This window comes from Nyctereutes procyonoides, unplaced genomic scaffold (genome assembly GCF_905146905.1).
Source record: "Nyctereutes procyonoides isolate TBG_1078 unplaced genomic scaffold, NYPRO_anot_genome, whole genome shotgun sequence".
Taxonomy (NCBI): Eukaryota; Metazoa; Chordata; class Mammalia; order Carnivora; family Canidae; genus Nyctereutes; species Nyctereutes procyonoides.
In genome coordinates, this window is record NW_026575125.1 from 725,290 (window position 1) to 787,368 (window position 62,079).

General features: G+C 47.5%; 1 protein-coding gene across 1 annotated transcript; it reads right to left on the minus strand.

Annotated features, from left to right (window-relative positions):
- Nucleotides 1-18,234: 18,234 nt before the first annotated feature.
- CRLF2 (cytokine receptor like factor 2) lies at nucleotides 18,235-39,671 on the minus strand. Its single transcript, XM_055338399.1, has 8 exons — nucleotides 39,538-39,671; nucleotides 30,867-30,969; nucleotides 29,174-29,337; nucleotides 27,455-27,588; nucleotides 24,632-24,794; nucleotides 23,672-23,777; nucleotides 21,305-21,389; nucleotides 18,235-19,228 (listed from the first exon to the last, which is right to left on the minus strand). Exons 1-8 carry the CDS (start codon nucleotides 39,617-39,619, stop codon nucleotides 18,944-18,946), a joined length of 1,122 nt encoding a protein of 373 aa, XP_055194374.1. The 5' UTR covers nucleotides 39,620-39,671; the 3' UTR covers nucleotides 18,235-18,943.
- Between the last annotated feature and the right edge of the window lie 22,408 nt (nucleotides 39,672-62,079).

Sequence of the window (62,079 nt, forward strand, 5' to 3'; positions counted from 1 at the left end):
AACTACCAGACTGTGGAAATAACAAGGGAAAAATAAATAAAATAAATAAAATTAAAAAATAAAAAAAATAAAATTATATATATATATATATACATATAATATAACCTTATGCATCTAAGGACAAATGGATAGGAGGATACATCGTATCCAACCTTACAACCTTACATAAAAATGTATCGAATCCCGTGGAGGTAGAAAAAAATGCTACAATGAAATAAATGTCGTTCTATGCAGTTAGATGGAAAATGCCGAGTGGAGCACAATGCATCTTAATCTTATGCACCGAAGTCGAAATTCATAGTAGGGTCAGAAATATCTGACCCCATGCATTTGGGTCGCAACACATAGGAGGGCAAGTGTATCTGCTTGACTTTATATATTTATTTGCCTAATAAATAGATATTGCAAGTAGGGGAGCTCAGAGTTCCTTTTCTTGCATGAAGGGAGCTTTTGTTTAAATGCGTTATAAACACGATTACACAGACTGCGCGTTTACAACGACTCTGACAGCTTCATTACCCGCAGAACCAGGTTTCTCGACTCTTCATAAAGAGTCATTTCCAGTCTCGCCTGTCGGGTTTGTGCGTCCCGCGCACCGGTGCCACCTCCCGGCGCCGTGGCAGGTACCACCAGGGTGTGCGCGGGGAAGGCGTGTTCTCCGATGGCGAAGCTTTGGTTTGCACGGGGCGCAGGCGTGCTGCTATCTACAGCATAGTTTTCTAGTTTTAAAAACGTGTGATTTTTGTCGGTGAAGCATCTGCCTTTGGCTCAGGTCATGATCTCAGGGTCCTGGGATGGAGTCTCGTGTGGAATCTGCTTCTCCCTCTGCTTCCGGCTTCAGTTGCCCCTGCTTGTGCTCTCTCTCTCACTGTCAAATAAATAAATAAAATCTTTTTTTTTTAATGTGATTTTTGTCACAGAAGCTCAGAGAAGGCGATAGGCCAGGGCGGAAACACGGAGCCCGTCTGGAGAGGAGAGGGGGCTGTGATGCAGGGACAGGTGAAGGGGTTGTGATGCAGGGACATGCCAGGGCGTGAGGATAAGGTGCATTTCACAGCTGCCTGTCCTTTCAGCGGGCAAACTAAATTCATGGGGGGTGGGGTGGAGGTGGGAATTGTGCTCCTGAAGCAGCACAAAGAGGAGCACAGACGTCAGGATGTGCACTCCCTCACCCTGGAAGGAAGTGATATCTGCAAGCAAACACAGCTCCAGATGTCGTGGGGAGACAGAGACGATGCACAGACCCTTGGCCTCCTGGGAACTTCCAAACCAGCAGCGTCCAACCGAGGGCAGCGTGCACTCAGCCCCCTTGCTGTGCTCAGAATCTGGAAATGCAGAAAACAAGCATTACCAACGGTCTGGGGGGGGGCACGTGTGGCGACCAGCCCCTGGGAGGGGGGTGCAGAGGGCTGAGAAGGAGATGGCTGTGCTGGCCGGTGCACCGGGGTCAGGGGTTCAGGAGGAGGGCAGGGGCAGAGCTCCGCACCTGGGGCCAGGACGAGAAAGAGGCGGCGGCCTGTGTCCCCTCCGAGGGCTGAGGGCTGAGGGTGAGGAGCGGCATCTGGAAATGTGGGAAACGGGCCGGGAGAATAAATTAGAAGAAGTGAGGATGCAGGGCACAGCTTAGGAACCTCCAGCACCGCCGCACCTGACTGAGGCTCCTAGGTGCGCTCTGGCCCCTGCTCATCCCATATTAAAACGGTGCATAAACCCAAAATTCTAACTGCCTCCTCGAGTCGGATTTCTCTGTGAACTCGTGTGCATATGTGTGTAAGTAAATCTATTTTATTATCTTACTAATCTGGCTTTTGTCACTCTAAGTTGCCGGTACAGAACCTCAAAGGACAAGTTTCATAGAGGGGAAAAACAATCTGGGTTTTGCCAGTTTAATTTGCAGGCCTCAAGGACAGAGCCTAAGAGGGTAGAGGAAAGGTTTTTCCTACCTGACAACATTAATAGAGGGAAAGGTAATACAAAGTGGCTGCAAACTCTCTTCCACGGCGGCGGCTCCGTGGGACATTCCCACCAACAACGGGTGAGAGCTCCATTTTCTCCACTTTCTTATGGTCATGTGCTATTTTTTTTTTATAAATACACAATAGCCATAAATACGGGTGAGGTGGTACCTCTCTGTGGTTTGTGTGTGCATTTCTGTGATGATCAGTGATGCACAGCATCTTCCTGGGCACCTGTTGCTCACCTGCATGTCTTTCTTCTCTGCAAACCCCACGGGAGCTCCATGCTCAGCATGGAGTCATCTTGGGATTCTCTCTCTCTCCATCTCCCTCTGCCCCTTCTCTCTCTTTCTCTAAAAAAAAGAAAAAGAAAAGAAAAAGAAAGAAAGAGAAAGAAAGAAAGAGAGAGAGAGAGAGAGAGGGAGGGAGGGAGGGAGGGAGGGAGGGAGGGAGGGAGGAAGGAAGAAAGAAAGAGAAAGAAAGAAAGAAAGAAAGAAAGAAAGAAAGAAAGAAAGAAGAAAGAAAGAAAGAAAGAAAAAAATATATATATAAGGACACCTGGGTGGCACAGAGGTTGAGCGTCTGCCTTTGGCTCATGATGTGATCCCAGGGTCCTGGGATCGAGTCCCGCACCTTCTTCTTCCTCTGCCTGTGTCTCTGCATCTCTCTCTGTGTGTCTTATGAATACATAAAATTTAAAAATCCTTAAAAATATATAAAAATAAAAAATACGAGAGTCCAATTTGTACAGTCAGAGTGGAGTGGCGGATGCCAGGGTCTGGGGTGGAAGAGGAAACGCAGAGATGCTCATCACTGAGAATAAAGTTTCTATTCAGGAAGATGAGTGAGTTCCAGACGTCATGGTGCCCTCCTCGTTCCTGAAGGGCATAGATCCCCGGGTACGTGCTCGTCCCCGCCCCGAATGGCTCTTGAAATGAATCAGTGAAAAAGCCAGGGTCACGAAGGTCAAAGAGAAATGCAGAAGGAAAAAAAAAAAAAAAGAAAGAAATGCAGGATTTCGGCAGGAAAGGGATCAGCACCCTCCCCCCTGCCCCCGACACGCAATCCCGGAGTGAATCCTAGCGGTTGGAGGCAGAAATGTCAGAAATGACATCATATTTATGGCAGCAGGTAAATCTCCAGGAGGTCTGCAGAATTCCATCCACGTTGAATTTCGCAATTTGGAAATTCTGATGGGTCACCTCACAGGAAGCCCTCGATCTCCGTAAACAGCTGCTGACGTGTTCGCGGGAACGACATGTGATGGGTGTCGCTCACCTTCAAACATCCTTAGAGAGAAAAATTCCATCGATGGGTGCTTCTCTACCTTTCTTTTTCTTTTTCTTTTTCTTTTCTTTTTTTTTTTTTTTTTTTTTTGCCTTTTCCTTCCCGCTTTATTGAGATATGATCAACAAGTGTGTGAGGTTAAGGCGTACAAGGTGACTGGCTGGTGTGTCTGCAAGGTGCCAAACGGTGATCACCTCACCGCGGCCGAACACCATCAGCTCCCATCATTACCTGTTTTTTTTTTTTGTTTGTTTTTAATGTCTCTCTGAGAACATTTCATATCTACTCTCTTGGCCACCTTGGAGGGCGCAACCCAGCTTTGCTGATGGCGGTCCCCATTCCCGGATTTGTTCCCCCAGTCACGGCCCGTGCGTGGCTTTGACCCACGTCTCCGTATTTCTGCATCTCCAGCACCTCGAGGCCTCACACATCCACTCTCTGCTTCTGTGAGTTTGACTATTTTAGCTTCCACGTAAAAATGAGTCGATGCAGAATTGGACCGATCTCACGGAGCTTCATACCCTCTAGTTCCATGCACGTCGTTGCAAATTGGAAGATTTCATCATTTCTGATGGCTGAGTGATATTCCATCATATAAAGGCTACATCTTCTTTATCCATTCATCTGTTGATGGACATCTGGGCTCTTCCCATAGTTTGGCTACTGTGGACATTGCTGCTGTGAACACTGGGGTACGGGTGCCCCTTCCGATCATGACATCTGTATCTTTGGGGTAAATACCCAGTGATATAATGGTGAGGTCATAGGGTAGCTCTATTTTTCAACTTTTTGCGTAACCTCCATACTGTTTTCCAGAGCGGCTGCACCAGCCTGCATTCCCACCAGCAGGTAAGAGGGTTCACGTTTCTCTGCATCTTCGCCGGCACCTGTTGTTTCCTGACTTGTTAATTTTAGCCATTCTGACCTGTGTGAGGTGGGACCTCATGGTGGTTTTGATTCCTATTTCCCTGATACTGACTGGTGTTGAACATCTTTTCCTGTATCTCTTGACCATGTGTACATCTTCTTTGCGGAAATGTCCGCTCAAGTCTTCTGCCCATGTTTAAATGGGCTTCTATGCAGTTTTGGTGTTCATTTGTATCAGTTCTTTATATATGTTGGCTAGTAACCCTGTATCAGATATGTAGTTTCCAAGTATTTTCCCCATTTCATAAATAAACTTGTTTTTTTTTAAATTATCCATCCGCAAGGACTATTTTTTGACATTTTTCCAAATTATGCTCCCCCACTATGTAGAGTATATGTTTATCTAATATTTATATAGCGAACTGTGGTAGATACTCCAAAAAAGTGAAATGTTTTTGCTTCCCAGTGATTTCCCTGTTTAGGGACTGAAATGCTTTATACCCACCCACCCACCCTCCTGCACACACCCACAACAAAATGTACACCGATTGGCAAATCCGAGTAATGTGTGTGAATTCTTATCTTATTCTTGCAACTTTTCTGAAAGTTACACATGATTTCAAAATAAAAGGGATTTTGAAAGAAGATTCCCCCTCCCCAAGGCTGTGACAACAGGGTCCTTTGGCCTTGGAGATTGCCCGAAGTACTGCCAAGGATCCAAGGCTCGCATTTTCTTTGGGGACAAACACAAAAGAATTTAGCATGATGGACTGTGAAGGAGTTTGGGGATGTGCCCCAGACCCCAGAATGGGTATATTTGGTGTATTGATTATTGGGAGCTGCAGGCATTTGAAACCAGCAGGTGCATGAGAGGATTGTTCCGTGAACCTACCTGCCTCCTGTTCCCCCAAAAGGAACTCAAATGGTCACCAATGCCCTCGTGGGGTGTCTTCACCCAGAAAGGTGGACGCCAGTCACAGCAGAGGACACAGACTTTCCGGACCCCACAGCCACACAGACTCTGTCTACAAACTATAATACCTCCTGTGTGGACAAGTCATTGTCCCCAAAACCACCCATTCTCCCCCAAAAAGCCCACACACCTTCCCTGTCCCCTAATAAGAGCCTGTTTAAATTTCAGATTTCTCTGCTTTTTTAGGTACCATGGTTTCCCCTTGTTGTAAAAATGACCACGGACAAATGTGTTTCACCTTTTTCCTCATCAACCTGCCCAGGCCTCCTCGTTGCAGGGACCCAGTGATGGAACCAAGTAGGATAGAAGGAAAATTCTTTCCTCCCCAACAACCACAGACAGACTCATCCAATGAATCTCAATAAACCTGAATAAGGCATCTTCTCTGAAAGCCATCAAGGGAATACACACATTTAATTTTGGAGCCTAAAGAAATTGCAATGGAAAAAAAATGTGTTTTGTTTTTTTTTTTTTAACCGTTTTTAAATTAAACACCGAGGATGGTTATCTCTCAAAAGCTGTGGGTTCCGGAAAATAGCAAAGACAAGAAACACAACTGAAACTGAAGTTTGGTTTTTCCAGAAAACTGAGCACAATGACAAATCCCTGCTGAGAGCATTGGAGACGAAACAAAACAAACGGGGCGGGGGGGGGGGGGGAGGAAACGGGGTGGGGGTGGAGGGAAACCAAAAAAGAAAGAGGATCGAAGTTGCCAATATCAGAAAAGCAAACAAGACAAGAAACATAAAACTGCGAGTGCTAGAATACAAGAAGTGGAATAGCGATCGTGAGGGGATAAATGATTGTTTACGTAGAAAATCCAGAAATAATCTAAAGTACATCTAATCTAAATACGTTGACGAGTGATTGAGTGAATCATGCAAGAGCTGAAGGACTGATGTATGAAATAGGGATTCTTTGTACTTGTTCTGAAAAAGAAGAGAAAAGAAAAAGAAAAAAGGAAAGGAAAGAAGAAAAAAGGTAGAGGTGGAACGTCCCAGAAACAATCCCATTCAGGATAGCATAAAATTAAGGACTTAGGAAAAACCCTACAAGGGAAGATGGGAAGGACCTTCCAGGGGGAAAACCTCAACACCCTGATGGAGCCTCCGATCTGCTGACAACAGGTGAATTCAGATGCTCAGGATTTTTAAGACCCATTGTCAATTGGTGACAATTGGCAGCTGACCTTTCCGTGCCCTTTTGACAAGCTGGGAATGTAAAGGGCCGAGAAGAATGTCCCACTGTGGGAAATGCAGGGGGAGCAAGAGAAACCTGAGAATAGGATGCTTCAGGGAGATGCCACAGTGAGGCCAACGTCACCACCATATTGTCATGGTGACAATCAGGCCAAGGTCCAGGATGAGGCCCCAGAACCCCCAAGAGTGGACAGCATCTGGGTGGTTGCCTGCATCATACATATTTTGACAGAAAGGGCGCAGGGGTGACAAGGGGATTGACAGGTGGCTATTGGAGAAAGCACCGTGCATCCCTGCCTCCCACCCTACACCAATGTGGGGTCTCCCCGGGGATTGTAGGATGGAAAGCGCTGGCCGTGGAGGCTAAGCCAACCCCTTACAGAAACCTAGAAACCCGTAGGGCACGATGTGCTCACCGCCTGGGACAAGGGAGATCTTCTTACCCCGGGGAATGTCAAATATCCTAAATCCAAGGAAGGTTTGATCCCACCCCACCCACCTCCCCGCCCCCGACTTCGGCCACACACGAGGGGCTGCAGGCACTGCTGGGAAGTAGGGCAAGAACTGCTCCTGCAGGAATCTGTCCCAAACCATTTGTGATGTTTCTGCCCCAAACTTTGTAAAGTAGTTGTTGCTTCCACAGTGAACAGCAGCACCAAAGAATCCTTTGTGGGTTTTTTTTTTTTTAAATCTAACCCGATTATTTTATATGGGGCAGAAATGTTTATGTGGGGGATGATTCCACATAGTTTTAGTATCTGTCATTCATATGTGTGTGTGTGTGTGTGTGTGTGTGCACGCGTGTATATATATTTTTGATGTTTTCTGATCATTTTGTTATTGGCAGAATGATGGCTTTTTATTTAGGGGAGGATCTGGCATAGTTTTATCACCTGTCCCATATATTTATGTATTTTTTATTTATTTTATTTTTATATGTATTTTTTAAATGCTATCTGATTATGTTGTTATTTGCAGAATTATGTTTTTATTTATTTGCGGGAAGATTTGGCATAGTTTTAGCATAACTGTACCATATATATATATTTTTTTTTTTAATTTTATCCTTTGCCATATATATTTTTTAATGTTATCTGATCATTTTGATAGTTTATTTTTTTTTCTGTAGGGAATGATTCAGCATAGTTTCAGCACCTGGCCAAAAATATTATATATTTATATTTATATATTTTATATATATATAATAAAAATATATATTTTTATGTTATCCAATCATTTTGTTATTAACAGAATTCCTTTTTATTTGGGGGATGATTCGGCATCGTATTATTTTATTTTATTTCATTTTATTTTATTTTATTTTATTTTATTTTATTTTATTTATTTTTTGGCACCGTTTTAGCATAACTGTCCCACACATATATTTAGTGGTATCAGACCATTTTGTTTTGGGCAGAATTACGGGTCCTGATTTGGGGGGATGCTCTGGTGTAGTCTGGGTTCAGCCGTCCTGTGCACCGTTGGGAGAAATGAGCTCCTCTGGGGTGTGTTCCTAGGTCCCCGTGTGCCCTCCAGACCTCAGTCTGGTGCTCACTGAAGCCCCCGCCCCCCTCCACAGGCCAGGCAGGAAGCCAGGCCGCCCCTCCCCCTCCTCTGGCGCCAAGGGTCACCCGACCCTGCCTTCCTGCAGACGCACACCAGAAAACTACATTCCGCACAAATTCTTTTTGGTGCTTGTTGCTTTTCAAAAGAAACCCCAAAGAGGCTTCCCCGGATGCACCCAGACTCACACATTTCACAGCCTGATGTTTGTCCTCCCTTCCTGTGTTTCTGTGAGGCCTGGAGACCCACAGCAGGGCCTGGATTACCTGGAGCTGAAGGCTTTTGAGAATCCACAGAGACAGCACGAAACCTGTCGGGGAGCTTCCCTTATCTAACGTGTAGCTCCATAAACTCCTCTTGAGGACGCCTCTCCTCCCCAAAGGCAGAAAGTAGTCAAACCCACCCAAACCCCTCCTCCAGGGCAGAGGATGGCCCTGAGGAGACGCAGAGACCATGCATATCTGTGCAGAACAACATCACTGCAAACTTTCTGATGTGCTGTTTATCCTCAGAAAACCCATCGATGGCTCCCAAAACTCACCTGTGTTCCTGTAAGATCCTGACTCCCCTCCCACACCCCGACACCTGCTAGGATGGTATAGATGCCCCATGTTCTCAGCATCCCTTCAGCCCGCCGCCCCCCAAATTATATTACCTTGGGACGCCGGCACAGATATGTGGCTTTCCAGAGGCTCCAGGTAAGAATCCACTTTGGAGAGGGGCACCTGGGTGGCTCAGTGGTTGAGCATCTGCCTTCGGCTCAGGGGGTGACCCGGGGGACCTGGGATCGAGTCCCATATTGGGACTAATCCCTGCTTCTGCCTCTGCCTGTGTCTCTGCCTCTCTCTCTGGGTCTCTCATGAATAAATAAATAAATGAATAAATAAATAAATAAATAAATAAATAAATAAATAAATAAATAGTCTGACATAAAGAATATTAATACACATACATACTGAGACAACTGTTTGTATTGATTGATTGATGGATGGATAGATGGACAGATGGAAGCTCTATGCCCAATGTAGTGCTCAAACTCTTGACCCCGAGATCAAGAATTGCATGTTTTACTGATGAGCCCACCCAGGGTCCCCTTGAAGCAACCGTTCCTAGAATACACATTGCAAATCAATTTAGGGCCCAATATTTAGGGGATGGGGTGGAAAGAGATCCCCAAATATGTACCAAGGAAAGGGAATTTCCTTCACTTTAGTAGATGTCACACAAAACAGGATCTTGTGGGTAAAATGGAGCTGGATTGGCTCTGAAATGCGAGACTGCTCAGAGGCTGATTTGCCCTTTGGAGAAGAGGACTAAGGTATGTGACGTCTATAGAAATTACTTCCTGTGGGTCCCGAAGCCCCGTCAGTGGGGAAACTCTGAGCCTCCCCCATAGAGACACAGCGATCAGTCCAGAGGACATCTGCAGTGTGGGCATCCCCGTTGCACCCCGTTGCACCTGTCAGGAGCTCCTGCATCCACAGAGCATCTCCTGGGATGCAGGGCTGTCCTTGTGACCTGTGCCGGCCAATCACAGCATCCAGGCCCCGTGGTCCAGGTGGGCCTAGGGTCCAGTACAGTTCCTCCAGGGAGACAATTGTTGGCTGGATGCTGAGAGAGCCTCTCTGTCCTGGTAAAACTGGCAGTGAGGACCCCAAAGAGGTTTCACAAATGGCAAGCGAATCATTTACTGGGAAAAATAGACATTTTTAGAGAAGAACACAAAAGAACCTCTAAAAAAAAATAGAAAACAGGAAGGTCAGTTGTGTGGATGGGCAGAGAGGCTGATGGATTCACTGAATGAATCTCTAGTCAAAGCCAAACGGAGTCTCTCAGGACTTGGAGAGATGATATTGAACTCAGGATAAAAGGAAAAAGGATGCAGAGATTTGTGAAGAAGGAAAAGAAAAAAAAAAGAGGGGTGGCATTTGCCTTACTGAATATCAATACATAAAGCTCAAGTGAGGGGCGCCTGGTGGGCTCTGTTAGTGGAGCTTGCGGCTCTTGATCTCAGGGTCATGAGTTCAAGCCCCATGTTGGGTGTAGAGATTACTTACCAAAAAAATAAATAAACTTGAAAAAAAAAGTGATTTTAAGCATGAAGGATTGGACCTAGAATCAATAGGGTAACACAACAGACACATGTCAGGGCACCTGGGTGGTTCTGTGAGTGAAGCACCTGCCTTTGGCTCAAGTCATGACCTCAGGGTCCTGAGATCGAGTCCCGCACTGGGTTCCATGCTCAGTGGAGAGTTTGCTTCTCCCTCTCTCTGTGCTGCTCTTCATCCTCATGCTGTTGCTCTCAAATAAATAAATAAAATATTTTTTTAAAAAAGAACAGACACATATCTGTATGTAATTGGCAACTCCGTTGGTGACGGAGACAGCATCGCTGTGCAACAGGGTGGCAGGAAGGATGGATGCTTGTGTAGGTGGTGTACAACCAGCTATCCATTAAAAAAAAATAAAATTTAAAAATTTAAAAAAAAGCAAATTAGGTTAAATCTTTGTGATGAGCATGACCTGGGCCCCTAGGACCGTCTCACGCTGCTGCCACCCCCATGCATATATCGCAATGCTGGTCAGGCAGACTGAAGATATCATTAAGGCTCCTACTCAACTGCATAGAAGACAGGGAGATTTATTTACCCAAATATGATCAATCACATGAGCCCTTGAGAGTGAGCTGGAAAAAAAGCATGAGAATGAAGTAAATTATTTTTTTTTAAGATTTTATTTATTTATTCACAACAAACAGGCAGAGGGAGAAGCAGGCTCCCTGTGGGAAGCCCAGTGCTGGACTCGATCCCAGGGCCCCGAGATCACACCTTGAGCCAAAGGCAGACGCTCAACCACAGAGCCACACAGCTGCCCCTCTCTAAAGTGGATTCTTAACCTGGAGCCTCCGGGAAGCCACATATCTGTGCCGACACCTTGAATCCAGGTGTAGGAACAGACTCTGAGCTGAAAACCCCGTGTGGCAGCGTCGAGCTGGTGCCACGAAATGTTAGCTACAGAGTGAAATAAGTCAATCAGAGAAGGACAAACATCATATGGTCTCATTCATTTGGGGAATATGAAGGATAGTGAAAGGGAATAAAGGGGAAAGGAGAAAAAAATGAGTGGGAAATATCAGAAAGGGAGACAGACCACGAGAGACTCCCAACTCTGGGAAACGAACTAGGGGCGGTGGAAGGGGAGGTGGGCGGGGGGTGGGGGGTGACTGGGTGACGGGCACTGAGGGGGGCACTTGATGGGATGGGCACTGGGTGTTATTCTATAGGTCAGCAAACTGAACTCCAATAAAAAAATTATAAAAAAATAAAAAAATAACAAAGCAATGGAAAAAGAAACATTAGCTACAAAGCTGGCTACAAAGTGGATGCTGTGTGAGGCTGCCAGGTTTGTTTTGTTACACAGCAGAGCTGACTAATACAGCCTCTAACTCCGCATTTACATACACTGCCGTGCGCTGGAGTAAGCACCTACGTATAAATAGAGAATTCTTATAACTTGCAGGGAAGAAGCTGTGTATGAAAGAATAGGACGGTCTATTGATGGCGCGCGGGATATAGTGTGATCCTTAACAGAAAGGAATCCAGGTCCGAGTCATTGCCTCGGCAGACTTGGGGAATTCGGATCCCAGACAGCCCTCTAGAGAAGCTGAGTGAGTTTGTTAAAAAATATTCTTTTACACCCGAGCGACTGCACGGTTGTCAGTGTAGGTCATCAGTCAACGCCATCCAGGTTTTATGTTTGAAGGAATCCAGAGAAATCTGTGGCCGGCCAGAGTTCCTCAGCCGTGGGCGATCACGCGGCTGCCTCCGCATGACACGTGCGGTCGTCCTACGATATATTTACGAGCCTTTCCCTCCAAGGGGTTTCGGATGCAAAATCATGTGCGCGAAAGATGCCAACGTTAACGCAAATGATGCCAACGTTTAAAAAAAAAAAGTCCTCAACGTTTTGCTACCACGCGTTTCCCCGAATCCCGGGATTTCCAGCGTGACAGGCCGGTGACCACCCAGATGTGAGATCCGGGCAGGAAGCCAGAGGAAAATTGGAAATGCCGTCTTTACGGACGTCTTGATCTCATCAACCCTGACGTGGCCAACGCTGAGCCGAGAGGGAAAAAGGCAAAATAAGAAATCGCTGGCCCGCGCGTTATAAAATTTAACTATTCGCAAGAGCGGGCGCTCGCAGGTCTGGGTTCTTAGGACATGAATGATTGGAGTGTCTGTGCGCGTTTTACTTGATTTTGACATAAGACTTGCAGGGTCTCTTGACGTTGGAAGAACTTCGTAAAAAGCGATTTTTTGACTTAAGACGTGGAGGGTCCCAAGCCGCGGAGCTCGGCACCTCTTAAATCCATGTTTTCTTGGCAGGCATGCAGAGATGCAACGTGTCGCCTTCAAAGATTCATCGTCAGGGATTTTTCTTAATTGAAGAAAATGGTGAAAACGTAGTGAGCGGCGATGCTCACGCAACAGACGTTTTTACGACGTATTTTTCCAAAATAACCAGAGGAGGCATCTGGCGATGCCTGGCAAATGTCTCGACTTTTTTCTTCTTCTTTTTTTTTCCTGTTAGCATCCTAATTGCTTCTCCTGTGTAACCTGAGCGCCCACCGAAAGCATCTGTCAGCCCTGCTCTCACGGGGCATACGGGATGGAGCCTTTCATTAAAACGAGGGCCACCTTGTCTGCAGGGATTTCTGAGCAGATGTTTTTAAGGCTAAATGCTGAACATACAGAAACGCTGAACGAGGATCATTCAAGCTCGGTGTGTGTGTCCTGAAATCGCGTCCTGTGCATTCTGGGCTCGGGCAGAAGAACGGGTTTAATGGGGATCATGAGAGTCATATTTCTCACCGTCTGGGAAAGACTTGGGCAGATGGAAAGATGGACGGGGGCATGAACCCAGAGGACTTGACTGGGGTTGGGGTGTTATCAGTGTGTGTCACCCAGGGGCAACCATAGAAAAACAATATAAACCAGGGGGCCCCCAAACCACAGATATGTATCCCACTCTGGAGACCAGATGTCTGAACTCTGGGGTTGGAGGGGTGCAGGACCCCTGAGATCCAGAGGCTCCGGGAGGGTCCCTCCTGCCTCTTCCACCGTCTGGGGCCCCAGGCATCCCCGGGCTGGTGGCTGCATCCCTCCTGTCTCCACCTTCATCTTCACGGGGCTCCTCCTCTGCGTCTGCGTCTCCTCTTCTGTCTCTTACGAGGACCCCCATCATTGGATATAGGGCCACCTCATCCAAGACAAGCTTATCTCACAGCCTTCACTTCATCATATCTGCAAAGTCCCCATTTCCATATAAGGTCCCGTTCTCGGGTAGACGTGAATTTGGGGAGACACCATCCCACTCACTACACCCTCACATTGAGTAAAAACCCTATACATACCTGCTCAGCTGATAAGCAGTGAACTTCTTCCAATATTTGATTACAACAGTTAACTCACGTGTCTTTCTGAAGCTCTGAGGTGTGTGCCTAGGATCTCTCATCAGTAGGGTTTTTAGGAGGTATGTTTGGGGTCACTGAGTGGTGGATGTACTCGTGAAGGGTATGAGCCATCCCAGTAGAAGAGTGGATGTAGGGGTTGCTTTGCAGTTTCCTCGTGTGAGTGTGGGGATTTGTGTCGTTGAGGTTGGGAGTGGACACTGGTGACACTGGTGACCAGGGTCATTGTTGGGGGAGTTGGCCACAGGGACTTTTGTGGGTTTCCCACCCGGCTATGAGGTGATGAAGCCCACATTCCCGCATTTCTCCGTCCTTCTGGGGTGTGCACTGGATTGAAATAGGGGCAGAAGGCGCCAGAAGCATCAAACCCATGTGTCCATCTACCCATCCATGCACTCGGTTGCTTCCATGTCTTGGCTGCTGTGAATCCAGGAGCTGTGAACGTGCAGGTGCAGGTGTCGTCTTGAATTAGGGATTTTGTTTCCTTCAGATAAACACTGAGCAGGCGCATTGTCGGATGGTACGCTGTTTTCTTATTATTTCACAAGAGAGCATCACCTTGTGGGTTTTCTCCATGATGGCCAGCAAAGTGCGGGTTTTACACCCCGGGCTGCTGGAGCGCCATCACCCAAAGTGAACCGACGTTCTCTCGTCCAAATCCAAGGCCTCACCTGAGGTGCGGAGCAGGGCTGGACCCGCCTGGGACACACCTGCAGAGGCACCTGCACAATCAGAAGCCCTGGTGGGACGGCCACAAGCCTTCCAGGGGCTCCCACGCAGACCGCAGCGCGACAGCTCCCCCTTGACGCCATCGCACGTAAGGAGAAGTGAGCAATTTTTATGGGTTTTTTTTTTATAAATTAATTTTTATTGGTGTTCAATTTACCAACATACAGAATAACACCCAGTGCTCATCCCGTCAAGTGTCCCCCTCCGTGCCCGTCACCCATTCACCCCCACCCCCCGCCCTCCTCCCCTTCCACCACCCCTAGTTCATTTCCCAGAGTTAGAAGTCTTTATGTTCTGTGTCCCTTTCTGATATTTTATGGGTTTTTTTGAGGCGTTGCAATTCCACGTTCTTCCAGGAGGATCTGCGTCGATCATTCTAAACTCCTTTAAAAAATGGAGTTTAAAAAAAAAAAAAGAAAAGAAAAGAAAGAAAGAAAATGGAGCTCTCTGTTTCTGGAAAATTCTGGTCGACTTGGGATGATTTTGCACGGACTCCGAGCTGCTATAGAGACTATGTTGCAGGAAAACGTCTTGTGCGCATATTGTAGCATGTGCGTGATACATAATACCGTGCATAGGATACAAAATGCATGATGCGTGTGAATGTTGCTACAACGCGTCGTTCGCGCTCCATGCGGTGAGCTCCACATACTTCCTAGCACCAAGAGGGTCGGGTTTTTGATTAACTCGGCAACATCCTTGCAACAAAGAGCAAATATTTTCTTTTATGAGCCTGGATGCGTAGGTCTGCACGCAGATTTTCTGCCATAGATTCTATATCGCGAATGGTAGCAAAGGATTCGCTCCGGCGGATGTGCGGTAGCTACACTTGTCTTAGGCTGAATACAGGTGTCCCTCGGCCCAAGTGGAAAGGGCTTTGCACGTGGCAACGTCCCCTCTCCTTTTTAGGGTGGTCGCCGGGGAGATGGGGGACTTGGGTTTGTTAGCAGCTGGGGAACCATCCTCAGCTTTTAACTGTAATCTGTGCCATTGATCACGATAAGCAGGGTGTGGAGGTGGGGACAGCTCGCGGCGGGGGTGACGGGGCCGTGGTGGGGAACGGGATGCCAACACAGGGCACAGATAGCATCTGTGACTCACGACGATTCTGTTGAACATCCGCCTGTTTGTCCTACAGGTTCTCAGGACGCACGCGAGACCCAGTGTCAGGCCCGCCCCCAGCTATGTGCCCGGAGACTCGCCAGGCTGAAGAAGAATGCATGATGTGTGCAAACCCGAGGGCTTGGTGTGCGCGTTACAGGGTGGGGGTGTGTGTGTGGGGGGGTCCCGTTTCCGAATGCATGTCCTCAGAACCCAGTGATGGTTCATAGATTCTGGGTTTGGGGAGGCGTTCTGTGGGGCAGGGAGGTTAGCTGTGAAGGGAGGGAGCCCAGGGTCTGTCCCCGGGGTCACCTGCGCAGTTAGTTGAGTGGCGTGTGGCTGAAGCTCACTCACAGTGAAGAACCCCCGTCCCCAGGCTCCAGGGCCCCCATGTACACCTCCTGGCAGAGAACGGCCATGTCCCCTCAAACCAGAACCCACCAAGGGGCAGGACACGGGGTCCTCTGGGGCGGTGTGCACCTGCAGGGCACTCCTGACACTAGACAGATGTCCCTGGGAGAAGTCAGCATTACGAGAATTAACATCCGGCCCCCGGGGCCAATCCTGAGTGTGGCCTGGTGAACACCCGACCCCAAACACAGGCTCAGCTTTGTCCATACGACTGTCTGTCTCCGGGGGGACTGCCAAACGCCCACAAACCGGGGCTGGGACAACAGACACTGATGGCGTTGGCTTCCGGGGAGGACCCTTTCTCAGCTGCCCGGCCTCTGTTGTAGCCACCGTCTGAGTCACCTGTTTGGGGTAGTTTGTTACTGTGGCCACAGGAAACTCATGCAGGGCATTGACAAAGATGGGGCTAGCACTCTACAGATTGTCTCCCCCACCAGACTCCACCAGCCTCCGCTGAGCTCCTTCTCAACTAGGACTGACTCTTGGGCTTCTGGGTTCATCTCTGCATCACCCAGTTTTACAAAAATATGCAACTCACTCCATTTCATGGGAACCCTTGACTCTCAATATCTGGTCAATGGATACCTGGCCACCTGGATGCCTGGCCACCTGGAGATCTGGTCACCTGGATGTCTGATTGGGTTCCTCATCTCCCACCACCCTCAATAACTGGTCACCTGGATACCTGGTCACCTGCATACCCAGTCTCCTGGATATCTGCTTACATGGATTTCTGGTCATATCAATGCTCACCTGGATACTTGGTCACCTGGTGATCTGCTCACCTGGAACTTGGTCACCTGAATATCTGCTCACATGGATACCGGGTCACTTGGCTATCTGCTCACCTGGATACTTGGTCACCTGGATATATTTTCCCATGGATACTTGGCCACCTGGCTATCTGCTCACCTGGATACTTGGTCACCTCGATATCTGTTCCCATGGGTACTTGCTCACCTGGTTATCTGCTCACGTGGCTACCTGGCCACCTGGAGATGTGCTCACCTAGAGATCTGATAGGTTTCTTCACTGCTTACCACCCCCTATATATGGTCACCCTCAATATCTGCTCACCTGGATACCTGGTCACCTGGATACCCGATCAACTGCAGATCTGCTCAACTGGCGATTGTCCGTCCATCCATGAACGCACCTGCTCCTTGGCTGTAAACCCCACTTTCTCACAGTGTATTCAGAGCCGAGCCAGCTCTCCACCGGGGTCTCCTTTCCTCTGTTGCAACGTCCCTGAATGAAATCTGTTCTTCCCTCTGTAACTGCCGTCCTATTCTCTCTTTCTCTCCTTTTCTTTTTTCTTTTTTAGTGCATGTCACTGAAAGCACACAACTCATCGTATGGGGGTGCCTGGCACCATGCACGCCTGCAAATGGGGCTGAATGGGGTTTGAGAACTGGACGCGGGCTTTACTGTGGAGGAGCCGGTGGGAGCAGGGCTGAGCTGGGGTCTTCCTCCTGCCGCTGGAGGCTACTGATATTGACCACGTGGCGAGCGCTTGACCGTGCCTCTGTGCAGGGATGTGAGCGTGTGTGTGTGTATGCGTGCGTGCAAACCCAGCACTCCCGTGCAGGAAGCCCATGCCCTCTTCAGCCTTCATGTTCCAAGGAGGGGGGCCTCTCCTAACCCAGAAGCCAGGCTTGTCCTGCACTGTGGACGCCACCACCCGCACCCCCTGCCCAGCCCCGCACGGTTCATAATCAGTTGCACAAGGCTCATTTTCCCTAATAGTGCTGATTCACGTCCGCCTGGAGGTGGTGTTTGCCCCCAGATCCGCCCACTCGCCCGCCGGCCAGGGACCAGCAGTAAAATACACATGCCAGAGTGATGCTTCACACAGGACGGTGTGAGCCCCCGAGCCCCAGGCCAACATGCGCTAGGGCATCGCCAGCCCGTGAAACAGGGGGATGTTCCTGGGCAGGTGCAAAACCTGCTTTCTGTGTGACACAAACAGGCAGTTCGGCATCGCTGGAGAACGCACGGTTCCCCTCCTCTGGGCCATGTTTCCGCCTATTTCCCTTCCCCCCTGAGCAGGTGCTGACGGTGGCGTCCGAGGAGTCCATCCTCCGCTGAGGATGAGCACAGTGCTTTTAACGCGTAAGCGAAGAACATACTTGCTTCTCCAAGACTGTCCCGCGGGTGACAGACGCATCCCTCGCGTTTCTTGCTTTGGCCGGTGCAGCTCTTGTGAGCTTCTCTCCATCACAAAATGGGGATGTTTACAGGATCGGGAAACGGGGGGTGTGTGAGGATGCACGTGCAAGGGCTCCCTGGCACCTCACCTGCGGGCGGGTTGCCCTCATGGTGCAGGGCTTGCATTTCTTAATTTCACCTCTTCTTTCTGATTAAATGGGGGTGCTGAATTGCATCCCCCAAAACCCGTAAATTGAAACCCTAACCCAGGAACTCAGAATATGGTTATAATAGAAGATTGGGTCATTTAACAGGTAATTAAGGTACAATGAGGTCTGTAGGGTGAGCCTTGATTGCATAGGACTGGGGTGCTTATAAGAAGAGAGAATGGGGACGCAGACACAGAGGGACGACCACGTGATGACACACAAACTCCCCCACAAGGGCTCCCAATTTATCCTATTTGCAGCCCACAGAGACGCAGCAGGTACCCTCCCTGCCGGCATGAAGAACCACGACCTTGAAAACCTAGAAACGCCTAATTCTTTTGTCTCGTTATTTCCATTTTGCAAAATACAGTGTGATAGGCCCCACCCAAGGGCAAGGCACTCCGGGCACCGCACTTGGCATGTTTGCATTCACCTGTCTCATCGATGAATGTGAGCAAAGAGGCCAACAAAAACAGAGTCTCCGGAAGATAAGCGTCCCCCCCCCACCGCCCCGTTGTTGAAAAGTGGGTGTTTTTCTCGCGCGCAGTTAAGAGCTGGGTGGCTGGTTGGCGTCTGTAAGGCAGGGTTCGTTTCCGGCCCAGGAGCAGCTGCTCCGCTTGCTGGGTCCGTGGGCCGCATCTCGAAAGAGCGGAGAAAGTGCTCGCGAGTGAAGACGTTGTAAGGGCGGGATGTGGGTGACACGCACAGAGGAAGCAGGCCTCCCGGCACCCGGGCCATCTTTCCACACAATTTACATGAAAACATCAGCCACGAGGAGACGTGAGCTGAAAAAGCAAGAAACGCTCCAACACGCCGCGGGCCCGCCCCATCCCCGGGGAGTCTGCCTTGCATCCCGTGAGTAGACATGCGTGGGATGGAAGCGGACACAAGGAGCGCACCGGTTGGGCGTTTGGGGTCTTCTGTGACCCTGACCCCCCACCCTGAACACCGGCATTGTCGGTGGTGCTGAGCCCCCAAGATGCTGTAATGTCAACGTAAACCCCAATGTTGGCTTCTGAGTTTGTGTCCCCTCATAACATGACGTATGAGTTGTCACTCATCACGAACGTGAAGCCACCAAGAGAGACCGTCTCGCCGCCACCGCCGCCTTGCAGGGGCCGGCCAGGAAGCTGGCTGGGGTCCCCGGAGGCCTCTTCCTCCTTGGTCTGCGGACACGACGGGCCGGTCGTCATGAGGGGCATCTCGGCCTCAGCCGTGGCCAGGTGGACGACGAGAGCCTCTTCTGGGCCGCAATCGTGCTCCGCACCCTCCACCTTATTCAAGGGGACCACGTTCTGGGTGTCCTTGATCCACTCCTGCGGGGATGGCACAGGGCATGTCGGACTCAGGGAAACGCCCGTTGGCAGGTGCCAGGCCCCCGAGCCAGCATCCCTGGGCGGGAACGCCAACCCCCCGGGAACAGAAAGCCCCGGCATCCCTGAGCCCGCCCCGTGGTTCTTCTTACACCTGCCTTTTACCGTCATCCTCAAAACGCCATATCTGCAAACACCTCTGTGGCCCTTTGAACGAGGGCAACGACAAGGAACACGACTGAATGTGTTTGCAAGTCACCCGGACTCTCGTGAGCGGGATTATCCCCCAGCGGGTCCAGGCGGGTTCCGGACGCTGCCATTCTAACGCACACCTAGGTGGGGGGACGTTCTTGATACTGGCAGAGGAGGGGTCTCCATGGGACGCTATGCCAACCGGGTGGGGGGGTCCTTGCTCCGGCTTGGCGTCCTCTCTCCCCTGCCCAGCCTCCCTCCTCTCCTTCATGTCTTTTGTCCTGAAAACGCTCTTCTAACCCCCTTCTCTCTCCCTAGGATCTCCCCCAGAGGAGGATCAGGACGTGCCCCTCCCTCCGGAAACCCCCGCCCCATGGAAGGCACTTTGGACAAAAGATTATTTTGAGCTGAAGGTGATTAAGGAAGAACAACCTCAGGAGGAGCTGTCTGCCTTCCCCTTTTCTGCACAAAAGCCTGGGCAAGAATTTCCATTTAGTAAAGATTTCCGTGTGTAAAGGTGTCACTACAGGGGCAGGGAGAGCCCCCGTCACCCCAGAGGGTTGCAGTCTGCATAACAAACCTCACTTTCACCCCAGTCACCTTCCCACATGACACCTGCCACCCACAGGTCCCACCCTCCCCCACCCTATAACTGTCCTGTCACTTCTCCCGGTTTTGTCACGCTGTGTGAAAATGGCGCCAGAGCCCGGGCTTCTAACTACCTCTTTGGGGTTTTCACTTCTTTTCTGTGAACACCCCTCCGCCCCCGGGTGCCTATGAAATCAACCTTTTCTTTCTTTTTTTTTTTAAATCAACCTTTTCTTATGCCAATCTGTCCTCATCTGCTTAATTTGCAGGCCCTGAGAAGAGAACCTACGAGGGTGGAGGAAAAAATTTTCCCCCGTTTTTTTTTTTTGTTTGTTTGTTTGTTTGTTTTGTCCCTGATGTCTAAGGAGGTTGGAAATTAAACTTGCCTCTGTGGGAGGTCGGATGGGGCACACCCCTTCCCAAAATAAAGATTTGTCCATCCTAACCTCCAGAACCTATAAATGTAAACTTATTTGGAAATAGGGTGTTTGCAAATATAAGTGAAGGACCCGAGATGAGCTCGTCCTGGACGAGGGTGGCCCTACATCCAACGACAGGGGTCCTCGGAAGAGACAGAAGAGGAGGAGACGCAGGCGCAGAGGAGGAGCCACGTGAGGATGGAGGCAGAGATGGGAGGGATGTGGCCACCAGCCCGGGGATGCCTGGGGCCCCAGATGCTGGAAGAGGCAGGAGGGACCCTCCCTCAGGCCCCGCCCCAGAGCTCAGACTATGGTCTCCAGAGCTTGGAGATGATTAATTTCTGTTGTTTCAAGCCTCTGGCTGGTGACATCTCCGGAGAAACTTCTAATGCATTATCCTGGAAAATGCACACCGCCACCTGGCGAGGTCCTGGGGGTGGGGGGGGGCTGGTCCCTTCTCCCCGGTTGCCAGCTGCTCATGCCCAGCCCTCCACAAGCAAGCCTTTATCAAGTGAATGAAACAATGCCTGTAAACCGTTTAAAAGCGGAAGTCTTGGGTTTGTTTTCAGCCGTGCAGGGTGAGCCCGCGAAGAGCACAACTTCCTGCTGAGATGAGAGGGCGATTGGGCTGGAAAATCCCGGGAGGGCAGAGCTCTGTGGGGCTGGTTTGAAGACGAACCGCCCCTTGAGCCCCTCTCTGGATCTGGTATCTCCGACCAGGAGAAAATGATGAAGCCACGGCTCTCATTTCAGAAAAGGCTCGCGGGCACGTAAAGGAGATCGCAGGAAGAAATGTCAGTTCTAACGAAGGTGCACGGAGAGGGATTAGACATAAAGGAATCGTGTTGGACATGCATGGGGTTGGGGGGGTGGTAGTTACCTGGAAGTTACCCTGGTGGGATTCAAAGAGCCCAGGGAAGGTGAATTTGGGATCGGGCACGCTGGGCATGAGGAGCTTCTTGACTCTGAAATGGGAACGGAGAGTCTGGTCAGGCCGGCAGGCTTGCCTGAGCAGGGCTGGGGACCTCCAAGGGGCCGAGGATGGGGACACAGCTGCACCGCAGAGATGTGGTGCCTGCAGGGAACTGTACCTGTCGTGTCAAGGCATGTGCTCCCCCCACCTCAACTCTGCAGACACTTGACACCCACTTGACACCTCTGACCGACACTGGACACTGTGATGTCGGGGGCACAGAGCACCTTAATGCGCAATATCGATTCCCACCACCCACAGACCATCCCGTCTCTTTGCTTGATGCAATGGGCCGAACTGTGTCAGTCATAGAGGTTGACATCATAGGTCAAAAGCCATAACCCTCGCTGGGACTTGTGTGGGGAGATTGTGCTTTTCAAGCGGTAACAATGGAGCATAAACGAGTCATAAGGGACGCGCCTCATGGGGCTGCCCCCTAAAATACGCCCCCCTCCGAAGATTGATTATTTGAGGCTGAAGGCTATTAGGATCCAGGACACACGGGAGGAGCTCTGGGTTCTTCTCCAGCTGCCTAAACACAAGGCATCACTTTACCATTTTGCAATAGAAATTTCCATTTGTAAAGGTTCCCCCCCACCCCACCCCAACCCCCGCCCCGGCTGCCTCACTTACCAGGAAGAGGAGAACTAATTTTTGTTCGCTGAGATCTTTCCACATACACAACTTTTCTGTGTCATTTGTTTTGTGTCTCCATTTTGTAGTCACCTTCCCAGAATTCATCTCCACCACAGCTTCAGAACCCTTTTTCTCCTCCACCTACCCACGTCTCCACAACCATTGCCCTTTGTTCAAGTGGTACGCGAGGCTCCCCAGACTAACTACCTCTTTGGGTTTTCAGTTCCTATCTTTGGGTCCTCCCCGCTCGTAATATGATAACATCAATAGAGAAACAGTTGGCTTTTCTCCGGTTGGTCTGCCTTTGGTCACTTTAGTTCACAGGCCCCCGGGTCTTGGATTTAAAGGGTTGTAATCTAGTATGGTCCTAATTCAACATGACCGGTGTCTTTACAAAAAGACAGAGTGATTACGGGGATGTGTGCGCTCACAGAGGGATGGCACACAGGGACACGATGGCGCCTACACTCCAAGAAGACAGGCCTCGGGTAATCAACCCTGCCCACACCTACATCTCATAAATGCCTCTGGTTTGAGCCTCCCTGTGTCTGGTCTTTTGTGACGGCCGCCCTAGGACACCAACCAATATAGTTGACTTTTCACCCCTCATTGCAAAGGGGATTCCCTTGAAGCAGGGCAAGCGTTAGTGTTTTCCAAGAATCGTGGGGCTCAGTTTCCCCTAGGGGTGCTTTCAACTCTCTATTGAAAACACCGGGCCTGCCACCGGTAGGCACCCTTATCTGATTGCTTCATCTCTACCCTAGCAGAGCTCCGTTTGGGTGGCATGCATGTGAGCCAGTAAAAGAGGGGTGACGAGGCTGGAAAGGTCGTGGGCAAGAATTAAACGAGGCACTTCCATGCTGAATCTGGCTCTGAGCGGGGGGACCCTGTGGAGTTGTCCAACTCACCCCGGTGCAGACCCAGGCTCAATGTTCCTGGGTGGTGCTCCATCTTTCTCTACCCGGGACCCCTGCAGTTGCTATGGAAACCTCATCCCAAGAAACCACCATCCCAAGATGGTGCCCACGACCCTGGACATCGGTACCTTCAGGTGTCATTCACAGCCAAGACGCCTGGGCAGCGTGACTCAGTTTACATAGGGATGGACATGGCGGTGGTTAAGTGGTTGTAAGAAAGCTGAGCAAAGAAAACTATTTAATATGATATTCATGAAAAACTGTCTATGGGCTCTGTTTCGCTACATCCGTCACTTGATTAGAAAACAAGACGAGCTTCTACGTGCGATTCTTCTCCCTTCACCCAACAGTTCTGTTTGATAAGTCTCAATAATAATTGAGAGGTGTTTTAAGCACCTGCCGCTCCAACACGGTAGGCGGACAACGGCTCAGCGGGGTCTGTGTGTGAAGCCAGCTAATCCTCTGGTAGGAGTTAACACTCACATATTCTACTGTTTCTACAAGACAAATACCCCAGGTATCCCTGCATTTTCGGCAGTGTTTCCCTCAATTTTCTTAAAAGACGCTGTTGGCGAAGCGTGCACTGTGGGAAATGGGATGCTCACCTATCGGACGAATAACCCTATCAGACGATTCTTTTTCCCTTTCTCCTTAGTGGACATATTGCAAACAAAGCCTCCCATCCTGTGTGTATGACAAGGCTCTCAAGAGTCATCCTTACCTCTGTACTTTCCATAAAGACAGAAGAAGAAGGGACACCGTCAGCAACGCAACCATGCCAGAAACTAAAATAAATTTGGGGAAAAGTTTTTTCTCCTGGCACGAATCTAAAGCAAAAAAGAATGAGTTGCTGTCAGTTTTCAAGATGATAGTAGGTCAGGCTCCAATCCCCCACTTTCTTTCCTTTATAAACGGCAAAGTCAGCAAATCTTGATTGCGGTGGGACATATCCTGGAAAGAGAGATGGTGTCTCTGGACAGGCACCCATCAGGGTAGCCACCGCGCAAGTGGTGTAGACTCAACACACTGCTCTCAAGTACCTGTGTTGCCAAGGGTGTTTGAGGAAACTGAGGCTTGCTTTTGGCTATTGTCTGTCTATCTATCTATCTATCTATCTATCTATCTATCTATCTATCTATCATCACCTATCCATCCATCTATCCATCCATTTTTCATACTGTATCCATCCATCTGTCCATCTATCCATCCATCCACCCATCCATCCATCATATCTATTATCTATTCATCCATCTGTCCATCTGTATCTATCTGTCTGTCTGCCTAACCATCCATCATATCTATCATCTACCTATATATCCATCCATCCACTTATATTCATCTATCCATCTACTTATCTATGAACTATCATTCACTTACATATCTATCATATCTATATGTCGATGTCATCTATCATCTATTTTATATATCTATGATCTATGCCTGTATCAATGAATCAGCGTTCATAAATAGTACTTATTATCATTGTTGCTGTTAATAGAAATAAAAGTGAAAATTAGCCCAATAACGTAAGGGGTCTGGAAAACAAAACAAATGCTTTCAAATTGATCTCTGAAGTAGGAGGTGAGGTCATTCATTTTTAGGCACCTCCAATCCTCTCTCCCCCAAAAGACGAGGCGCTGGCCCATGTACAGGTGCAGTGCTGCTGTGTAGCAAGCATTACCTCTCAGCTCCCCTTTTTGCTGGTGTATCACCTCTGACCAGTCACTTGGGTATGTGTCGGGGCCATAGCTGGACTCCATTGTTTTCACTCTGGCCCGGAAGAAATAACATTTCTCAGCATCCAAGCCATCTGTCGTTACATTGCAGGTTTCTCCCTCCTTGGACTGAAGGGAAAAAAAGCAAGCACGGGATCAGTGGTTTGACCTAAGCTCTTTGTCTTTGTACTAGGGAGTCACATAAGGCTCCTACTTTTCAGCATTCACATTCCGGTTGCACTTCATCTGTCTGCCTAACGAAAACAAACGCAGCCAACAATCTCTACGCTCCCCTCCAAGAAGAAACAATCCTTCGTAACAGATAGTACTACAGATGCTTTTAAGAATTACTTAGTGAGGGATCCCTGGGTGGCGCAGCGATTTGGCGCCTGCCTTTGGCCCAGGGTGTGATCCTGAAGACCCAGGATCGAGTCCCACATCGGGCTCCCGGGGCATGGAGCCTGCTTCTCCCTCTGCCTGTGTCTCTGCCTCTCTCTCTGTGTGTGTGTGTGTGTGTGTGACTATCATATAATAAATAAATAAAAAAAGAATTACTTAGTGAAAAGTTACTCCTTAAAAAGAAAAAGTAATTTTTTTTGTATGAATACAAAAGTAACTCATGCTTACTTTGGAGACTTTAGAAAACATATGCGCATACAAACACACAATTAGAAACGGTAAAAACCTTTATTCCAGTTCCATCATATAATCACCATTAACAAATTGATATTGTTTCTTTCCTTGCAGGAGTATTGATATAATGCGATGTTTTACTGTACACATTGCTTTCATCACTAAATATCATTTATCACTATAGTGCCTTTGGTGACTTACATATTTTATCATACAGATGTACCATTATTTATTTGACCATCTCCCTATTGCATGGCATAGAGGTGGCCTCCAATGCTTTGTATTTATTTTAGATAATGCCTTAACAGATGTCTCTGTGTATAAAACCACATTCGCATTTTCAATTCTTTCCTTAGGATCAATTTCTATTTTTTTTCCGGATTTTATTTATTTATTCATGAGACACAGAGAGCAAGGCAGAGACACAGGCAGAGGGAGAAGCAGGCTCCCTGGGACTCGATCCCAGAACCCCGGGGTTACGACCTGATCCAAAGGCAGACACTCGACCACTGAGCCCCCCAGTGCCCAGATCAATTTCTAAAAAGGGGCTCAATAGGTCAGAACTAGAACAACTGATAAACTCTTAAATTTTGTTAATGCTCAACATCCTTGACCAGTATCACATTTTATTATTACCACGCTCTTTAGGTGCTCTCCAGTACCCATCGATTGCTTTACTTTGTATTTCTTTGACGAGTTTCATCAAATTTCATTTCAGTGATGGTATTCTACTAGACCCAGCATTAGGTCAGCTTTTCTCTTTTCTGATAGGAGGGGTCCTGCTTGGGTTACATACAACGGCCTTCAATGGTATTCTCATTTTTATTCTTATTGCTGCGTTTTATTGCACCATTTCCAGATTTAGGGATGTATTATATGGGCACTTAGGATTTGCCTCTTCATAAGAGTAGGGATTTCCATCTGTTGACAGATCTCCTCGCTGTCTCCTTGCTGGTGCAGACACCAGCAAATATAAGGCTGAGTAAGAGTAATAGGAGTGAGTAGTAGATGTGAGCCTAGTAGTGAAAATAATTAGAGTAACCATAGTAAGGGTGAACCTACTCAATGTTTTTCACGTGTTATCACATCCATCCCCAAGTTGCCATGGCTAGGTGCTATTATTATGTTCTCAGTGCTTGGGACATAGTAGATCCTCAGTAAGTAAATCTGGAGTGAATGTGGAAAGGATCCCCTCCCAACACCTGTAGACACAGCAGACATCGACTATCCTAGGCTGAGATGTTCAGTTATACTCACCTTGCCTTAGCTCCCCCTACTCCCTAGATGGTCCCATGAGATATGATGCTTCTGGTTGATCCCATCATCCAAGTCTGCAAACCTTGATGGACACAGGTGTCCTTGCAGACTTGTGGAATCATTGACTCCTGGGATAGGCAGGCGGCTCATAGCCCAGGTAGCTTAACTACTTTTCCAGGGCAGTCTTTCCGAGATCCCATCCAAGCCAACTTCAAGACTCTCCTTGGGCACCTCTGGGGATGGGCACCTCACTATACCTGATCCAGGTGATTCCATCTGCTTTCTACAGGTTTTGCCCATTGGCTCCAGTTCTGCTTTTGCAAGAAGTTAATCCCTTGTTTATATGGTGATTATTGGAAGACAACTATGAGCCCTTGAGTCATTGATATTTACATCATTTTAATTTATTCCATTGATTACATCCAAATAGTACCAGAAAGGGTTCTCACCTTCATGTTCAAAAGGCATGCAAAGAGGGGTGGGTGGTACAGGGTATGGTGATGGTGAATTCTATTTGTCAACTTGGCCAAGTTTGGTGTCCAGTTTTTTAGTTAGATGATACCCTAGGTGTTACTGTGAAGGTATTTTATTGAAATGATTGATGTTTTTAATCAGCCAACTTTAGGTCACTCTATAATGTGGGTGAGCCTTACTCAATCCATCGAAGGCCCTGAGAGGACATAGACTGGAGTTTCCCAGAGAAGTCTAAAGACCATAATGGAAACCTGTCTGTGCTTCCAGCCTGCTGGCCTGAGATGTGTCTGCCCCTATAATCCCATAAGGAATTCTTTGAAACAAATGCCAACATCTGTCTCTGTGTCTCTCCATGTCTCTCTTGATTACCACTTGGGGATCCTTCCTCACCCTTGGGCTGAGAAAAAGATGCTACCAGTGCTCACCTGCCACTCAGTGTCGAACATACTCTTGTACTGGATTTCATAGAGGAGACGCTTGTAGGGCAGATCAGAACAGGTCACTGTAATGGCTTCCTGATGCCACTGGAAGTTCAAGTCTTTTGGGGAGCTGGGTTTCACTGAGAAGGAGAGACAACAAAATGATCACCACCTCTACAAAGATAAAGATTCCACATCTCTAAAATTATAGTGGTAAGTTTGCTTAGACTCACATTCTCTGGCCTGCCTTAATCTTTTCCTTAATACTTTATTGGATTGAGATGCCTGGGTGGCTCAGCGGTTGAGCATCTGCCTTTGGCTCAGGGTTTGATCCTGCCATCCCAGGTTCAAGTCCCACATCGGGCTCCCTGCAGGGACCCTGTTTCTCCTTCTGCCTATGTCTCTGCGTCTCTCTCTCTCTCAAGAATAAATAAATAATCTTTAAAATTACTTTATTAGACTGAGGATGAGGGTGTTATTCGTCCTCATTACATCTGTAGCAGAGCTCCAAGGACCTGAATGTGTGTCGTCAAAGGAACTCTTTGAAATTGTGTGAAAATGTCTGTTATGGGATAAATAGTGTCCCCTAAGAAAGATACGTTGGAGTCCTAGCCCCCATATCTCAGAATATGTGCATTTGGGATCATTGCAGACATAATAATTAAAGATAAAATGGGGTTTACTGGAGTAGAGTGGGCTCTGGTCCTATATAATTAGTGTCCTCATAAGACGAGACACAGACACACAGAGGGAAACGGGCATGTGAAGATAGAGGTATAGATGGAGCTGATGCATCTACAAGCTAAGGAAACGGCAGCCACCAGAAGGCAAGAGAGAGAGACATGGAACAGATCATCCCCCAGAGCCTCCAGAAGGAACCAGCTCTGCCCACACCTTGATTTCAGATGCCTGGGGTCTTCTTAACTGTGGGAGGGCAAATTTCTGTTGTTTTAAGCCACCCGCTTTGTAGCAGTTTGTTGCAGTAGCCTCAGCAAACTAAAATGAAGACAGAACGTGGAAAATGTCACATGAGACTCCTTCCCCGCCAGCCTGTCCTTTGGGAAATGAACGCTTTCATGAGTTAAACGGTGTTCCCCGACAAGTACGTTCATGAGCTGATCTCTGGTACCGTGAATGTGGCTTTATTAGGAAATAAGGTCCTTGCAGATCTAATCAAGATAGGATGAGTTCATCCTGAAGCAGGATGGTCCTAAATCCAAGAACAAGTGTCCTTAGATGGAAGAGGAGAGACACAGACACAGGAGGAGCCACATGAGGATGGAGACCGAGACAGGAGGGATGCGGACACCAGCTCAGGGACACCTAAAGCCCCCGACGCTGGAAGAGGCAGGAAGGACCCTCCTCTGGAGCCTCTGGAGGGCGCACAACTCTCCCCAACCTGGAGCTCAGATTCTGGTCTCCAGAGCTTAGTGATGATTAATTTCTGTTGTTTTTAAGCTGCCTGGTTTGTGGTCTTTTTATTTGCAGTGTTTCATAACCCTAGATTGACAGCCAACCCTGAATGCACCTAAGAAAACCAATGGGGGTGGTATCGAGGGGAAAGGGGGGCTTTTCTCTCTCTCTCTCTCCCTCTTTTGGAGGACAGAGTGCCATGACACATCTTTGCCCACTGTGTGTATCAAGACGAAATTTCTAGAAGGCCAGTCTCTTCGAAGTTGGAGTAGGAAAGGGGCACTTGGCAACGAGTTCATTTTTGGTACTTACAGTAAGCACTGATCCACTGACATTTGTTGAGAAGGAGACGTGTTCCATTCCAGATGGAAAAGCACAGAATTTCATCTTCTTTTGCCTCCAGGAGGCATCCAGCAGTGCGACTTTGTTGAAGAATATAGTTGGAGCATTGGCTATCAGTCTCGTCACTGGTTAGCCTGTGGTTAAAACATAGAATCATTCAGCCATAGAGAGTCTTTGAAAATAGCATCTTCACACATCTCCTGGCTCACTCCTCTGCTCCATATCTCTGCCACAGATTGGGAACCCCCTTCACTCGCTTCAAGGACCCTTTCTTAAAGCACAGCAAGAACTGTCCAAATAGAAAAATACCCCCTCTCTCAACACAGTATGCTCCCTGAAGGCCCCCTGTAGTGGGTTGGATGGTGGTTCTCCAAAAGGCCTGTTCATGCATTAATCCTTGCAATCTGTGAATGGGGCCTCATTTGGAAATATGGTCTTGACAGATGTGATTAAAGGAAAGATATCAAGATAAGGTCATCTTGCATTACAGTGGGTCCTAAATCCAGTGACACTGTCCCTATAAGAGACACAAGACGAGACACAGACACAAAGGACAAGCCACGTGAAGATGGAGGCAGACACGGGAGGGATGTGGCCACCAGCCCAGAGATGCCTGCAGCCCCAGATGCTGGAAGAGGCGGGATGGACCCTCCTTGGAAGCACCTGCCTCCCCTGGATCTCAAACTTCTGGTCTCCAGAACTGGGAGACGATGAATTTGTGTTGTTCTAAGCTGCTCAGTTTGTGGCACTGTGTTATGACTGCCCCCAGAAAACTAATAAAAGTACAGTTTGACTTGCAGAGTCACCATGCCCTTGATTTGAGGAGGCACTTTAATAAGGATGTACCAACACTGGAGATCTCTCTGAGGCTTCCTACAATATTAAGAAAAAAAAATATGGTGCCCAGTTGGGACCAGTTTAGGCTCTGTCCTGAGGTCCTCAAATCCAAGCAGTGACTTGATTGAGAATTATGTCCTTTATAATAAAGAAACTGACGCTCAAGTGACTTACCTATGTGACCATCTAGGAGACCCAGCAGATTTTTTAAAATGTTTATTTCCCAGCCAATTCACCTTAAAATGTCCCTCCTGTGTACACTTTCCCATTCATCTCCTATGCTATCAAACTGTGAAGAATCAATCACACATCACACATCTCCCATTCACAGAATTGAGGCTAAGTTAATTGGAGAATGCTTCTCTCCTACATTTATACTGAGACAAAAAAAAAATTTAAAAAAAATTTCAAAAAAGCCCATGATAGGGAGACACATTTTTGGAAGGTGGCTGCTGGAAAGCTGCCATGAAACGTCTCAGAAGGTCAACCTTTGCCACGGCTGCATACCTTGTTTCGAGGGAACAGGGTTCCTGTCAAAGGTATCTGTCGAGACGTTGTGAATGGTCCTGGATGAATAAGCACCTTGTGGATGTCCTCGTATGAATCTAGGTGGTTTTGAGTGTGACTTAGTCATCACTTGGTTATAGGAGGTGTGGTTGCGGTTGTGGTGAGGGGTCAGGGCGAAACAGAGCACACACATTGACACTTGCACATTCTTGATTCTTCACACCTTCACTAGCTGGCCCTTCACACCCAATTGCTGGTGTCTCAGGAGAAGAACTATTTGAGCACAAGGCATGGTGTTCCCTTCCTGAGGGGCACTTACTTGTAGAGGAAAGTCAAATTTGTCCCCGAGTATTGGCTTGCGTTCCATGTAACCTGCACAGCTTCAAAATTAAAGTTGATCATCTGAAGCTGTAATACTCCTTCTGGGTAAAAAGAGACAAATAGAGGATCCATTAAGGCAATGCTGAAAACGGTTGGAAATTTATAAAAGGACATTAGCACTTGAGTCATAAGAATAATAGAATGCTTTATAGGGATGGATAAAATCAAGATTTTTCTCAAACAAGCCGGCATTAATTATGTCAGTTAAGAGCTGCAGGATATATAAAGGGTTACTGGGGACAGAGGAATAAGTCAGGAGCAAGATTACGGCTGCTTTTCTTCATATGTTTGCAAGACATAATGACCATTAATTAGTATGAAGAGCAGCTATTGAGTATCAACTGTGTGTCCACTGACCTCCTCTTTTGTGGGCACACAGGGGGCATTAGACGCTGTGCCCCATCCACCAAACTCACGGTCTCACTCAGAAAACTCACAACTCACACATGACAACTTGAGGAAAGGTTCACAGACAAATGAACCCTTCTGTCTTTGCTTTTAAAGTGACTTAGGCTCGGGCAGTTTTTATTTTCACACATCCTGGGTTAGTCATTGTGAAAGTAGTTAATGGGTGTATTCTAGGATTAAGTAAATGTGCTGTGATGCTGCGGATAAGAGAGGGCAAGTTTCCAACTGCCAGAAAAGGGAGTGACAATTTCGGGAATACGGAAGGCTAGAATGAACCCGGTGGTGTTGAGTTAGAAGTGGAAGTATCAGGTTAAGTATGTAGACGATAGGATGGATAGATAGATAGGTAGATAGATAGATAGATAGATAGATAGATAGATAGATAGATAGATAGATGATAGATAGATAGATCTAGATGATTATGGATGGATGGATGGATGGTTGGATGAATAGATATAATAGATGGATGGATGGATGGATAGATAGGCCAATACATAAATAGATGATAGATAGATAGATAGATAGATAGATAGATAGATAGATAATATATGGTAGATATGATGGATAGATAGTAGATGATGGATGGATAGGTAAATAGATAGATAATGGATGGGTAGATAGATAATAGATGATAGATATGACAGATGGTTGAATGGATGGATAGATAGATAGATAGATAGATAGATAGATAGATAGATAATGGATGGATGGATGGATGGTCAATGGACACATTTCTAGCACCCAGCAGGTCATGAGTATGATGAGATACATGATGAGGTGAAGAGATACATGTTCACAAATGCTGAGAAAGAGGGTCTCGAAGTCTCCAGGTCAGGGACTCACATTTCACATTCAGTCCTGGGTTCAGCAACCCCACTCCTAAAGCAGGAGGCAAATATACATCATGACCTTGGATCTGTTTGCTCAACACCCCATAAGGTCTCTGGGCTGGAAGACTTGGCCTGCTGAACATTCATGGGGTCGCATCGTACTTCATGGTCCAGAATTAGCCATGCTTTCTCATCACACCTTCTCACCAATCCAAATTCAATCTGCTATTTCACTGATGTTTTTCAAGACCTCCCAAAACAATATTTTTGTGTGATCGGCCAGTGACCATCTACATTGTAGAAATGAACAAAGGACACCCAAATAAGAACAAGGAGAGTACATTTATTCAAAGCTTGCCGTACCAGGGAGTGGACCACCAACAAGTGCATTTGGTGTCCAATTAAAGGTAGAAGGAGAGATGAAAATGTTCTTTGAGTTTTTAAGGAAGCCTTTCAGATGCCCGAGGTGTATGGAATACTTCTGTTCTGTGCTGACCATTGTTCTTGATGTGACTGATCACAAAACAGGTAACCTCAGACCTATTGATCCATTGGTTCCAGAAAGAGAGAGGAGATGTTAGGAAGGATGTCCTGGCTTCTGGAAATCTCTGACCTTCAGGGAAGGAACCAGTATCCATCCCTCACAGTGAACACCTCCCGGGTCTGAAAGGGAGGGAAGTTTACAGCTGAGGTGCCAATGTTATTTCAGATCTTCAGACCTCTGTCTGTGGAACACATCTAATGGATAAAGCCTGATGCCCCGTGCACCAGCAGGAAAGCAGAACTGTTCCTGCACTTCACTGCCACCCCCACAGGATGAGTCAGCTGCGCGGACAGGAGGGAGTGAGATCAGACTTGGAAAAGGGAGAAAAGCAAGTCACCATGTCTCTGTTACTTCTTTGTCAACTTCCCAGAACAGATTCAGATGTCCCCAACCAGTGTAGGTGAGGGACATGATTGGGGTTCTCCTGACTGGGGTGTGGGCGAGACTTCTCTGAAAAGGGAAAGGAAAGCACAGAAGGTCTTCCGGTGACCCTACAAAATGTTTTCATGTAGCACAGGGTTGCTCTTTCAGGTAGCACTGGGCATGAAAGCAGGTCCAAGATTAGGAAGATATTTGTGAGGTCTTGGGTGCAGTTTGCAAAATAGAAAGAGAACTTTTGCTTTGCATTTTTGGTCTTTACCCCTGCCCTGCCTGTGCCTTGAAAGGGCAAATCAAAATTTAAAAACAAAAGACTTGGGGCACCCGTGTTGCTCAGTTGGTTAAGCATCTGCCTTCAGCTCAGGTCAGGATCTCAGGGTCCTGGGATCGAGCTCCCAGTTGGGCTCCCTGGTCAGCAGGGAGTCTGCTTCTCCCTCTGCCCCTCCCCTTGCTCGTGCTCACTCTCAGTCAAATTAATAAATAAAATCTATTTTTTAAAATATTTAATTTATTTATTCATGAGAGACACAAGGAAAGAGAGAGGCAGAGACACAGGCAGAGGGAGAAGCAGGCTCCATGCAGGGAGTCGGACGTGGGACTCGATCCCGGGTCTCCAGGATCACACCCTGGGCTGAAGTTGGTGCTAAACCGCTGAGCCACCCAGGCTGCCCAAATAAATAAAATCTTAGGAAAAATAGAATAAAATAAAATGAAAATGAAATTGAATTAAAAGTAAAACTAAATTAAATTAAATTAAACAAAACAAAACAAGGGGCTCCCTGGGTGGCGCAGCGGTTTGGCACCTGCCTTTGGCCCAGGGCGCGATCCTGGAGACCCGGGATCGAATCCCACATCGGGCTCCCGATGCATGGAGCCTGCTTCTCCCTCTGCCTGTGTCTTTGCCTCTCTCTCTCTGTGTGTGACTATCATAAATAAATAAAAATTAAAAAAAATAAAAAGCAAAAAAAATAAATAAATAAAAAATAAAAAGCATCTCTCTTTTTTAAAAAAAAGATAAAATAAAATAAAATAAATAAAATAAAAAAAATAAAATAAAATGAAATAAAGGAAGAGAGGCCTCCCCCCCTCCATTTTCTTGAGAATTTACTTAGGAAACTTGTCAGATATTTCTCCATGTCTTTGACATCCATGCAAATCCTTTTAAAACTTAATAAGATCTTTACCAGACTCAGGACCCAGGGGTATCTTTCTCAAGGAAACCAACTCTTTGAAATGCAAATACCAGGGAATGTGATGCTCCACCTCCCACTTGTAGTGTGAGGGAAAGTCTGGCTCCAGGTTGGAACACATCTTGTCATAAAGATAAGAGTTTTTTTCCCCCCATGGGATAAATCCAATGAGCTAACACAGACAGTGTCTCCAATTACCAGGTGAAGTTAGGGAAAACCTTATCTGACAAAAGGTGCTGAGGGGTCACCAGGTCGAGGACTAGTCATTATTTATTCACAGATTACGTGTGTCATGGGTTGTGTCCACGAGCTCTAGTAAAGGGTTTCTGTGTTTGTAGATGTCTCGTCTTTGTAGATCTCGTTGGTGCACTGTGTTGGTGCGTGCGGTAGACGTGTGTCGCATTCTGCTTCAATGCCTATTTTATAATAAAGTGATTTTCCTGAACAAAAAGGAATGCACGGACGCCAGAGATGTGCTTTCCCCCTCCAGTTGTTGCTCGGAAAGCACACGTCGGTTTTACTAGATGTGATGAACTTATTAGACCGCGTCGAGACGCAAAGGCGTAAAATTGCACATGGTAGCCGACGACCCTTAACGCAGGCAGTCCAAGCGATAGAAGTTGTCTGTACAGAGAGAGGAAGGCAGAGAACGATGCTTGGGACACCAATGTCCAGACTTCATCAGTAGTTCACTTGTATTCAAAAATCCCCACTTTTCAGGAGAGCCCCACATGCACTAGATGGTGGACACCATGGGATGGGGAGGAGGGATGGGGAGGAGACGGGACTCAGTGTTTAATGGAGACAGAGTTTCAGTTTGGGAAGATGAGAAAGTTCTAGAAACGAATGGTGAGGGTGGTTGCACAACCATGTGAATGTACTTAATGTACACTTTATAGACAGAACATTCTATATATAGCTAACCATCATTTTTTAAAAAACAATAAGCAACTTAATTTTGTACAAAAATTGCATTTGGCAACATAATTTTACGATATTTCTTGAAGTAATCGCTCATGCTCTAGATTTGGGAATGTGTCCCTCCAAGAAATGGTTGAAATGAATTTTGCTGCCTTGTTTTGATACCAATGAGACAGGTGTTCCACCCTGTTTCATTCAGGGCTAAACCATTTCTTTTTTTTTTTTTTTCTTTTTTTTTTAATTTCTTTTTTTTCTTTTCTTTTTTCTTTTCTTTTTTATTTCCTTTTTTAATTTCTTTTTTCTTTTTTTATTTCTTTTTTATTTCTTTTTTCTTTTTTAATTTAGAAGCAGGCTCCATGCACCGGGAGCCTGACGTGGGATTCGATCCCGGGTCTCCAGGATCGCGCCCCGGGCCAAAGACAGGCGCCAAACCACTGCGCCACCCAGGGATCCCTTATTTTTTTTTTTTTACTTATTGACTTATTTTAAAGGGTGAGAGTGAGACTGTGTGCGGACGGAGAATCTTTAAGAAGTCTCCTTGCAACCTCGCACTCAATCTCGCAACCTTGAGGTCACACAACTTGAACCAAAACTGAGAGTTGGATGCTCCATGGACTGAGCCACCCAGGCACCCCTATGCAAAATTCTGAAAACCGTTTCTTTGGACAAACACACTGCGATCCATCCATATGATGGAGCAGCATTCATAAGATGGAATTAAAAAAAAAAACACTTCTACAATGTGGCTGAAATATGAAAATAAGCAGCCGTGTGAACGGACCCACAAAAATTCTCACAGAGTGTGTGATATCATGGATGGGAAGTTGTCCAAATATGGAAATCCGGGGACACAGAGAGCCTGTTAGTGGTTGTCGGGAGCTGGGAACGGGATCGGGATCCCAGAATGACAGATTAGTGGGGTTTTAGAGTTCCCTCTGGGGATGACGGAAATGCTCTAAAACTCATTGCACATATCTGTGCATCTACTAAAATCTACTAAAATCTGCATTTTAAATGGACCAATTATATATCATTAAGGCTGTTTTCAAATCAATCAATTAAAAAATAAAATAAAATAAAATAAAATAATAAAATAAAACAGGGATCCCTGGGTGGCGCAGCGGTTTGGCGCCTGCCTTTGGCCCAGGGCGCGATCCTGGAGACCCGGGATTGAATCCCACGTCGGGCTCCCGGTGCATGGAGCCTGCTTCTCCTTCTGCCTATGTCTCTGCCTCTCTCTCTCTCTCTCTCTCTGTGACTATCATAAATAAATAAAATAAAATAAAATAAAATAAAATAAAATAAAATAAAACAAAACAGAAAGATGTGTCCCATTTCACCTTCTTGCCCTGCCCTGCCTGTGGCCTTCTCCTCTATTGAGGGAGAGCTTACCCCCTCCATTGTGATGAGCAGGGTCCCCCCCACGAACATGTTGCGATAGGAACGTGCTGGGACCACCAGCTCCCCGGTTGCAAGGACCCTGCGGATCTTTAGCAAAATAGCATTTGTTTCTGTAACACCCGATCGGAAAGCTGCAGGGAAATCCGGAACCAACGGATTTCGGAGCATTTGCAAACGGTGACAATGGTGAGTGAGGGTGCGTCATTTGAACACCAACAATCTCCTTCTGGGTGTGGTACCCACGTCCCAGTTCAAGACACGCAGACAGAGGAACAGAGAAGATGATGGACGCAGCACAAGAACCTGCTACTACGAATGTGGGTGTCACCACCACTGGACGCGGCGCCGGGTATTTTTGGGGTGAGTACCCAGTGGGCCACCAGAGCAGTGGCAGGCCCAGTGGGGAAACCACGGATGCACCCGTGGACGGTGGCGGGGTCCTGTAAAAATCCTCGGTCGCTCCCCATTGACGGGGTGGGCAGGGGTGCAGTTCAGGGTTCACAGCAGGTTCACAGCTGCCAGTGCAGAGACATGGGCAGAGACCACAAGGGCTCACAGCATTAGTCATGCAGGAAACTCCGGATGGTTCTTGTGTGTCCCCAGAGTGAGGGCACCAAGCTCCAGAACCCGTGAAGTCACATTGGGATGCCCCCCGTGCCCTCCTCCTGGGCGCTCGTGGGCTCCGCAGGTGGAAGGAGGGTGGCGGAAAACGCAGCCTCACGGACCCCTCCCCAAGGCAGAGCCGGTCCGCGTGACATCACAGCGGCGAGCCGTCAACCCGTGTGATGGTTCTGATAGGGTCTGCAATGTGAATCGTGTGATTTGGACTCTCTCTCTTACTTTCTCTCCACCTACCTTATTTACCAGGCAGCCGAAGTGCTGGCAACGGTTGCTCAACGCAAATGCAACGGCAGCCAGATGGCGGTGCCGCCCTGCAGGGCCACGTCCATGTGGACACCTTCCGGAACCAAGCTCACACCTGTCAGCCCGTCTGCCCACCCCGCTTGGGCGCTCCTCCCTTTTCTGGTCCGCTCTGTCACCCAGATGCGCGGTCTACATGCGGCACCCACGGCTCTGTGCTGACAGGTCTGTCCCGTCCACAGCTAAGAGCTGGCCGCCCAACCTCTACAAACACCTTCTTTGCAAATAAGGTCCAGGGGGAGGTTGTAGGGGCTCAGACTTGATGATTTGAGGGGTCGCAGCTGAGCCCACAGGGCGAGGGCATGTGGCACACTAGGGTATGGGAACGATCATCATAGGCCTCGATGCTCCTAAGATGCTCCACAGTTGCCGAGGAAAGGCGGGTAAGTGGGTGTTCATAGCGGGGCTGGATGTATCTGGTCCTATTCTAGGGTGGGAACGCTTCACCTCAGCACGCCCTGCAAGGCTCCTCCAGCATCAGCACCATGGCAGCAGGGGTGAAAGCTGCACACGTCCGTGGTGCAGAGGGAGCCCGATGCCCAGGCTGTGTCCCTCCTGTCTCCTGGGGGAGCAGGTGCACTCGGGACCCCTTCTGCGTCTGCACTCAGCTTCCTCCCCTGCACACACCTCCACCCTCACCCACCCCTGAGTCTTGCTGCATGTGAGCTGAGCATCTGCACTCAGCTACACACACCTCTCCGTCCCTAAATCTGCACGAGCCCCCTGTCTGTTCCTGGGCACATTCTGGGTGAACGGACATTGTCCTGATGCACCATCGGAAATGTAAACCTGGCCCCTGATACACGTGCGATGTGAAGCCCAAAATGGGTCCTCATGTCTCAAACGGTCGGCACGACAGTGGCCTCCCCATACATCTGTGGGATCCCGACTGGTCCCATCACTGCGTATGACCCGTGCGTATTGCAAGTACCGGTGGATTAATGACGGGGACACCAGGGAGCGCAGGAGCCCTGCGGGGAGCTTTCCCAGGGCTGCACCCCTGTGAGACCCCATTCCCTCGACTACTTAGTTTCTAAGGCTTCTGTGCCTATAAGGACTCGGGTACAAGTCAACTCCATTGAAGGAAAAGCAAGCAAACCACAAACAGCTTTCAGGAACAAAACGAGCTCCGGCATTCCCCAAGCTAGAAAAGCTTTGAGGGTGTGCCTGGCACATGGGGGGGTGTGAGTGGAGCATCTGATACATGCAATTCGAGAAATCGTGTTTGTGCTGCTGTAGCCCAGTCTAGAGGAGACCCACACTCAGACTCTCTGGGAGTCAGTGCTGAGCCAGCGGGATCCCCAATGTGCCGTCAAGAGACTGTAGCCAATGGGGCGTCTCTGGACTGAGCTTTGCAAACCAGGCAGGCAAGAGGGCAGCTCAGACACACAGGGACGAGCATGGAGTGACGCGACGTGACCCTTCACAGATGAGAGGTCCTAGAAGTGCCTTCCCCAGTTCCTGTGTCTGCCACCCGCATGCTAGAAAATCCCATATGGCAGAAGAGCGGCCCCCACAATCCCCACGGCAGCTGGATCTCTCCATCGACCTTCTCTCGCCCTCACCTTTTTCTCAGATGTGACACGAGCTCATTTTGGACAGACCGATATTCACGTAAACATAAAGGCTTTGCTCTCTGGGAAAGCAAAGCGGACAGAGAAGCCACCCAGAGCCCTGCATGCAGCAGATGGACCTGGGCTCTTTGTATTGGCAGTTTTTTTTTTTTTTTTTTTTTTTTTTTTGCACATTTGAACCGAATGCATTGGAAGTCGATCCATCATGAGCCCTTTGCAAAGAGGCAAACTCAGGTTTGCAGGAGCTGGGAAATCTGGGCGAGCTCCTTGCTACTGCTAAGAAGCAGAGAAAGAAAAACACAAAAACAAGACGACAAATGCTACAGTTGCAAAAGAGAAAGAGAAAAAGAGCAGAAGGAGGGAAGGAAAGACCGAAGGAAGGCATGTTAAAGTAAAGGACACTCTAGGCACACAAGCGGCCGCATCTCCAAGCAGGGCTCACCCAGTGCCTCGTCCCCCGAAACCGTCACGGTGGCCAGCAGGAAGACGGCGGCAGACGCCCAAGGCAGAAGCACCGTCCTCATTCTTGGGGAGACCCACAACAGAGCGAGCACAAGGTCCGTGTGCCTTCATGGCTCATCTACAGAGGCTACCCTCTGTTTAAAGAGTGGAACAGAAAGAAGGAAATGACAACGGGAAGCGGATTCAATCTTGACTTAAAACGATGACTCAAAAAAAAAAAAAAAACAACACGACAAAAATGTAAGATCACTCTTGCATACTCACTGCCCATGAGCTCTGCTTGAAAGGGTTCTGGCTGGTTGGTGAAGTCCTGCAGCCACGCTGTGGATGGCCAGCATGGCAGGTCATCAAGAGGTGTGGACGTTTGACACCCCCCACCTCCGTCCATGTGGCTCCAGCCAAGCTGCAGGGAAGGAGGTGAGCCTGGTGTTCTTACGGTTCATACCTCAGGGACTTTCAGAACTCCAACGAAGAATCACCGTTCGTGGGGTTAACGGGGAGACTGGTTGGTGTGTGTTGCTCAAGAGCACAAACCTGAGACTGGCCACCTGTCAGTGGCCAATTTCTGTCCATAGCTTCTGCCTTCAAAGGTGCTCCTGGGGGACACCCACCAGGGTGGCTCCATGGGTTAAGCATCTCCCTTCAGTTCACGTCATGATCTAGGAGTCCTGGGATCAAGTACCAAGTCAGGCTCTGTGCTCAGCAGGGAGCCTGCTTCTCCCTCTCCCTCTGCCTTTCCCTCTGCTCATGCTCTCTCTCTCAAATAAAATCTTTTTAAAAAAATAAATAAAGGAAAAAAAACAAATGCGCTCCCTGGAATAGCTGCCCAGGGCTCATACTAAAATTATAGAAGGGAAAATAAATAAATAAATAAATAAATAAATAAATAAATAAATAAATAAATGAAATTATAGAAGGGGAGCGCCTGGCTAGCTCAGTCTGTGAAGCATGTGACTCTTAGTTTCAGGGTCATGAGTTCAAGCCCCACATTCGGGGGTAGAGATTAAACAACTTTTTTATAATTTAAATTTAAAAACATTTTTTAAAATTTCTTAAATAATACTCACAGTGATTACTGTATGGATAAAAATAGGCCATGGTGACAAAGCACTTTCATTAGCAAAGAATCCATGAGCAAAAGAACATAGGGGGAAAAACCCTCTCCCACTCACAAAAAAAAAAAAAAAAAAAAAAAAAAACCAGGAAAAATTTGCAGTAACTTCAATTTAGAGTGAAAAACTGTGTTTCTGGGAAGCTGAGCTTGCACAGAGTGACTTCCAATCACTTATTAAATGCAGGCTGACTCAAGTCTCCCTGACCCCTGACCTCAGATCCTTCCACCCTGAGCATCCTGAAGACCAGGAGTCCCACACGGGTCTCCCTGTGCTAACATCACAGTGTTGGCAGGCCGGCATTCCTGCTGGGGTTTCTGAAGCAGAATCGGATTTCTTGCCATCCCAGCTGCTCGAGCTGCCTGCATTCCTTGGCTGGCAGACCCACATCCCTCCCACCTCAGCTTCCATAGTCACAGCTCTCTCTCCGATTCTGATCCCTCTGCCTCTCTCATATAAATGAGGAGCCTGTGCCCACCCGGATAATCCAGATGAATTCTCCACATCTCCAGATTCTTCACCACATCTGGAGAAGCACTTTTGCCTTGTAAGGTAACATATTCAAAGGTTCTAGGGATTAGGGAGTGGATGTCTTTGGGGAACATTGTTCTGTTTATCACATGGGGATTAGGATGTGGATATCCTGGTGTGATAGCTGATAGATGATAGGTAGGTAGGTAGATGATGATAGATAGATAGATAGATAGATAGATAGATAGATAGATAGATGATAGATAGATAGATAGAATGGATGGACAGACCAGGATGGATGGATGGGTGGATGGGTGAACTGATGGATGGATGGATGGATGGATATGAAACATGGTAGATGGATACCTACAAACATACATACATAGATGATTGATACATAGACGATAGATGATAGATAATCTATGATGTAGGGTGTTGAGTAGCATCCCTGGTCTCCACCTGCCAGGGGCTAATAGCATTCCCACCATATCATGACACCCAAATGTCTCCAGACAAGTGACCCCTTGGAGGGGGAGTGTCATCCCCTTAACTCCCCTCCACCCACCCCATCCTCCCTGCTGCTCCCAAGGAAGCTAGACGCTCTAGCCCTTTCCCAGAGAGAGTCTTGCCCTGTGGAAACTTCATTTTAGGATGTTTACATACAAAAGGTAGAAATGCGGGCCGACAGCTGAAAAAGAAATGGCAGGGCAGGCCAATTTGAGAAGATGGCCAAGTGTCTGCTTGGCTCTTCTGTAACTTGGGAGTGATGATTTGGTGAGACTAGAACCTAATGGAGAAAGAAACATGTGTGATTCACCGAAAACGGATTATCACAGCTAATCAGGTCTATGACATGAAAAACAGTGTTTGCCCTTTGGGTGGGTGCACCGAAGAAGCACAAGGAGCAATGTGGAATACACGACGTTCTCCACCACTTCCTCGTAAGCCAAGAGGTAGTCCCCGCCATGTTTTACTGCTGCACACAGTGAAAATACTGGGTCCGAGAAGGTCGATGGGTGGAAAAAGGGTTATCACAGGAGTGGGGCCATCTTGATGAACTGCCACTGAATCTCTGGTATTCTCTGGCCTTGACCTTTCACTTGGGTAGGAAATAATCAGGGGAATTTGGGAGAAAATGGGCAGTAAGCACTGTACTCCCTATTGGATGTGGACGCCCATTCCTTGTGAGTTGTGAGGGCTATCATGGTCTCTCATGGGGATGACATATAACCATGCCTCCTACCACCCTTGTTCTTCATCTCCACTCAAAACCGCAAACCGATATTGTGTTGTTCATATTTCACAATGCCAGACATGTGCAATGAGTCAGCAACCAAGGGAAAAAAAACAAAAAAACAGATGGGGTTGTAAGCCATTGATTTGCATGTAGCTAAAAATGTCACCACTTCTCTGAAGAATAAGCTTCTCTTATTTCTTTCATGTATTCGTTTTCACTCATCCTGATGTAAGTGGTATTTTGCTTATTTATTTTGGTTATCTACATGGAAGAAATCATGCTAAAATGTAGTAGATAGATAGATAGATAAATAAATAAATAAATAAATAGATAAATAAATAAATAAATAAAATGTAGCAGCCTAGATGAACACCCAGCTGTTGTTATGTCTCTGGATTCTGAGCGTTAACAGGACTCAACTGCTCTACTTGGTGGTGGCTGAAGCTCTAGGCAACTGGAAGACTTGATTGGATAGAATGTTCTAGATGGCCCATTCATACCCCTGGCACCTCAGCTATCAGCCAAGAGCTTGAGTGGGACCTTCACGAAGTGGAAGACTTGATTAGATGGAATGTTCTGGATGGCCCATTCATACCCCTGGCAGCTCAGCTGACTACCAGCCAAGAGCTTGAGTGGGACCTTCAACCAACTGGAAGACTTGATTGGATGGAATGTTCTGGAGGGCACACCTGTCACTTCCAGCACTTTCCATTGGCCAAAGCAGGCGAGGAGCCAGCCCAGACTCAAGAGGAGAGGAACAGGATTCCACCTCTCTCTGAGAGTTGCTGTAAAGCAGTCACACTCATTTTGATTGTCCTTCGGTCACCATCTGTTTTTAATAAGGTTTAGTGTTATTTCCAAAAGAGATACTTAATTCTTACATCGTCTCAAGATAACAACTGTTTATGGCAATGACAATTGCCTCTAGAAATGCTTAAGCCTCCACTAGCCTTTCATGTCAAGCTTCTTCTGTACTTAACTGTGTCAGAATGTACACGATGAAATGATCTCTTATCTTGACCCGGGCTGGCTTTATTTCTAAATCTGCCCAACACGCTAGATGTAATCGTGTAAAGGCATAGGTGCAGCTGGAAATCGTGAGCAATGTGGTTAGCTATCAGATTTATCTCTGAGCAGAAACCTGTCCAAGTTTACTTAATATTACATAAGTGAAACATGGCCCCACCCCAGTGAGGGGGCTGCACTGGGAGAGAGGCATTTGGACAGCAGGGTTTTTATATTACAGGACCATGTGAAAAGTCCCCTTAGTATTTCATTAGTTTTAGTAGAGATTGGAAGATGGGCAGAGGCACAAGGTCCTATCCAGAACCTTCTAGAGTAGGGGTAGAGTTGACTTTGGAGGGTGCATGAATAGACATGGGGCTACACATATCTTGACCTGGGGAAGGGAGCCTTGTCCACATGTGCTTACGTTACGGTTATGTCTGTTCCCCTCTCTTCTCCAAGGACTGGCCAACACCGACCATCCGCATGGAGCACGGACCTGCGTACAATGCTGACATCGCAAATCAAAGAAAACTGAGACTCCTTAACTGCATGGTTTTTTCTGGGTCACATAATTACAATATCATGCTTGTGCTGAATAACATTCCCTAAACAAACAACAGGATCTTCCCAATGAGAGTTGAACAGGAGCTGTTGCTCTTGACCTCCATCCCAGTATCCTGCCTTCCCCTGCTCCGTCCCACTCACCCCCAACCCAAGCCAGTCTTGCTTCTCACAGAAGTACCAGGACAGGGTCAAGTTGCCATCCAATGTCCTGGGTAACTATGGGAGAACTAAACCAGTTCTCCATGCTTTTCCTAGATGAAGGAAATACAGTTGGACTAAGGAAAACTTTTCCATTTGTATTGTGATAAAGTCTCATACACAAACTTACAAGTTAATTTTGTTAATTTAGGCCTCCACTAGCTAGGCGGAGGCCTAAATAAATAGAGTGTGATGATGATTGACGTAGTAGGGCTCTGTCAGTCTGGGTCTGCACCTCTCAGGAACATGGTGTCCACCCTGTATCCAACACACAGAAAGTGTATGACCCTAAAAGTTGATAGAGGGAATAGATGGATGCATGAATGAGTATGTGGATGAATAAATAGGTGGATGAGTACACAGATGAATGGATGGAGGAGAGGACGGATGGATGGATGGATGGATGAATAAAAGGATGAATGGAAGGGTGAATGAGTGGATGGATGGATGGATAATAGGTACATGGATAATGGATGGATAGGCGGCTGCCTGGATAGATAGATGGATGATGGATATGTGAATGAATAAATGAATTGATGGATGCATGGTTGGGTGGCTGGGTGAAATCATGAGAGGCCCTGGGCCTGAGGCAGCGTTAAACCACTGAGCCACCCGGGCTGCCCGATGGACTTCTCCCATGGTGGGCAGAACCCAGGTCAAGAACCACACTCTGGCCAGCAACCCGTCCCCATCCCCTATTTCATCCCAACACTCAGTGGGCTGGGCGCTGACCCCACAACCTTTTTCAAAAGTTCAAGTCCCAGAAAAAACTGCAAACCCCTCAACAGACATGAGTCAGAATCATCATAAGTCAATGTTCCTCGTTCTCTGGTCACATGCTCTCATGCTCTCCCCATAGAATCTGCTCCCGGTGCTATAACTCACAGGAGAAACTCCTACGGGTACTATGCAGACAACTGCGGCCGCCAACTCCAGAAGATTCATGAAGACAAGAGGAAGGAGTGGGGAGGGAACCTGCAGAAGTGGCTTTTTTTAAAAATTATTTTTAGAGTGATTTTGGGTTTATGGCAAAGTTGAGCGGAAAGTACAGGGAGTTTCCATGTGCTCACACACATTATTTCCCCCATTGTTAAGATCTTGCATTTGTGTGCGACATTTGTTACAGCAGGTGAGCCAGTAATTGATACATTATCATTAGCACATTGACTTTTATCAGTGAAGTTTTGATGTGAGGTTGTTTTACACTGATACATTGTTATTAACTAAATAGTTAATAATAGTCTATATTAACTTTCTCTCTTGGCAGTGCCCATCCTATGGGTTTGGACAAATGTGCAATGACATGGATCCATCGTCATAGTAGCATACAGGATGTCTTCACTGCCCTAAGAATCCTCTGTGCTCCAGCCACTCATTCCTCCCCTCACTGAACCCCTGGTGACCACTGTTCTTTTTTTTTTTTTTCTGTCGCCATGATTTTGAGTTTTCCAGAATGTCCTAGAGTTGGAATCATACAGGATGGGGCCTCATCAGACTGGCCTCTTTCACTTATTCACATGCATTTAAGGATCCTCCATATCTTTTCATGGCTCAAAAGGTCATTTCTCTTTAGTGCAGAATAATATTCCATTGCCGGGATGGGTCACAGTCTGTTTATCCATCCACCTGCTGAAGGACACCATGGTTGCTTCCAAGATTTGGAAATTATGAATAGAGCCACTATCAACATCTAGAGATAGATGATAGATAAGATAGATATAGAGATGGATGGATGGATGGATGGATGGATGGATGGATGGATGGATATAGAGATGAATGGATGGATGGATGGATAGATGGATGGATGGTTGGATGGATGGATGGATGGATGGATGGATAGATAGATAGATAGATAGATAGATAGATAGATAGATAGTCTCTCGTGCTAGGGTAGGACTTAGCCTCAGCATGGCTGACATCTGGGGCTGGATGACTCTCTGATGTGGGGCATCCTGTGTGCTGAACACCATTTCTGGTCTCCACCTACCAGCTGCCAATAGCCCTCCAAAATTGTGACAACAAAAATGTCCCCAGACATTGCCAAGTGTCCCCTAATGTGAGGGCAAGATGCTGGCCTACATGGGCACAGGGCAGGACACCCATAGAGAGCTCAGGGGCCAGTGGTTGGAGGAGCATATTGGTCATACTGAGGTTGACATCTACTATCAGTTGAGTTTCGATCCATCACCCTCCATATGGTAGGTGGGCCTCATCCAATCAGGGCACAGTCTCAATTCAAAAAAATGGAGGTTACCAGATGCAGAAACTAATGCTGCCTCAAGGCTGCGAAAAAGTAATCCTGCCTGAGTTTCCAGCCTGCTGGCTTATCCTACAGACTTCAGACTTATCAGGTCGACACGTGCGTGAAGTAATTCCTTAAAATAGTTATATATCTATGTATAAATATACATTTATATAAATGCATATAAATATGTATATAAGTGTGTGTACACACAGTTGATTCTCTGGATGCCTGCTTTCCTCTTGGTGTCTGAGTCACATAGATCAAGCCACTTTGTCAGGATCTGCCCCAGTTTCTTGTCACTCAACAGTGGAAGTGACAGGGGGCTGACATGTGAGGCATGTTAGCACTTAGCTTCAAGCACATGAAGATGTCTTAATGAGTGCTACCTGTTGGTTTTGTTCTCCTTCCTCCTTTTTTTTTTTAAGATTTTATTTACTTATTCATGAGGGACACACAGAGAGAGAGAGAGAGAGGCAGAGACACAGGCAGAGGGAGAAGCAGGCTCCATACAAGGAGCCCGACGTGGGACTCGATCCCGGGTTTCCAAGCTCAACCCCTGGGCCGAAGGCAGGTGCTAAACCACTGAGCCACCCAGGCTGCCCTGTTCTTCTAGAGAACTTCCGAGGCCATGGAGGGGCAAGCCGTCTTGGGTAGAGCTTTCGGACAATAAATAAAATCCTGACCCTCTTAAATTGGAGACCCTCATCAGCAAATGAATTTTGAACCACAGGATTTGCCGCGGAAACATTGTGGAAGAAGATAAGAGAAACCCATGGCTTCTTTCCTTGGGGGACTTTTAGGTATTTCGTGTCTATCCACTGGGGAACCAAAAGCATCCGCCAATCAGGAGAGATTGGGTCAATAAATACAATGATGTCGTAAAATCCAAGGGCGCTTGCCCATGCTGGGTGACAAGTAGTTGACCACCCAGGGATGTCTTGCCAGCGGGTAACATGCCCTCGTGGAATGGAGACACCAGTACCCCAAGCTAGCAAACCAAAGGGGTTGGCCAACCCAATCTACTCATGCAGGAGGGTCATGGAGGACACCATGAGGCAACGCCATCAGCAAAATATCTTCAGGACACGGTGGACGTGACCCATGCGGGGACACTTGGGTCAGGATGTGCACACCCCTCTTAGCACGTGGGGAGGGGAGAATTGACCTCTGACTAGGTCATGAGTAAATAAGACGCGGTTCATACACTGGAACATGATGCAGCCTTGAATAGGAAGCACATTTTGCACCTACTCAGACGCGGGTGGACCGTAGATAGGACGGCGAGAAATGGGCCCTGGAGGCAACGATCCTGATCATTGTTGGGCACGCTTTGCTCCTCTCTCACCCCAAATACCTGGACCCCAGAGCAATATCGACGCGGCTTCACTCAGAGGGTGGCCCACTCATTTATCCATTTCACTTAAATCTAAGGACTCTGGGTGGAAAGTAATTTTAAGCGTTTGGAGGCTGTTGACCTGTGTTCATCAGAAGCCCCTATAGGAGCGTGTCTGGCAAAGGGAGACGTGGATTTTATTGGGTTTTTGTCTGCTTTTATTATTATTTTTAATGTGCCGGAGAAGCAGAGTTGGACATTCTCCAACCTTTGGTCATGCAGCTCAGTGGGACGTCACTGCCCTCCCCTCCCCCGGGGGGCAGGATCTGGAAATCCCACAGAGCAGCCCCGGAGGATCATGACCCCGTGTTAATAATCTGCAGGCTGGTCCGGAAGCAGCACAGCAAGAGTTTCTAGGACTCAGGAATCCCCTCCCCGCTCTGGTTTCAAAAGCCTAGAAACCAAAAAATGCTTTCAGAGGCACTTCGGGGAAGAAATGGCAAGAAAGGAATTGTGGACCGGACCCTGATTTGGGATCATGTAGTCTGGGGTCTCTGGGGTGACTGGTAGAAACTGGAGGGGGGGATCCCTGGGTGGCGCAGCGGTTTGGCGCCTGCCTTTGGCCCGGGGCGCGATCCTGGAGACCCGGGATCGAGTCCCACGTCGGGCTCCCGGTGCATGGAGCCTGCTTCTCCCTCTGCCTGTGTCTCTGCCTCTCTCTCTCTGTGTGACTATCATAAATAAATAAATAAATAAATAAATAAATAAATAAATAAATAAAATTTAAAAAAAAAAGAAACTGGAGGGGGGTGTCTGGGGTCTTGGCGGGGGGGGGAGTGATGGAAATTTGGGGTGAGTCTGGGGGTTTCTGGGCTGAGGGATTGAGATTTGGGGTGAGTCTGGGTGTCTCTGGGATGAATGATGGAAATTCATAGTTGAAATTTTCTATGGTGATGTATGGAAATTTTGGGTGAGTCTGGGGGTGTGGGGTGAATGATGGAAATTGAGGGTGACTTAGAGCTTCCTGGGCTGGGGGGATGGAGATACGGGTTGAGTCTGAGGTCTTTGAGGTGACCTATGGAATTCAGGGTGCATCTGGGGTCTCTCTGAGCTGAGGGATGGAAATTCGGGGTGAGTCTGGGGTCTCTGGGGTGAGGGATGGAAATTCGGGGTGAGTCTGGAAGCTTCTGAAGGGAGCTGAGGGTGGGGTAATGAGTAACGGAAACGTAGGGGAGATAACTTTTCCTCCCTGAGATCTGCATCTTTGCCACATTGACTATCTGGAGTCCGTTATTTTGAAGAAAGTGCAGACACAGCAGCGGGCATCCGCGGTGGCAGCGGCTGGCGAGGCGCATCTGCACTGATAAGGAAATCTGCGTTTGAAAGGGGAGGGTCTCCCCGAGGGGAACAGGAAGCGGGGGAGGGGTCTGAAGCCTGGAAGCTCTCCTCCTGGAGGGCTGCCTGGATTTAGCTCCGCTTGCGGGCCTCCCCCAGACCTCCCTGCTTCCCCATCGCGTCCACCCTCTGCTTTTGTCCCTAACACGGTGACCTTGGTCACATCCGGGGGAGCGGGGAGGGGGTGGTCTTCTGGGGTCTCTCCCACAGGCACGTGTTATTTGATTCTTCAGCTACAAAAACCTTTGCTAGCACAAGTTTGGGGCAAATTGAGGGTTTGGGGGTAGGTGATGCAAACCTGGGGTGACCCTCGGGGTCTCAGGGTGAGTGGTGGGAATTTGGCAGGAACGGGGACGTGGGTGCATGATGAACATTCGGGGGTAAACCTGTGTGCCTCTGGGGAGAGTTGTGCACGTTTGGGGTGATCCAGGGGTTCTCAGGGGAATGGTGCAAATTCGGGATGAGTTTCCATCCATACTTGGGGTACGGATGGAAACCTGGGGTGATTCTGGGGGTCTCAGGGTGAGTGATGGACATTTGAGGTGAGTCTGGGGATCCTCAGATAAGTGACAAAGGGGAGCCAAGCCCCAGGCATCTCTGGTGCATCCCGCTTCTCCAGCTCTGCCAAGGTTTTTCTAGGAGCAGAGACGCGGGAAGGCGTGGGGCCCGGGGGTGATTTCCGCTGGAGACAACGGGGAGATAAGGATGCTCATTTCTTATTGAAAACACAAAAAGCACAAACTTGCAGAACCAGCTCTGCGTGTAACAGGTCGGGGGGGGGGGGGGACTCCGTGTCCTCGGGTGGTGAGAACGCCCCAGCCCCTCCCGGGTGTGCTCGGGTGACGAGGGGACGTCACACCCGTGACAGGGAGGATGCCCCTCCCAGGGTGACCACCCCCGTCGTAGTCGGTCTGCAGAGCGCAGTGCTCGCCCGGGCCCACCGGGTTTTCAGAGACGAGAGAGAGCGAGCTACTGACCCCTAGTGACCAAAACTTCCAAATCGAGGCAAAGCCCTGAAAACACGCTGGAAGGGCCCCGGGCACTGGAGACAATTTAAGGAGGACGGAGGTGGAGGCGGGAGGGCCCCTCCCCGGAGCCTCCGGAGGGAGCGTGTCCCCCCGGGACCTCAGACTCAGGTCCCCGGAGCTGGGGGACGATGCATTCCCGCTTCTTTAAACCCCTCAGTCCAGGGTCCATTGTTCTTACCTAAAAACTACTAAAACCCACAAAGTGCTGAGTCAACTTCTCAGTGACCGAAACACAAAGTACGGCCATCAGGTGGCAGCAAAGTCCCCCGGAAAAGAAAAAATTAAAAAAAAAAATCACTTGTCCTGAGGGCATTTGGCCTTAAATGCAGGTATTTATAGGGGAAATACCAAAAGGGACACGCGGGGGCTCGCCTTTCACCTGCGGGCACTTCAAACCGAGAGTCTCAGGAAGGCGGGCTGAGGTTCTCCTGTCCCAGAACTTGAGCTCGAAAAATTTGGGGGGGACGGCTGGAAGTGTCCAATGTCTCCTCACAAATTAGGAATCTGCCAAAAAAAAAAAAAAAAACCAACTCTATTTCCAAATAGGGTCACTATCCCAGGCACCAGGCCTCAGGGTTTCAGTGTTAAATGTAGTGGGGTTGTTACCAAACCCACTGTCGGGCGGCGAGTAGAGGCTTTGCCCGTGGGTGCGGCCGGCCGGGGGTCCTAGAGCGCCCGCCACCTGCTGAGACTGGGTCCCCAGGGGCTGAAGAGCCCCTTCCCACCCAGTACCGGGCGCCCGCTGCCTCGATCCCGAGAGGCACCAAGCCCCATCTTTGCCGTTGGGGGGAAGTTTTGGTCACTAGGGGTCAGTAGCGCTCTCTCTCTCTCTCTCTCTCACTCTCTCTCGCGCGCGCGCTCTCTCTCTCTCTCTCTCTGAAAATCTGGGGAAGTTCAGCTCAAAGCAAAAGTTAGGAGCTTAAGTGGGTGAGGGCGGGAAGGCACAGGGACTGGGGCCCACCTGCCCCCACTTCCGGGACACCCCGCGCGGAGGCGGGTCGCAGCCCTGCTAGTGGGCAGATGCAGGGGCTGAGCTGGGGCCTGGTGAATGCAGCAGAGGGGACAGAACGGAGGAGCAGGTGATGACACCCAGGGGCACCCGGGCACGGTCCCAGCTGTACCCCTAGGAGGGTCACGATCCCTAGTAGGACAGGACAGGCTGACCTGTGCCCCCAGGGCATCTCCTGGAGGGAGGGCCACATGCAGGGTCCAGGGGATGGACAGGTTGAGCTGGGTCCCCGGGGCCTTGTCCCTCCTGGAGGGACACATGCAGGGGCCGGGAGAAGGACAGGCTGACCTGGGTGCCCGGGGCCTTGTCTCTCCTGGAGGGTCACACGGAGGGTCCAGGGGAAGGACATGCTGACCTGGGTCCCAGGGCTTGGAGGGTCACATGGAGGATCCAGGGGACGGACAGGCTGACCTGGGTCCCCAGGGCCTTGTCCCTCCTGGAGGGTCACACGGAGGGTCCAGGGAAAGGACAGGCTGACCTGGGTGCCCGGGGCCTTGTCCCTCCTGGAGGGTCACACGGATGGTCCAGGGGATGGACAGACTGAGATGAGTTTTTCCATCTTGCACTATATGGAGAGTTCTAGAAGCCCCTCACCCAGCTCCACGTTAACGGGGGTCATGGTTTAACCTCCAGCTGAAGGATCGCTACCACCTCTTGGGTGAGGTACCCCCGGGCCGGAGTGAGAGAACCTGCTTGGCTGCCGATGGCGGGCGGCGGGGTGGCGCGTCCTCTTCCCTGCGCTGAGCGGGGAGTGTGCGCTGTGCCTCACCAGGCTACCGTCTCCACCACTTTAACCCTGGGTTTCCCATATTTGTGGATTTATTTCTGTGCTCCTCCTACTTGTAGTAAGACTCTTGAGTTGTTTCTCTAAAATACAGCAGAAGACGACAAGGAAGGGTCTTGCTCTTTCCGGAACACATCCTACTTACATCCACCCACCTTAACGTTTTTTTCTAATTTTTTATTATTACCGTTATTATCCAGCGGAGGGTCCCTCCTGCCTCTTCCAGCATTTGGGGCCCCAGACGTCCCTGAACTGGTGGCCGCGTCCCTCCGGTCTCCACCTCCGTCCTCCTCGGGGTCTGTGTCTCCTCTTCTGTCCCTTGCAAGGACACTTGTCATTGGACGTCAGGCCTCCCTCATCCAGGACGAGCTCATCTCAGATCCTTCGCTTAATTCCATCTGCAAAGACGTATCCCCAAATAAGGCCCCATGATGAGGTCCCTGGTCAGCATGAATTTGGCGGGGTGCTCTTCACCCCCCTCCAGAGAACCTCGTGTGTCTTTAACCAGGACACCCGAGCGACTATCTTCCCTTGGTTCAGTCGCTGATAAAGAAACAGCCCGCGACCGCCTGCAGCCCAGGGCGTGATCCTGGAGATCCGGGATCGAGTCCCACATCAGGCTCCCTGCATGGAGCCTGCTTCTCCCTCTGCCTGTGTCTCTGCCTCTCTCTCTCCTGCTCTGTATCTCTCATGATTAAATTAAATAAAATCTTTTTTTTTCGGCTCCTTGTTTTTTTTTTTTTTAATTTATAATAGTCACACACACAGAGAGAGAGAGAGAGAGGCAGAGACACAGGCAGAGGGAGAAGCAGGCTCCATGCACCGGGAGCCCGATGTGGGATTCGATCCCGGGTCTCCAGGATCGCGCCCTGGGCCAAAGGCAGGCGCCAAACCACTGCGCCACCCAGGGATCCCCAAATAAAATAAAATCTTAAAAAAAAAAAGAAACAGCCCGCGAGCTGGGTGCCTGCATCCGCGGCTACGCAGAAGATTCTTGTTAAAACCACGTAACACGGATAATGTTTGCACCTGATGCTTTTCAGTAGACGGACCGAGAGAGGCCAACTCCCTAGATTCTCCGGCGTGAGATGCCCCGGGGCACGCGCTCTTCCTTGTGCCACCTGGTAGGCCCCGGATACCGCAGATGCTCCCAACGCGCTGGAGCCACAGGAGCGTGGCCTCACCTGCACGTCAGAGTGCCAGGTGCCTTGTTGTGCAAGATTCACTGCTGCGTGAATCATTCAAGGTGGGGCCTGGAGGCGGAGACCAGGGAGCCCGAGCATCTGTTCCTTCTCTGCTCTCTAGAAGCAGGGAGCATCACCTTGCTCGGCCCAAGGAGACGCCCAGAGAAATCGAGGTGCACCTGCCCTGCTGCCAACATCCTCCTCTGCCCGCGGGGGGCTTCCGGAGAAGCCCCATCAGCAGCTGATGATTACTTAGAAGCCGGAGTGTCCTCTTCTGGGTAACAAACGCGTCAAAATCGCCGCAGCCAGGGCAGGAACTGAGGCACCGGCGTTCGAGATAAACTCTTGTGAAACATCCAAGCCTTGCCCAAGTGAAAGTGACAAATTTCATGACAAAAAAAAAAAAAAATCTAAAAAAATAACAAAGAAGACGGTTGACACGTGGAATTGTTTTATCCGAGCAGATTCAATGGGCTTCGTGGTTAATTGCTCCCTAAAATGACATTTGTGTACCTGAGAGGGTATAAAACAGACAGTTTGTGTGTAGCGATTCCTTAAAGGATTAAACCGGCCAAATTCACAAAGATCTGAGTGGAATGATACTTGAGTTTGGGTTAAAAAATATAAAATATAACCAACCATCTATTACATAAAATGTATACATATATGTCATATACAAAATATAGTATATAAAAGTATATAAAAAATATATATAAAAAATAAATAAATAAATAAAAGCATATATATGATTGATTAAATAAGTCTATAAATACTTAATAGATCATGTTTCTTAAAAGTGTATATTTATATAATATATACATAATATATAATGTATGTGATATATACAATATAATACGTATTATATAATGAATATTAAAGTTCATTTTCTATTACATAAGCATATATATGAATATATGTATGTAAAATGTAATATGTATTACATATATAATATATAAATATATGTCTGTAAAATATAAAACATAATATACAAGAGTATACATGACATTTTTATTTTTTTTTATTTTTTTTAGACATTTTTAAATAAATATATTTATAATAGACCACGTATTGCATACAAGCATGTACATTATAATTTGTGCATAATATATAATACATAATATATGTTGGATATAAAATATAATATGAATTACGTAATGAATATTATACTAAGTCTATGCCTTCTATTACATATTCATAGACATGAGTATATGTGTGTATGTAATATATAAAATGTAATATATTACGTAAAAGGATATATGTAGTATATATATATTATATAAAGTATATATATGTAGTATATATATAAAGTATATAAAGTATAACTGTTACCTAAAAGTATATATGTATTGTACACAAAATGTAATTTATATGTTGCATTAAAGTATTTTATTATATACCATATATAAATAAATGTAATATATAAATTGAAATGTATCTATGACATAAAACTATACATTATAGAACATAAATATATATAGTATATGAAGTGTGATACATTATTACATTAAAGTATGCATCATATAATATAAATATATGTAAATATGTGTAATATATAAAGTGTGATACATCTATCACATAAAAGTGTACATTATATAATATATATGGGAGCATCTGAGTGGCTCAGTGATTGGTTGAGCATCTATCTTCAGCTCAGGGTATGATCCCGGGGTCCTGGAATCGAGTCCCACATTGGGGTCACCGCAAGCAGCCTGCTTCTCCCTCTCCCTGTGTCTCTGCCTCTCTCTGTGTCTCTCATGAATAAATAAATAAAATCTTAAAAAATATATATATATGTGCAATATATATAAAATATATGCATTAAGGGATCCCTGGGTGGTGCAGCAGTTTAGCGCCTGCCTTGGGCCCAGGGCGCGATCCTGGAGACCCGGGATCGAGTCCCACGTCGGGCTCCCTGCATGGAGCCTGCTTCTCCTTCTGCCTGTGTCTCTGCCTCTCTCTCCCTCTGTGTGTGACTATCATAAATAAATAAAAATTAAAAAATAAAAATAAAATATATGCATTACATAAAAGTATCTATTATGTACACTATGAATATATAATGTATGAAGTAAAATAGAAAATATTGCAACACACAAGGCAATAATGTACAGGTGATATATATTGCACGAATATATGTAATATTCATAACTCATAAATGTGTATGAGACATAAAAGTATTTGGCAGCATGTGTGTACTCACGTCACTACAGAGTGTGGCTCTGAAATTTAGTCAAAGCCTGTCCTCACCAGAACAAGAATCGCACCACGGGGACCCACCAATCTGAGCTCATCTACACCTAATCTCCTCCCCGCGGTCCCTCTCGGTCTCGTGACCTCCTTGGGGGTCAGGCCTCCACAGGTGACTCTGGGGGACACATTCAGTCCAAGCACTCACTGTCCAGCCTGGAAGTCCTGAGCGAGGCTGCAAATCTTCCTTAGCAGGAAAGAGTCAACAAGGTGCAGGCTCTGCTCTGCACACTTTTGGAGCCTTGAAGTCTGTCCCTGCATCTGGCTTCCCAGGGTAGGGGGAGCCTCAGCTTCACAGGAGGGATGAGGAAGCTCTCAGGTGCAGGAGCAGCACGTGGAAATCCAGCCCCGCACTCCTGTTCCCCTGTAGAGAACACTGAACCCACTGCTCCCTGACCCCAAGGAGACGGGGCTGCTGCATGCCTCTCCAGGAAGTGCTGAGGCCCACTTGCTCACTTGCTTGCTGGCAGTCAGGAAGTTGAGAAATTCTGCCTGAGGCTATTTGGAAACGTGTCTAATCTGCTTCTATTTCTGGGAAAACAGAGGTTACAAGTAGCCAGAGCTATACCCTCCGCAGAAAGCTTGCTGACGTCCTGCTTCTGAGTGAGTTGCTGCCCACCTCACCTCTGCCCCACTCTGGAAAAATGATGGGGACTGACCCCCCCTTCCTGTCTGGAGGGACACAGTGGAAGGGAGGGTCTGAGTGACCATGGGGGAGGGGAAGGGAGCCTGTGGGGACAGACGGGCAAATGACTATCACCAAGCACCCAGAACAAGTCTCAGCCTGAGCACCATGAACATCTAGGCTGGGCCGCTCTCTGAGGTGGGGCATCCTGGGTGCTACAGGGTGTTGAGCAGCGTCTCTAGTCCCTGATCTCCACCCCTCAGATGTCAGTGGCATCCCGTTCCCAGTCCAGACAACCAAAAATGTCCTCGACGTTGTCCAATGTCCCCTAGGGGCAAATTCATCGCCAGTTTTGAAAGATCGCTGTAGACAGATACAGAGATGATAGCTTGGTAGATGGATGGATGGATGGATGGATGGATGGATGGATGGATGGATGGTAGATAAATAGATGATATGATGGATGATGAATGGATGGACGGATGGATGGATAGATATGATAGATATGATGGATATGGTGCATATGATGGATGGATGGATGGACAGACGGATGGATGGATGATGATGGATGGATAGATAGATATAATGGATGGATGGATGATGTATGGATAGATGATAGATAAATAAATAGATGATTTGATGGATAATGAATGGATGGACGGATGGATGGATGAATGGATAGATGGATGGATAGACATCATAGATATGATGGATATGGTGCATATGATGGATGGATGGACAGACGGATTGATGGATGGATGGATAGATATAATGGATGGATGGATGGATGAATGAATGGGTAGACAGAATGGATGGATGGATGGATGGATGGAGGAATGAATGGATAGAATGGATGGATAGATAGATAAATAGATATGATGGATATGGTGCATATGATGGATGGATGGACAGACAGATTGATGGATGGATGGATAGATATAATGGATGGATGGATGAATGAATGGATAGACAGAATGGATGGATGGATGGATGGATGGATGGATGGATGGGTGAATAGATGATGGACGGATGTATAGATATAATGGATGGGTGAATGGATGGGTGGATAGATATATTAAGAGAAATGATGGATGCGTGCATCGATAGATATGATAGATAGATGATAGATAGATAGATAGATAGATAGATAGATAGATAGATGATAGATAGATGATAGATAGATAGATAGACAGACATACAGTCCCACAGGCTAGGCCAAGGTGTTTCAGCCTCAGCACTGCTGATATCTGGGGCTGGATGACTCTCTGATGTGAGGCATCCTGGGCATCCTGGGATATTGAGCATCATCTCTGGTGTCCACTCGCAGGATCCCAGTAGCACCCCCAACTCTACCATGACAACCAAAACTCTCCCCAGACACTGTCAGGTGTCCCCTGGAGGTGAGGGGTCAGCAAGAGCAAAATCTCCCTCAGGGGAGAAGTCCTGGTCTACGGCCTTTTGGCCAACAGTCTACAAGGAGCATTCCATGGGGACAGGGGGTCACTGGGGTCCCCACGTGAGGGTCTGGTGTGAAACAGGACAAAGCACAGTTTAATCACACAGGAAGGTCTGTCTATAGTGGAAAAGGCCACAGGAAGAGGCATCCACCGTCATGACGAGGGCCCCCAGCTCTGTGTATATCTCAGTGGTCTTTCTACATGGGAAAGGAGGCCTGTCCCCGTGACATTCAGGGCTGGGCGTGAAGTCCCCAGGAGGGGTGGGCGTGCACGTTTCCATGAGAATGTCCCGCAGCTGCATCTGTTCAGGGGAAAGCACGACGCGTCACTGTTGTGCAGACACTTTCCATGGAGTAGCTCTGTGCCTCCTCTCCAGAGCGTGTGGGGAGGGGGACAGAGGATGACACGGAGAGCCTAGCACGCCCTCTGTCAACCTTTGCTTCCGTTTTATGGGCTGCACATCCAGGAACGGGCCCCACTTCCCTATTCTACAAGTGATATCAGGGGAACTGCTACAGCCGCTTTTCCGGACGACACCTCCAGGACGTGGGCAGGCACGTAGCTTTTTAATATTTGCCTGAATATCCTCACTTTGAGGGATGCGATGCCAAACACGGGTCAGGGTAGCTGCTCTTTCAAAAGAGTTCCAGGAGCACCAATGCGTGTTCCTATTCATCTTACGGGAACTGGCATTTCCTAAATGTTGCCACTGGCTTTCTGCAAAGGCCTTTTATTTGATTTATGGATGGAGGCCCTGGCCGCCCCAATCAAGACTTCCTTGAAAAGAAACGTGCATCCTGTTTTCCTCCCAATGTGACACACAGAGAAACACATAACACTTTTTCTCATTAGGAAAAAAAGGAATGGAATTCAATGTTTCATTCTTTTTTTTTTTTTAAGATTTTATTTATTTATTCACACAGAGAGAGGCAGAGACAGAGGCAGAGGGAGAAGCAGGCTCCCTGCAGGGAGCCCCAATGCAGGACTCAATCCCAGGACGCCAAGATCACGCCCTGAGCTGAAGGCAGACGCTCAACCACTGAGCCACCCCGGTGCCCCAATATTTCATTCTTTTTCGCTTACATGTCAGTTTTCAAATTCGCAAAATGCTGTGGAAAATAGTGCAAACATCATGTGAACACCCCTACTAGGATTTCTCAACTGTAAGTTGCAGCACTCTCTTGCACCTCTCTGTCTCAAATAAATAAATAAAAATCTTTTAGAAATAAAAAAATAGAGGAACCCTGTCGGGACCCCTCTCACTTCTGAGAGCTTTTTCTGTGTCTCTGCTTAATAAACTTCTATCGCTTTGAAAAAAAATAATAATGAAGAAATAAAAAATAATAAAGACATATAAAGACCCAAGGGGGCTGAGTGAGACGTCTGCGGGCACGGGGAAGAGTCAACGCAAACCCAACACCTCTGTGCGGAGTGAAAACAGTCAACAAGCCGCAAGCGGGGGGACCTTCCTCATTCTTGCAAATGCCATGTGTGGAACACCTGTAGCTCACCTAATACCCAGCAGTGGAACACTGAACACTTTCTCTGTAAGATCAGGAAAGAGACAAGGACGTCTGTTCTGGCCACAGACATTGGACAATGTGGTTCTAGCTGGAGGCAATTAGGCAAAAGTAAAAAAATATAGTTTTATATGATTTTATATATTTTATTTATTTATTTATAATAATAATATTAATAATAATTATAATAAATATTATAAATTATAAAATAATAATAAATAATAATTATAAATAATTTGTTTATGAAATGAATAGTTATAAATAACTTATTTGTAAAATAAATAATTATAAATAAATTATTTGTAAAATATATAATTATAAATAAATATTATATTTAAATATAATAAATATAAATATTTATAATATATTTATAAATAATAAATATAATAGTATTATAATATTTATATATAATATTTTATAGATTTTTTTTTATAAATTACTTTTATGTCAGAGATTGAAGGGTAGGAGATAACAGTTTCTATTTTTACTGTTAGAGGCACATTAGTACTATGGAATGAATGATTTTTTTAAATTTTATTTTATTTTATTTATTTATGATAGGCACACAGTGAGAGAGAGAGAGAGAGGCAGAGACACGGGCAGAGGGAGAAGCAGGCTCCATGCATCGGGAGCCCGACGTGGGATTCGATCCCGGGTCTCCAGGATCGCGCCCTGGGCCAAAGGCAGGCTCTAAACCGCTTCGCCACCCAGGGATCCCTATTTTATATATTTTTTTATATATATGCAGATGACTTACATATATAGAAAATCTTAAGGGGGACGCCTGGGTGGCTCAGTGGTTGAACATCTGCCTTCGGTTCAGGGCTCAGGGCATGACCTCAGGGTCCTGGAATCGAGTCCTGCATCGGGCTCCCCACAGGGAGCCTGTTCCTCCCTTTACTTTGTCTCTCCCTTTCTCTGTGTGTCTCATGAATAAATAAATAGAATATCTTTAAAAAAAATAAGGAAATCTTAAGAATACACCAAGCAAATGATTGAAACTAATGAATGCATTCAACCCGGTTGAAAGACACGAGATCAGTGCAGAAGCACGCGTGTGCAGCGGGCAACCCTGAGATGAAATTAATATTTAAAAAGTTCAGTAGCCTCAAAAAAGAGTCTAGTAGTCAGGGATAGTTTAATGAAGGGAGAGCAGAACGTGCACGCTGGAAAATACCAGACATTGCCGAAGAGCGAAGTAAATAAAAAAACGTCCTGTGTTTGACTGGAAGCCTAAACTCTAGTAACACAGCAGCGCCTCCCAAATCTTGAGATTGCTCTTCAAGATTAAGCGCAACGCCTATCAAAATCCCAGCTGCCTTGGTTTTTGGATTTTGCTTTTTGTTTCCTGTTTTTTGCAGAAATTCACAAACCGACGCTGAAATTCACATGGACATGCAATGGATGGAGAGTAGCCAATGCAATCTTGAAGAAGAAGAATGGTGGCTGCAGGACTTGCGCTTCCTGATTTCAAGACTTTCCACAAGGGCTGCCGTCAGCAGGAGAAGGTTGTTGTCGGATACGTCATGGTGGACGTATCGGGGGCATCCAATTATGAGGCCAGAAATAGACCTTACGTAGGACTTGTGGCTGGTTGATGTTCAACGAGGATGTCAAGGCCATTTTCTGGGGAGAGAAAAGTCTTTTCAACAAGACAAAGGAGCAAAAGAAGAGAGAGAGAGAGAGAGTCAAACCAAGAAACAGACTCTTAACTACAGACAACAAACTGATAGGGAGGTGGGACAGGGGATTGGTGACACAGGTAATGGGGATTTAGTAACACACCTGTCATGCTGAGCACGGAGTAACCCGTAGAATTGCCGAATCACAGGGCACTTCAGTTAGACGTCTCAGGTCATGACCTCAGGGTCTTTTTTCTTTTTTTCTTTTTTTTGTAAAGATTTTTATTTATTTATTCATGATAGACATAGAGAGAGAGAGATAGAGAGAGGCAGAGACACAGGCAGAGGGAGAAGCAGGCTCCATGCAGGGAGCCCGACGTGGGATTCGATCGTGGGACTCCAGGACTGCGCCCTGGGCCAAAGGCAGGCGCTAAACCGTTGAGCCACCCAGGGATCCCCATGACCTCAGGGTCTTAGGGTTAGCCATCTCAGGTCATGACCTCAGGGTCTTAGGGTGGAGCCCCTGCTCCGCAGGGAGTCTGCTTCTCCATCTCCCTCTGCCCTTCTCCCTGTTTATGCTCTCTCTCACTCTCTCTCTATCAAATAAATAAACAAAATTTAACAAAAAAAAAAAAAGAAAAAGAAGAATTGCTGAATCACCAACTTGCACACCGGAAACTAATATAACACTGTATGTTAAGTGACCGGAATTTAAATAAAAGTTTAATTAAAAAAAAAAAAAAAAAAAGATGGGGCAGCCCCGGTGGCTCAGCGGTTTAGCGCTGCCTTCGGCCCAGGGTGTAATCCTGGAGACCCGGGATCGTGTTCCACGTCAGGCTCCCTGCATGGAGCCTGCTTCTCCCTCTGCCTCTGACCCTGCCTCTCTCTCTCCTCTCTCCATATTCTCATGAATAAATAAATAAAATCTTTAAAAAAATTTTTTTAAGTAAAAAAAATAAATAAAAAGATGCTCAACATCAATAGTCCTTAGGAAAATGTAAATCCTTAGGAAAATGAAACCACAGTGGGCTACCTCTTCATAACGATGGCTACAATTTCTTTTAAAAACAGGGAAAGAGGGATCCCTGGGTGGCGCAGCGGTTTGGCACCTGCCTTTGGCCCAGGGCGCGATCCTGGAGACCCGGGATCGAATCCCACGTCGGGCTCCCGGTGCATGGAGCCTGCTTCTCCCTCTGCCTGTGTCTCTGCGCCTCTCTCTCTTTCTCTGTGTGTGTGACTATCATAAATAAATAAAAAATAAAAAAAAATTAAAAACAGGGAAAGAACGAGCATGGATGAAGATACAGAGAAATTGGAGCCCTCACGCACTAATGGCAGGAAGGCAAAAATGGTCCAGTTTCTTTGGAAAATAGTCTGGGAGTTTGTCAAAAGGCTGAACGTGGAGGGAATCACATGACTTACCAGCCCCACAGCTAGATATACTCCCCCAGAGAAATGATAACACACGCCCGCAGAAAAACCT

Excerpts from the sequence above, each read along its gene's own strand:
- CRLF2 (XM_055338399.1), bottom strand. The coding sequence starts at position 39,619 with ATGAGGACGGTGCTTCTGCCTTGGGCGTCTGCCGCCGTCTTCCTGCTG. Across the intron at positions 24,795-27,454 it reads TGTTCGACACTGAGTGGCAG|TCCAAGGAGGGAGAAACCTG; the intron begins GTGAGCACTGGT and ends TTTTCCCTTCAG. Across the intron at positions 23,778-24,631 it reads GCAAAAAGGGGAGCTGAGAG|ATTCGTGCCAGGAGAAAAAA; the intron begins GTAATGCTTGCT and ends TTTTTGCTTTAG.